Source organism: Lolium rigidum, chromosome 7 (genome assembly GCF_022539505.1).
Source record: "Lolium rigidum isolate FL_2022 chromosome 7, APGP_CSIRO_Lrig_0.1, whole genome shotgun sequence".
Taxonomy (NCBI): domain Eukaryota; kingdom Viridiplantae; phylum Streptophyta; class Magnoliopsida; order Poales; family Poaceae; genus Lolium; species Lolium rigidum.
In genome coordinates this window covers 90720402-90785498 of record NC_061514.1, presented here as the reverse complement: position 1 = coordinate 90785498, position 65097 = coordinate 90720402, and the positions used below count along the sequence as shown (strand labels likewise).

The following is a 65097-nucleotide window of genomic DNA, read 5'->3' as shown; positions in this document are numbered from 1 at the left end:
GCACATGGATTGACCGTAACGAGTGCCGCAGAACAAGCGGCCGACTTAGGTATCACTCTTCGTGCACTCGTTAGGCCTTGATGAGGCGCCAATGAAGGACGTAGTATTTACATATGTGAAGAATGGCCCTCTCATCGAGCCTGCGCAGGAAGAGGATCTACCTCGACAAATGAAAGGTTTGCTAAATTGGTACAAGGGTTACATAAAACATAAAAACGCCAAAGACTATATCTATGCGGAAGTTAGATATGAGCATCACTTCAAACGTTACTCGGTACAAATTCATCTGGGTGAATTGTTCCAGCTGTTCAATCTGCGCGACCTCGACAAATCTATCATCAGTTGCTACGTTCTGTAAGTGATTTATTAATTTCTACCCCATCTCGTTCATTGCCTGCACTATATATATATATATATTGTCCTAACTATCTTGTTGTGTACGCTATTATGCAGAATGAAGAAGCGGGAAATGCGAATAAGGAACATCCATGATGTTGGGTTCATTGACCCACACATCGTTAATTCATATGTGTTAGAACACCACCCCGCCGACGTGGAGGATGACCTGTGGCGGTTTATTAGAAAACAGCAACAGAAAAGTGATATTCTATTTCCTTACCATTTTGGGTGAGTGTTTCTGTCTTGAGCACATTCTCTTTTGTTTACTCCATGCATGATATGTGGCTAATCGATGAGTTATGCATGACTGTGCATGTATCGTGTCCGCAGGTTCCACTGGATTCTGATGGTAATTAAAGTTCAGACCTCCTCAGTTCTCGTCCACGACTCTCTGAATATGGATCCGGCGCTTTGGGGCGACATGAGAAAAATGATGCAAAAGTAATTATTTTCATTCATTTGCGCTCTATATCGATCGGCCTATTTCGTTCATCATTTCCTAATATCAAGTAACTAATTAATAACTCTCTTGTTTATTTAATTTTCTTTGCCTCGTAGGGTTTGGAGACGGTTCGTAGATACCAAGGTCGGTGAATTCAAAAAGAGCTACATTTTAAAATGGCAGTGCGGACGACTGGGGATATTCAGCCACCGGGGACCAATCTATGTGGATACTATGTTTGTGAGAGGATCCGGAGATACTGCAATGAGCGGGACCGAAGTGTGAGAACAACATCATGAGGAATAACCTCCGGAAGACGCTTAATCCGGAAGCTCGCTTCCGACCAATTCAAGAGGAACTAGCTGGATGGTTGAGCAGGGAAGTCATCGATCCTAGAGGAGAACACTATTACGATGACGTAGAACTTTATATGCACCAGAATTTGTAACTAACTTGTTCAAAATTGTATATGGTCATCCGATATTGAATATATATTGTATATGGTCATCCGATATTGAATATATATTGTATATTCCTCTTGAATTCTTTTTGGTTCTAATTTCAAATTTGTTTGAAATTGTACATTCATATGCATGTATGTATACAAGTACCGTAGAATATGTGAAACTCCTTCAAAATTAAAACCCAAAAGAAATAAAATAATACAAATTAAAAAGAAACCAGATTTAGGGGAGGGGGCTAAACCCTAAACTCTCGCGGAGGCCTTTAGTCGCGGTTGGCCAGAAGAACCGCGACTAAAGGTCCTCCGCCCGGCGCTCGCCTCGCGGCCCACGTGGACGGGCCTTAGTCGCGGTTCGTAAGGAACCGCGACTAAGGGGTGGGGGGGGGCCTTTAGTCGCGCTACTTTGGTCGCGGTTGCGCCACCGCGACTAATGCAGTTGCCAACCGCGACCAAAGCCCCTTTTTCCACCAGTGTGAGTCCCGGTCCAGGATACGGCTGAAACCAAAGGTATGTGACCAAAGACCTATTTTCTACTAGTGTCAAATCTATTGTGCCGGTTTGTGTCAGGACGTCATGTAGCGGCGAGGCGAACCTCGCATTTTCATCTAGTATAGTGTGTATCCCGCTAGCTGAGTTTGCTAGGCTAGTTTTCCATATTATGCGGCGCTATCCTACTGCGTAGATCCTACCGGGTCAGATTTGTTTCTTCCGAGTTCTGGCAAATCTAGCACCTCCTAGACAATGTTAATCATATCGGGTCTTTCCCGCGCAGCATCGATCACCCAACAGATCAAACACGTATGCACGTGCTTTCCCTGCCGATAACCTAGGTAGGTACTCTGTATTGAGAAAAATGAAAGCAACACGTAGTGAAGTCGTATTAGAAAAACAAGTGCTTGCCTAGCTACACTACGTAGTGTACACACACGCAGCTAATTTTGACGACTTCCGTGGCTTGTAGTTTCCTCTTTGCCTAGATTCCGGCCGGTCCCGAGGTCTTAGAGCATCCCCACTCGTTGGCGCTCCCCACGCCCAAATCCGGCGAAATTTTCGTCCGGATTGGAGGAAGATTTGGCGTGGGGAGTAGTAGTTTCCCAGCCGCGTGCCCAGGCGAAGTCGACGATGCGAATTTAAAAACGGAAACTTGACAAACTACGGCTAAAAACGGGTGAATATAGACTAAATTTAATGATATTTATTACATTACGGGAGGAGTTCATAGATAGAGGCCGACTCCGACTATATTTCGAATTCGGCTAGGGGAATGCAAACGCTAATTTTAAAACACGGCGCTCTACATGCCGAAATGGCGGTAGAACACCGTGTAGTCGCCGCCGTCGTCGCCGGAGCCGTCGTCGTTGGCCTTCGGCCGCGCGGCCTGGCTGCTCGCGCCCGGCCGGCGTCTCCCCACCCCGGGACGGCTTGTGCCAGCCGTCGTCCGGAGGACTCGAGGTCGACGACGGGGACAGCGACGCCGGATGGAGGTGTCGCAGGACGGCGGTACCGCGCGAGATCGTCGTTGGCGGTTGGAACGGCGCGGGCGGCGAGCTTGGCGTGCGGCGGCCGTGTCCGCGCAGCCGCCGCCGTCGCTCCTCCTCCTCGCGCTCCCGCCGCGCCGCCCAGGCCCAGAGGCGGCGTCGTCCGCGCGCTTCTCCTCCTCCATGTCGTGCAGCGACCTGGCGATCGCCTCCGCCATCGCGGCGTCCCTCCGCGCGCTCGCCTCCTCCTCGGCGAGCTGGCTTGCGGCGGCCTCTTTCTTCGTCTTCTTCCGGCCGCCCGCGGCGCGGAAGGCTGTTCTCGGATGACGAGGGCGCGCCGCTGCGCCCTTCGGTCGCCGGCGGAGACGCCGGCTCCTTCTTGACGCGCACCGGCGCCGAAGGCGACGTCGCCTCCTCCCTCTTCACCGGCACCAAGGATGACCTTGACGCCGATCCGGAAGACGACGAGCTGGCAGCCATGCGCCGTGGCTGCCGCACGCTTCCCCGACGGCGGCTCGCCGGTGCCCTCGATGCCGACAGAGGGGGCATCGTGAGCACCGGGAAGTTGCCGCCCTCGATGTGCGCGAGGACGTTCGCCAACGTCCTTTCCGGCGCGCTCCACCACCGCTCGGCGGCCCGCGCGGCGTTGTTGCGCGCAGGCGGAGGCGGCGGGCCGTCGTAGGCCGCGCGCTCCCGGCTCCCACCGCCGGAGGAAGTAGGAGTTCCACCGCGTGTAGTTGTCGGGGTGGTGGCGCGGGTCGGCGCGCTCCTCGTCGGTCATCGTCATCCTCGCCTCCTCGATGGCGACGTCGAGGGCATGGCCCCCGCGGCGGCGGCGGGATTGGAACGCCGCCAGCACTTAGCCGCCAGCCGCCTCCGGGAGGCCTCGTGTCCGGCGGGCAAGGGTACCCCGCCCGGTGGAGGAGGTGCCCCTCCCACGCGTGGAGCGACCGGCGGGGAAGCCGTTGTTGGCTGCGCCGTCGTCGTCGTAGAACGCCATCTTGGGAGTAGAGGGAGAGTGGAGGGAGAGTGGAGCACGGGGTACGCTCGCGGTGATCGGACCGGCGTATATAGGCGTGGCTGGCGCGGGGATTAAATGCCGCGTGGAATGCGACGCGCCCGCGGCGAGCTGACCGGCGGCAGCCTTTAGTGCGCGCGGAAGACGATGCGTGCGCGGAAGACGACGACATTAACTCGCCGCGTGGCCGGCGAATGCAGACCGGCGGCAGGCTTTTACAGCCGCGCGGAAGACGATAGCGATGAGGACGACGATCGGTTTCTCTCGCCGACAAGTTGGGGCCACCGTGATGCGCGGGAAGTTGCCTCGCCGTTTCGCGCGCTGCTTTCGTCCGGAGTCCCGAGCGCTCCCCGGGGGCCGGGATGGCGTGGGATCGCCGGATGGATTTAGGCCCAAATCCGGACGAAAACGAGGAACCGGGTGCGCGACTGGGCCGAATTACGCCGTCCGGATGGAAAAAACGCTCGCCGGGGGCCTGTTCGGGGGGACGAGTGGAGATGCTCTTATTGTTTAGTTATCGCATCACGTTGTAGTTCACTAATCATGCCTTGCATAATTAAACATCAACTCGGTACATCTTTATTACTACCTCAATTACTCCTACACACGGCTGCGAGAACAAGACTAACCGCGTTCCACATGTGGAAGTTTGAGAGGGTAGTATTATAAGCGGGCAGAGTCGCAGAGACGCGTATGGATCGACGAGCGTCTCGGCATATATATCCCACTTCATCCTACGCAGATGGGAAGAACACAAATGATCGAGAAGTTCTTCTGATCCTCTCTGACTCTACTCTTAGCTCGCTTATCCACTTCCAATTATTTTCACTTCCTAGCTCGCACTAGCAAGTTAGCTAATGGCGAGGTCATCGTCTCCAGTCAAGGCCTCGCTCCCGAAGCAGCGCCGCCTGCTCCGTCCTCGCCGTTCTCCAAAGCGCACCACCGCCCTGAGCCTCCCTGGCGCGGAGGAATTCTTTGCTGTCGCCGAGCACCTGGTGCAGCAGGACGCCGCCGCCGCTCCAGCGCCTGGGTATACCACGGCCTCTGACGAGACCCTCGCGGTCCACGCCGGGGAGAAGCTCCGGAAGAACGGCATGGCGGACACGGACTCGATCGCGACGCCGATCGTGAGCGGCACCACGCACTGGTTCAAGAACTCGGACGACCTCATCGCTTTCAAGGAAGGCAGGCGCCACAGCTTCGAGTACGGACGGTACGGCAACCCCACCGTCAGTGTCCTCGAAGAGAAGATCAGCGCGCTGGAGAGAGCGGAGGCGACGCTGGTCACGTCCTCCGGCATGAACGCCATCGTCGCCACGCTGCTCGCCCTCGTGCCGCCCGGCGGCCACGTCGTGACCACGACCGAGTGCTACAGCGAGGCGCGCGCCTTCATCCGGGAAAGGCTCTCCAAGATGGGAATCAGGGTAAGGACACAATCCAGCTCGCATCTCTAGCAAGAAGAGCATGCATGCTTGCCCGATCAGTTCTAATTATACTCTACGTTGTTCGCTTTGCAGTCCACCTTTGTTGATCTGAACAACATCGTGACGCTGAAAGCCGTTCTTGACCAGGGCGATGTAAGTTTCGTAACATAAATCATGAATTCATGATGATCATGTATAAGTGATACCGATGGTTTCTGACATGCTTAGCTACTTACGCAGGTGACACTCTTTTACACCGACTCTCCGACGAACCCCCACCTCAAGTGCATCGACATTAAACTCGTCGCCGAGCTGTGCCACCAGAAGGGTACTCTCGTGTGTATTGACAGCACACTTGCCTCGCCGATCAACCAGAAGCCCCTCACCCTTGGCGCCGACATTGTCGTGCACTCCGCCACAAAGTACATCGCCGGCCACCACGACGTGAGTATTTGCCTAGATCACATATCTTCGCTAGACAACCAGCACGTACTAGTACCATTTTGTTACTTTAGTGTCTAAACTATAAAATAACTAATGCATCTGTTCTTGCAATTTAATTTCAGGTCATCGCAGGATGCATTAGTGGCTCCGAGGCGCTCATCAAGACAATACGCGCATGGCACCAAGACCTCGGCGGCGCCATCAGTCCGGTATGTAGTAGTAAATCAAACAAAAGTTAAAATAGATGTAGTTTGTTCCACAATATTCACACGCTTGAAATGTTGGATTTGTCCTTCAAAACTAACAACTTCTACTCATACTTACTGCAGGATGCGGCCTACATGATCATACGCGGCCTCAAGACGATGGCGCTGCGCGTGGAGACGCAGAACCGCACATCCTTGCGCATGGCGCGCCTGCTTGAGAACCACCCGAAGGTCGAGCATGTGTACTACCCTGGGCTCAAGAGCAGCCCGTGGCACCACATAGCCAAGAGCCAGATGACCGGTTTCGGCGGCGTTGTCAGCTTTGAGGTGGCGTCGGACCTTCACGGCGTCATGAGGTTCATAGACGCGCTCGAGATACCCTTCATTGCGACATCGCTCGGCGGGTGCGAGAGCCTCGTGCAGCAGCCGGCAGTCATGTCCTTTTGGTACGTACGTTACGCGCGTTCTAGGATTGTTTCTGCTTGCAACGTACAGAATGCAGCGTGCTGCGGGCATGATGAAATTTTTTTACTTACATGCATTGGTTTCTGTTTTCATCAGGGGTACGAGTGACGAGGAGAAGGCCAAGAATGGGATCAAGGATAACTTAGTGAGGTTTAGTTTCGGGATTGAGAAGTTTGAGGATCTCCGAGATGACATTCTCCAAGCCCTGGAGAAGATTTAGGACTATATCCTCATCAACAATTTGTATAGTGATTTGAGAAAACTAGTTAGGCAGAAACCTTTTGTAGATGCTATAGCCTAACAATATAGGTAGTTGATTAATTTGTGCTGAAGATCAAAGAAGGATTCTTTTATTATTTTTTTGAAGGCAGACTAAAGTTTGATGATAGACAGAAATATATGCCATATGTACTCGATCCATTCTCAAATATGTGTACTTCTAACTCTTATCTAAGTTGATTTAATTTTTCACCAACTTTACTGAAAACATTAACAACATATATTAAGTGTGAATACATGAAAGAAACAATTTAAGATTCATCTAAGACTTGTAAAAATTTACTAGAACATGAACATGCCTTCCATTTGTTTAGTGAAATTCTAAAATAATTATTACGGTCTATCTCTACTATTATTTTTCTATGGTTTACATTATATATTTAAGTGATGATAAAAAACAACTTAGGGTGTTTTCATGAGTAAATATATTTTTCTACGGTTTACATTATATATTTTTCTATCGTTTACATTATATGTCCAAGCGGTGGTGTTATCGGCAGATATGCTTTGGGAGTTAAAGCTACTTGACCATACCTGCCAGTGAACACCATTGGCATCGATTGGTGGGAGATATGATGTAGGACACATGTGGACATAATCTCCCGCCATGGCTATTACAACATTTGGGCCACCGAAACCCAGTAGCTGAGTTTAAGAACCGTGACCTCCCTTCCTCCAAGAATGATGGAGGACGACCGAGGATCCCGGATCCGACCATGGCGGCACCATCCATCGCTTCCGACACCCAGGATCAATGTTGTGACCTCCACATTGCGGATTATCACCACAAGAGAAGAGAGTACTAGCAAGATGCACATGGGAGAGGGAGCTTTGTGCACCCGAGGAGCGGGCGTCGATGTCACCATGGGAAAAAGATCGTCGATTGATCGTGGGAACGTCGGCGGCGATTAGGTTTATCCCCCGCCACACGAGGGCGAGACGACATGGGTACAAGAGAGCATATAATAGATAGATTAGTTCATATACACATCTAGGAGCCAAAACACCACCTCTAAAAGAAAAACCGATACTATGTAAGTCCATAGTTTGACCCTAAGTATTCTCATACATCAAAATCTTTATAAAAATTGTAATGTATTTAGTTGGAAATTTATTTTATATTCAGTTATGATTTTCCTCAAGGTGTGTATGTGGGTTCTAAAAAAATTATATCAAAAAATGTAATGTCTTGGTAAAACACAATTCTCATCTTATGCCAAAGACCCCCCCCCCCCCCCGCCCACACACACACACACACTAGTTGTGACTACAATGATAGTAATGCCGTTTTCTTTTGCACTGATAACGTGATAAAGTTGTATTATTATTAGGGTGTGACTATTTATTAGTCGACTCATAACTAGTTTCGTTCTCAATCAGATGATGTCATCAAATCTCATTTGCAATTTATGTTGCAAATCCAGCACGAATCACGAAGCAAATCCAGCAGTGTAAAACTTGACTGAGCACGTCCTTATTATTATACCGTGAACCCCAATAGAATTGTCCCGCACTCCCGCCATAGCTATTGTAGCATTTGGGACACCCAAATCCAGCAGCTGGGTTTGAGAACCGCGATCTCCCCTCCTCCAAGGATGATGGAGCAGTACCGAGGATACCGGGTACGACGCTGATGGCACCGTCCATCGCTTCCGATGCCCAGGATCAATGATGTGACCTCCATGTTGCCGATTATTATCACTAGTTAAAATGCCCGTGCGTTGCACCGGGAGAAATAAGTCCTAAAATGCTACAAACCATCTTTGACACTTCTCCAACATAATCAATCCTAAAAATATTAGATTGCGAGTCCTGGCTACACCCACTTGAAATACCGCATAATTCTAATGATGGTGGATTCCACATTAAAATTTTATTAAGATATGGATTCAAAAAATAGAGTTATTACACACAAAAAATTAACCATAAATAATTTCATTAACGAAAATCGGGTTTATTATGCGCATTGATGAGTGGCCAAAAATAAAGTCGTACATCCATGTGTACATGTACGTAATAATCAGATCCTGGTGATGGGCCTCGACGCATATGCCGGTCAAGCTGCCATGGTGTTGGTGTTGCTGCCGGCAAAGTTGCACTTGTGTTGCCGATGGTGAGCTAACGCGTGGCCATGCCCCAAATTCAGACTTTAATATAAACAAGCAGCTAAATAAAATAGGGTACTGATAATTTACTTGTAATTTTCTATATTGGGAATTCCATCCACAAACAAATATAAATTATTTAATAAAAAATAATAAATCCCTAATAAAAATAAATAATATATAGAGAGTAATCTGAAGATGTACCTTTGCTTCATTCTGGGAGTGCCCTCGATTAGGAATCTCACTCCAACAGCAGGTTCACATGCATGATGTATCGTCTCCTTTGGTAGTGTGCACATCTGCTTGTTTGTTAACCAAACAAAGAATGGAGAATCCATCCATAAACTTTGTTAAGCATACGCAAATAAGCACATACCCATACTGTATCAGCATCCTGTATAATCCATAAAGCTAGAATAATTGAGATTCTTTGCCATGTGTCATCACACGGAGACCGAGATCAGTCGGCGTACAAGGAATACATTGGCTTGCTTCCGCGCAGTGCGTGATAACCTTTGTCTGTCTCTACTCCACATGCTTGTCCACGCCAGTCCCCGACGGTGCAGTCGCTGGCCCAAGACTACTACAGCACAAAGCTCAGATTGCCTGCGACGTTGTGGCTAGGATGGAGACCACAACCAGTGCATCGCAGCGCTGGCGACATCGGCGCATAGATGGTTCGGATCAGGACGCCATTGCGGCGACGGCGTGGAAGTCTGCCTTCGCTCTGTTTGCTCGCCGGAGCCGTGCTTGCAGGCCGCCGAGCTGCTACTTGCCTCGCGCGGACAGGGATCTCTGGTCGTGGTTGTTGCTGTTGCTTGCCTCGGGTGGACAGGGATCTTAGATCGTGGTTGTGCTCTCCTATATATGGAACCAGGGGTGGGAGTTTGAGGTCGTGATGGACATGGAGTTCTTTTCGTCTTTCGTATACGATGCAAACACGTGAAGCAATCAAGGTGGAGGTGAAACGTGCGACGTAAGAAACGCCCTACCGACGGACGAAAGCGTACAAATGTCGGACCAAAGCGTATTTTGATGGACGAAACCGCGGAAACGTTAGCTCCTTTATTATTAGGTATAGATTATTATTAGGTATAGATAGATATAGATAAGAGAAGATAATACTAGCAAGACACGGATGGGAGGGAGCTGCATGCACTCGAGGAGCGGACATCGACGTCACCATGAAAAAAAGGATCGTCGATCGATCATGGGAACGGAGGCGCCGCCGCCATCACGGGAGAGGACGAGACATACGTCCCATGGAAACCTCGGAGGGCGAGCTTCCCCACTTGCTTCAGCTGAGTTGGCTAGCGTAGTTTTCCATATATATTATGCTGTGGTATCCTGTTACGTAGATCTTACTAGGTCAGATGTTTTTTTCTGGCAAATCTAGCATCACCCAGACAAAACCCACAAAGTTAGCATCAATCACCCAACAGATCATATATATGCACATGATTTCCCTGCTGGTAACCAAGCTAGGTACTCCGTATTGACAAGCTGAAGGCAACACGTACCCAAGTCGCATGACAGAAATAATTGCTTGCGTAGCTACGCTACGTAGTGTACACACACGCAGCTTTTGACGACTTCCTTGTTTTCTCTTCGCCTAGATTCGTTCAGGTCCCCAGGTCATATTTTTAAGTGATAACATGACGTTGCAGTTAACTGATCATGCCTAGCTTAATCAAACCTCAACTACATTTTTTTTTCAATAAAGGGAATATATTAATATCAAAAGATATCAATTACATTCAGTCTCTGCAACAACGCACCACCCTAATGACACTACGGATGTATACAACAAAAAAATAGAAAAGAAAACTAAGAAACAAAAATCCTGATACAGTATCTCGAGTCTAACAACAGCAATACATCCACCACCAAGACAACACCTGAAATACAGACTCTCCAAAAACGACGCCTTCAAAAAGGGAACAATGCTCTAAGACCGTCGTCGTCCAATCAAAGATCTTAAGTTTTCACCCTGAAGATAGTCCCCGCTCTCAAAACCATGCCTCCAACAAGGTCATTGCCAGGCACAACCAGTTAAGGCCAGATCTTAGATTTTCACCCTGAAAGGTAGGACTCTGAACTTCACATGTGTTGTCGGCCCCACTTTCATACCGCTGTTGTGAAGCCCGGAACACCAAGCAAGTCCCTCAACAACGCGTAGACTTGAACCTCCCTTAGCTAGTCCTCCCATCCGGCCTTCATAAAATTCTCTTCTTTCGACTTTCATCATGGATCCATAGTCACTTGATGTCAACACAGAAAAAGAGCTTCCCGCCGTTCCCTCCAAAACTAAACGGTCGGAACAAAAGCATGGGTGCACGCGACCGAATACCACCCGATCCAGCGAACTCCAGACATAAGATGCACTGTTCCATCCGCTGGCGGCGCCTTCCGGAACTCATCACTCCGGCTCGATGAAGAAGATCAACATCTAGAAGGTCTTCGTCTTGGCACGTGAGGAACCCTAGGACCTCAACTACATATATACAGCTTTATTACTGTTGTGAAATGTATATGTGGATTGCCTAGCCCTTTCCATCAGTTCGGATTTTGGTTCAAGTGGCTAGTGCATGAAGCTTAACAATTACTACCTCAATTACTCCTACACACGGTTATGCTACTCCGTATCAAAAGACAAACTATAACTACACGGCTGCGAAGGCGAGACTGACCGTTCCACATGTGGAAGTTGGAGAGGGCAGTATTATAGGTGGGCAGAGACGCGTATGCATCGACGCGCGTCTCCGAACAGCTGCGGCATATATATCAGAGTTCATGTACGATCGAAAAGCTCATCTCCGGAAGATTAGGGGCATTTTGAAGTGCCACAACTCCTGTACCGTGATGTAGTGAGGATGACGCCGCCGCCGCTCCAGCTCCGGGATACACTAGTGCCTCCGACGAGACCCTCGCGGTCCACGCCGGGGAGAAGCTCCGGAAGAACGGCATGGCGGACACGGACTCGATCGCGACACCGATCGTGAGCGGCACCACGCACTGGTTCAAGAACTCGGACGACCTCATCGCTTTCAAGGAAGGCAGGCGCCACAGCTTCGAGTACGGACGGTACGGCAACCCAACCGTCAGTGTCCTCGAAGAGAAGATCAGCGCGCTGGAGAGAGCGGAGGCGACGCTGGTCACGTCCTCCGGCATGAACGCCATCGTCGCCACGCTGCTCGCCCTTGTGCCGCCCGGCGGCCAGTCGTGACCACGACCGAGTGCTACAGCGAGGCGCGCGCCTTCATCCGGGAAAGGCTCTCCAAGATGGGAATCAGGGTAAGGACACAATCCATAAATTAACGGGATTTGCTAGTTCTTAGCTAACCAAGTCAATAGCATAAAAACACCACATTGATGATGAAATTTACCATCTATCACCACTTTACGTTTGTGGGATAAAAACCCACCAAATTTTGGTCAGTTTTTTGCGGAATACGCTAAACGTGAATTGACAAGAAATTTGACCACTAGTCAGGGCTGAGGTGGCATAATTTGGTGATGTGGACTGGGTCCCACATGTCAGCTCAATTAAAAAAATATTAAAATCCTAGAAAAACAAATGTGAGAAGAAATTAAAAGAAACTGGGAAGGCCCCTGGCCCCTGCCGCGCCCAACTCCTGCGAGGCTCCGACGGCGCGCGTAGCAGGCTCGGCGGCGCGCGGCTGCGGAGCAGAGCCGGTGGCGTGCGGGCGGAGCAGGGCCGGCGGCGCGCGAGCGGAGTAGTTCCAGCGGCGCGCGAGCGGAGCAGGGGGCCGGCGTCGCGCGTGCGGAGCACGGCGGCGGTGGCGCTCGAGCGGAGCACGGCCGGCGGCGCGAGCGGAGCAGGGACCGGCGGTGGTGGTTGTCGGATGGGGAAGGGGATGACCTCCCCACATTTGTTTTTTTAGGATTTTTTAATTGAGTTGACATGTGGGACCTAGTCCACGTCACCAAATTATGACACCTCAGCCCACGTTTAGCGCATTCCGCAAAAAACTGAGCAAAATCTGGTGGTTTTTTGTCCCGCAAGCATAAAGTGGTGGTAGATGGTAAATTTCACCATCAAAGTGGTGGTTTTATGCTATTGACTCTAGCTAACCTGAGAACAAACTTCATGCTCAGTTAAGTTCTACATCATTTAATTTGCATCGTAATTTGTGTTAGACATGAGTTGCAATTGAGATTTAATGACATGATGAGAACGAAGTTAATTCTCAGTCGACTGAAGAAATAGTCACACCCTCAATTAACTAATGCATCTGGTCTTGAAATTCAATTTCAGGTCATGGCGGGATGCATCAGTGGCTCCGAGACGCTCATCAAGACAATACGCGCATGGCACCAAGACCTCGGCGGCGCCATCAGTCCGGTATGTATACTTCGTAGTACTCTCTCCGTCCTAGTTTGTAAGTCACAATTTTTGAATATCTTAGCTCAAGGTACTAGCTGATTGGGTTTCATTTTCCCTCTCTTATTGGTGTATGCAGTCCCTTTTTCTCTCTTATTGGTGCATGCATTCTCTTTCTCTCCCTCATTGGTGCATGCAACTTCTTTGGCTCCCTCATTAAATAAAATTATGCCTTAGAGGTGGGGTTATGGAACAAATAATTTTGCGGAATATGACTTACGGAGGGAGTACGTACATCAATTAGACGTTATAAATTGTATTGATGTGTGGTACAGTTGTAGTTTGTGTTAGATGTATATATTTGTCTATTGTAGTTACCTCATATGTTAGGGAGCTTTCTGCATATGTGCACCTGTACATGTACTATATATTGTGGCCTTTGGCCCCCTGGTAATACAACAAGCATATTTCCCTAACATGATATCAGAGCAAAAAAAAAATCGATCCGCTAGTCCCGGCCGACGTTGCTTGTTCCCGTCGTCCGTCCCCTGCTCCGCTCGATCTTTGCCTGCTCCGCTCGATCTCTGTCTTCCCCGCCCCGGCCGATTCTTCTCCCGCCCCGGCCGGCCGATCCGCCCGCATCGCCCGCCCCGGTCGATTCTCCTTCAGCGCCCGGGCTCCCGATCTCTCCCCTGCTCTGCTCATCATCCTGACGCCCCGGCCGATCTCCACTCCGCCCCGATTCGCCCGCGTGAGGCCGCCCGCCTGCTCCCGATCCGCTCGATCTCCAGGCCGTCCGCCCGACGCCCGCCAGCCTGTGATCTCGAGGCTCCGCGCCGCCGGCTTCGCCTCCTCTCCGCGTCGCCAGATTGGGCCGCTCCAGATTGGGCCCGTTCCCAGCAGTTGATTTCAATCTGAGATTAAAAAAAAATAAAAAAAAAACCGAAAAAAGAAGAAAAAAATACTCGTCGTCGGCTGTTGTTATCCGATGTCTTCTTTCGCTGATCCCGCCTTATCTTTGGGCCTCCCTTCGGTACTTGGTCTTTGTCCTCTGCCTCCGTGTATGACAGCTAGTGACAAGGTATTAACTTGTCAATTCCTACGAGTAGTAGACTAGGGTTTCGTTGGATGTAGAGGGCAAGTAGATCTCGAAGGTTTCAGTCAAAAAGTACTCGACGATGTAAAAGCTAGGGCTTGTGAAATAATGATCGATCATTTCTTTGTCCCTCGACCCCCCCTTATATAGGAGGTGGAGCCGAGGGATTCGTGATACATAAGTTTACAGAGTCCGGGAGGGTTTCTAACCCGTCCCGCAAGATTACAAATAATGCCTCCTATTACAACTCTAGCTTTCCTTAATAATATCTTGGGCTTCCGAATCTTCTTATCCTTCGGGTCGTGGGCCTTCAGTAAACCCCGGGTACCTTCTTCGGCAGGCCCATTGGGGATGCCTATGTCAGTAGCCCCCGAGATTTTGCTTGAATCGCAGAGTCAGGGAAAATCTCCAACTTTATATTTCTTCAATAACTCTGAACTTTATCATATATCCTTGAATATGAAATTATATATTGCACAGGGATAATGGTAGTTGGGGCTAGTTCATCTGACGGATCAGGTACTAGTTAACTGCTCTAGTGGCAATCCGCAAAAATCTACTTCAAGATCACATCCCTGGACATGATCTCGGGATACTGGTGTAAACTTCGACAGGTGCCGCTTAAGGTCTTACCATTCTGTCGAGTCCCAGTCATATTTTATCGGGTACCTAAGGCGTCCGTTAGGATTTTTCTTCGTATCTGTTGATACGGAAAAAAGTAGCAAACCGACGTCAGAGACGGCGCCACGTCGCTCAGAACGGATCTGGGGTCTTACCTTCGCAAAGTTTTGCGGCATTCAGAGATTATTCGCTACTTTGGCGCTCTGAGAATATATTGTCGAGTGTTTTTTCGGCTGCTGGAATAGCACATTTTATTGAGTCAACGGATGACTTATTTTGCCTTCCCGATGGGAGTATATGTAGAGTTATTTGTATAACTCGAAATATACTCACTTCTTCTTTCTTTCTTTCTTTCTCCTTTCTTTTCTCTTTTTTTTATAATTTCATCGGGCACGCGAACAGCGTTCCCGATGGGAGTAGCCCCCGAGGCTACAGCCAAGGACTAGTGCTTGGTTGTAGGCTCAACACTCTAGTTCATCATGTCGCTATATTGTCATTCTTTCTTCGAACTTTTATATCTATCGGGTGCGCGAACAGCGCTCCCGATGGGAGTAGCCCCCGAGGCTATGGACAAATGCTTCCATTTGGGCATAGGCTCTCGCCTTTTCTATTTTGCCATACTCAATTTTTTTTCTTTTTTCCAAAGTAGCCCCCGAGCATTTGGGCAAAAACTTGTATTTGATCAAAAGCTCTCGAAATAATCAACAATCCTCTGCTGTCGCCATTCTTATAAACCTTCGTAACCGAGATTTTTTCTTGCCAAGGTGACATCATTGCTGACAATAGCCACGATCACTTTATCGGAAAAACGCGAGAACTTCTCTCTCACTGTCTTGCGGGCCCAAATTACGCATTGTATTGACATGTCGTGTAAGTGGGGGACACACGTCCTCCGCTTTTCCTGGCGCACGTACTGTAGCTCCTGTGCTTTCTCGTCTGTATGAAATTACTTTTTACCCCTTGTCCACGTGTACACCATCTGTCCCGTAATCTCTCAATCCAACGGCGCGTCGATTCACCGCACCTCTATATAAAGGCATCGTCTTCCTCCTCTAGTCCTTTCGCTCGCGCCGCACCTCTGCTTCTCCTCTGCAAAATTCTCCCTTGCGCCCCATAGTTCTTGGAGCTCCACCACGTTCGCACCGTGCTCTCGCGCCATTGTTGATGCCACCGCGCAGTGCTCACCAGACACAACACGCCCGAGTCTAAGATGGCGACCGAAGATCTGGGCAATATGGAGTGGGAGAGATCCAAAATCTCCCCTCAGGACATCAATCTACTGAAGAAACTGGGGATCAGCAAGAAAGAAGGCGCGCTTCGCTTTCCCAGCGAAGAAAGCTACCCAACCCCTCCAATGGAGTATCGGGTCAGTTTCGTCGACCACCTCATCCGTGGTCTTTCCGCCCCCATTCACAATTTCTTACGGGGTTGCTTTTTATGTATGGACCGCAACCGCATCATCTTACTCCCAACTCCATCCTCCATATCTCAATCTTCATCACGCTTTGTGAAGCTTTCCTTGGAGTCCAGCCTAACCGGGCTCTATGGAAACGCATTTTCTTCGTCGCCGTAATGGCTCTCCCAATGTTTCCTACAACATTGGCGGTGTTGTCATCTGCGTCCGCCCCGACGTCGAGTACTTTGACGTCAAATTCCCTGACTCAGTACAAGGGTGTCGCAAAAAGTGGTTGTATATTCATGAGGAGAATCATGGCTCCGTTGAAGACAACATCCCTCCTTTGATGGCACCGAGAAAATCTGTCGCCGTCGTTCCCGGGATGCAGAGGCTACCGACGAAGAAAAAGCGGCGACGAAGCCTTGATGACACGCATCCACCAACTCCAAAATACCCGAGGACAAGAACTATCGGGTATCCAAATCACGGCTTATTTCCTTAGGATTAGAGTGCAGCCTCTGCAAGCTCGCAAAAATCCCCTCTGGAAGTATGATGGCGATAAAGATGTGGATCGCTTGTCGGTGGATTTGTCGGTCAAGGATTTAGAAAAACTTGTCCGAAAAATCTCCTCCCTCAACAAGAAAGATCCTGTCCCCTCATCTTGTCGCGTAAAGCCGTATAGCGCCACCAACGCGCTCCCTGAGGTAATTTTTGTATGAACTATTTTTCTCGAGTACTTATTTTTGTTGACATCTTTTGCATAACTTTCTTGTCGACTGATGGCGTGTAACTCACACGTTCGTTGGGAACCCCAAGAGGAAGGTATGATGCGCACAACAGCAAGTTTTCCCTCAGAAAGAAACCAAGGTTTATCGAACCAGGAGGAGCCAAGAAGCACGTTGAAGGTTGATGGCGGCGGGATGTAGTGCGGCGCAACACCGGAGATTCCGGCGCCAACGTGGAACCTGCACAACACAACCAAAGTACTTTGCCCCAACGAAACAGATGAGGTTGTCAATCTCACCGGCTTGCTGTAACAAAGGATTAACCGTATTGTGTGGAAGATGATTGTTTGCGAGAAAACAAGTAAAGAACAAGTATTGCAAGCAGATTTGTATTTCAAGTATAAAAGAATGGACCGGGGTCCACATTCACTAGAGGTGTCTCTCCTATAAGATAAAAGCATGTTGGGTGAACAAATTACAGCCGGGCAATTGACAAATAGAGAGGGCATAACAATGCACATACATGTCATGATAAATATAGTGAGATTTAATTGGGCATTACGACAAAGTACATAGACCGCTATCCAGCATGCATCTATGCCTAAAAAGTCCACCTTCAGGTTATCATCCGAACCCCTTCCAAGTATTAAGTTGCAAAACAACAGTACAATTGCATTAAGTATGGTGCGTAATGTAATCAACAACTACATCCTTAGACATAGCATCAATGTTTTATCCCTAGTGGCAACAAGCACATCCACAACCTTAGAACTTTCTCGTCACTCGTCCCAGATTCAATGGAGGCATGAACCCACTATCGAGCATAAATACTCCCTCTTGGAGTTAAGAGCAAAAACTTGGCCGAGCCTCTACTAATAACGGAGAGCATGCAAGATCATAAACAACACATAGGTAATAACTTGATAATTAACATAACATAGTATTCTCTATCCATCGGATCCCGACAAACACAACATATAGTATTACGGATAGATGATCTTGATCATGTTAGGCAGCTCACAAGATCCAACAATGAAGCACAATGAGGAGAAGACAACCATCTAGCTACTGCTATGGACCCATAGTCCAGGGGTGAACTACTCACTCATCACTCCGGAGGCGACCATGGCGGTGAAGAGTCCTCCGGGAGATGAATCCCCTATCCGGCAGTGGTGCCGGAGGAGATCTCCGTGAATACCCCGAGATGGGATTGGCGGCGGCGGCGTCTCCGGAAGGTTTTCCGTATCGTGGCTCTCGGCATCGGGGGTTTCGCGACGGAGGCTTTAAGTAGGCGGAAGGGCAACGCGGGGGGCCACACGAGGGCCCCACACCATAGGTCGGCGCGGCCGTGGCCGGGCCGCGCCGCCCTAGTGTGGCGGCGCCTCGTGGCCCCACTTCGACTCCCCTTCGGTCTTCCGGAAGCTTCGTGGCAAAATAGGACCCCGGGCGTTGATTTCGTCCAATTCCGAGAATATTTCGTTACTAGGATTTCTGAAACCAAAAACAGCAGAAAACAAAGAATCGGCTCTTCGGCATCTTGTTAATAGGTTAGTTCCGGAAAATGCACGAATATGACATAAAGTGTGCATAAAACATGTAGATATCATCAATAATGTGGCATGGAACATAAGAAATTATCGATACGTCGGAGACGTATCAGCATCCCCAAGCTTAGTTCTTGCTCGTCCCGAGCAGGTAAAACGATAACAAAGATAATTTCTGAAGTGACATGCCATCATAACCTTGATCATACTATTTGTAAACATATGTAATGAATGCAGCGATCAAAACAATGGTGATGACATGAATAAACAAGTGAATCATAAAGCAAAGACTTTTCATGAATAGTACTTCAAGACAAGCATCAATAAGTCTTGCATAAGAGTTAACTCATAAAGTAATAAATCAAAGTAAAGGTATTGAAACAACACAAAAGAAGATTAAGTTTCAGCGGTTGCTTTCAACTTGTAACATGTATATCTCATGGATAATTGTCAACATAGAGTAATATAACAAGTGCAATATGCAAGTATGTAGGAATCAATGCACAAGCTCACACAAGTGTTTGCTTCTTGAGGTGGAGAGAAATAGGTGAACCGACTCAACATAAAAGTAAAAAGAATGGTCCTTCAAAGAGGAAAGCATCGATTGCTATATTTGTGCTAGAGCTTTTATTTTGAAAACATGAAACAATTTTGTCAACGGTAGTAATAAAGCATATGAGTTATGTAAATTATATCTTACAAGTTGCAAGCCTCATGCATAGTATACTAATAGTGCCCGCACCTTGTCCTAATTAGCTTGGACTACCGGATCATCGCAAGTACACATGTTTTAACCAAGTGTCACAATGGGGTACCTCCATGCCGCCTGTACAAAGGTCTAAGGAGAAAGCTCGCATTTTGGATTTCTCGCTTTTGATTATTCTCAACTTAGACATCCATACCGGGATAACATGGATAACAGATAATGGACTCCTCTTAAATGCATAAGCATGTGGCAACAATTATTATTCTCATATGAGATTGAGGATATATGTCCAAAACTGAAACTTCCACCATGAATCACGGCTTTAGTTAGCGGCCCAATGTTCTTCTCTAACAATATGTATGCTCCAACCATTAAGGTGGTAGATCTCTCTTACTTCAGACAAGACGGACATGCATAGCAACTCACATGATATTCAACAAAGAATAGTTGATGGCGTCCCCGAAACATGGTTATCGCACAACAAGCAACTTAATAAGAGATAAAGTGCATAAGTACATATTCAATACCACAATAGTTTTTAAGCTATTTGTCCCATGAGCTATATATTGCAAAGGCGAATGATGGAATTTTAAAGGTAGCACTCAAGCAATTTACTTTGGAATGGCGGAGAAATACCATGTAGTAGGTAGGTATGGTGGACACAAATGGCATATTGATTGGCTCAAGGATTTTGGATGCATGAGAAGTATTCCCTCTTGATACAAGGTTTAGGCTAGCAAGGTTATTTGAAACAAACACAAGGATGAACGGTGCAGCAAAACTCACATAAAATACATATTGTAAACATTATAAGACTCTACACCGTCTTCCTTGTTGTTCAAAACTCAATACTAGAAATTATCTAGACTTTAGAGAAACCAAATATGCAAACCAAATTAGCAAGCTCTATGTGTTTCTTCATAATGGGTGCAAAGTATATGATGCAAGAGCTTAAACATGAGCACAACAATTTCCAAGTATAAAATTATCCAAGACATTTTAGAATTACTACATGTAGCATTTTCCAATTCCAACCATATAACAATTTAACGAAGAAGAAACTTCGCCATGAATACTATGAGTAAAGCCTAAGGACATACTTGTCCATATGCTACAGCGGAGCGTGTCTCTCTCCCATACAGTGAATGCTAGGATCCATTTTATTCAAACAAAACAAAAACAAAACAAACCGACGCTCCAAGCAAAGCACATAAGATGTGACGGAATAAAAATATAGTTTCAGGGGAGGAACCTGATAATGTTGTCGATGAAGAAGGGGATGCCTTGGGCATCCCCAAGCTTAGACGCTTGAGTCTTCTTAGAATATGCAGGGGTGAACCACCGGGGCACCCCCAAGCTTAGAGCTTTCACTCTCCTTGATCATATTGTATCACACTCCTCTCTTGATCCTTGAAAACTTCCTCCACACCAAACTCGAAACAACTCATTAGAGGGTTAGTGGACAATAAAAATTAACATGTTCAGAGGTGACACAATCATTTTTAACACTTCTGGACATTGCATAAAGCTACTGGACATTAATGGATCAAAGAAATTCATCCAACATAGCAAAAGAGGCAATGCGAAATAAAAGGCAGAATCTGTCAAAACAGAACAGTGCGTAAAGATGGATTTTATTGAGGCACCAGACTTGCTCAAATGAAAATGCCCAAATTGAATCAAAGTTGCGTACATATCTGAGGATCATGCACGTAAATTGGCTTAATTTTCTGAGCTACCTACAGGGAGGCAGGTCGAAATTCGTGACAGCAAAGAAATCTGAAACTGCGCAGTAATCCAAATCTAGTACTCACTTTACTATCAAAGACTTTACTTGGCACAACAAAACTCAAAACTAAGATAAGGAGAGGTTGCTACAGTAGTAAACAACTTCCAAGACTCAAATATAAAACAAAAATACTGTAGTAAAAACATGGGTTGTCTCCCATAAGCGCTTTTCTTTAACGCCTTTCAGCTAGGCGCAGAAAGTGTATATCAAGTAACATCAAGAGACGAAGCATCAACATCATAATTTGTTCTAATAATAGAATCAAAAGGTAACTTCATTCTCTTTCTAGGGAAATGTTCCATACCTTTCTTGAGAGGAAATTGATATTTAATATTACCTTCCTTCATATCAATGGTAGCACCAACGGTTCGAAGAAAAGGTCTTCCCAATATAATGGGGCAAGATGCATTGCATTCAATATCCAAGACAACAAAATCAACGGGGACAAGGTTATTGTTAACCATAATATGAACATTATCAACTCTCCCCAAAGGTTTCTTTTTAGCATTATCAGCGAGATTAACATCCAGATAACAGTTTTTCAATGGTGGCAAGTCAAGCATATCATAGACTTTCTTAGGCATAACAGAAATACTTGCACCAAGATCACATAAAGCATTACAATCAAAATCATTGACCCTCATTTTAATGATGGGCTCCCAACCATCCTCTAGCTTTCTAGGAATAGAAGTTTCAAGTTTTAGTTTCTCTTCTCTAGCTTTTATGAGAGCATTTGTAATATGTTTTGTGAAAGCCAAGTTTACAGCGCTAGCGTTGGGATTCTTAGCAAATTTTTGTAAGAACTTTATAACTTCAGAGATGTGGCAATCATAAAAATCTAAATCATTACAATCTAAAGCAATGGGATTATCATCCCCAAGGTTGGAAAAAATTTCAGCAGTTTTATCACAAGCAGTTTCAGCAGTTTTAGCAGTTTCAGGTAATTTTGCGCGCTTTGCACTAGGAGTAGAAACATTGCCAACACCAATTATTTTACAATTAATAGTAGGAGGTGCAGCAACATGTGAATCATTAGCATTGCTAGTGGTGGTAATAGTCCAAACTTTAGCTACATTTTTCTCTTTAGCTAGTTTTTCATTTTCTTCTCTATCCCACCTAGCACGCGAGTTCAGCCATTAATCTTATATTCTCATTAATTCTAACTTGGATGGCATTTGCTGTAGTAACAATTTTATTTTCAATATCCCTATTAGGCATAACTTTCGATTTCAAAAGATCAACATCAGAGGCAAGACTATCAACCTTAGAAGCAAGAATATCAATTTTATTGAACTTTTCCTCAACAGATTTGTTAAAGGCAGTTTGTGTACTAATAAATTCTTTAAGCATAGCTTCAAGTCCAGGGGTGTATTCCTATTATTGTTGTAAGAATTCCCATAAGAATTAGCATAACCGTTACCATTATTATAAGGATATGGCCTATAGTTATTACTAGAATTGTTCCGATAAGCATTGTTGTTGAAATTATTATTTTTAATGAAGTTTACATCAACATGTTCTTCTTGGGCAACCAATGAAGCTAACGGAACATTATTAGGATCAACATTAGTCCTATCATTCACAAGCATAGACATAATAGCATCAATCTTATCATTCAAGGAAGAGGATTCTTCAACAGAATTTACCTTCTTACCTTGTGGAGCTCTTTCCGTGTGCCATTCGGAGTAATTAATCATCATATTATCAAGGAGCTTTGTTGCTTCACCAAGAGTGATGGACATAAAGGTACCTCCAGCAGCTGAATCCAATAAATTCCGCGAAGAAAAATTTAGTCCCGCATAGAAGGTTTGGATGATCATCCAAGTAGTCGATCCATGGGTTGGGCAATTTTTAACCAAAGATTTCATTCTTTCCCAAGCTTGAGCAACATGTTCATTATCCAATTGTTTAAAATTCATTATGCTACTTCTCAAAGATATAATTTTAGCAGTGGGGATAATATCTACCAATAAAAGCATCCTTGCATTTAGTCCATGAATCAATACTATTCTTAGGCGAGAGATAGCAACCAATCTTTAGCTCTTCCTCTTAATGAGAAAGGAAACAATTTCAATTTAATAATATCACCATCTACATCCTTATACTTTTGCATTTCACACAATTCAACAAAATTATTGAGATGGGCAGCAAGCATCATCGGAACTAACACCAGAAAAATGCTCTCGCATAACAAGATTCAGTAAAGCAGGTTTAATTTCAAAGAATTCTGTTGTAGTAGCAGGTGGAGCAATAGGTGTGCATAGGAAATCATTATTATTTGTGGTTGTGAAGTCACACAACTTAGTATTTTCAGGGGTGGCCATTTTAGCAGTAGTAAATAAAACAAACTAGATAAAGTAAATGCAAGTAACTAATTTTTTTGTGTTTTTGATATAGCAAACAAGATAGTAAATAAAGTAAAGCTAGCAACTAATTTTTTTTTTGTGTTTTGATATTATGCAGCAAACAAAGTAGTAAATAAAATAAAGCAAGACAAAAACAAAGTAAAGAGATTGGATTGTGGAGACTCCCCTTGCAGCTGTTGACTGCCAAAACCCACCGGCGGGCAGCGGCCTTGTCAACACTGTAGAGCCGGGGGGAGCCTAGAGCTGCGGCTGGCTGAGACCCCTCCGAGCGACGGCCCGCAATGCTCTTCTGGTCACACGCGGCGTTGCGAAGTGCAAGGGCGTGCCACCTCGACCTATACCCGGTCGGTGAAGGTGATGAGATTGCCTCGCTTAGTTTCTCGCGGAGGCATACATGTAAACGTTAAACACGAGCCTCGATCGGCTCTCGAGGTTATCTCCGTGAATCGGCTCAAAGAGCCGATCCACCCATGATCCGTACGGGGTGTACGAATACTTGGTGGTCCCGCTTGATCAAGATGAAGCTAATGAGATCTACGACGATTTAGGGTTTTCACCACATAATCGGATCATCCTACTCCGAGGTTGGGCCGGATGGCCACGCACGGTGCTCGTAAGCCGATCCTAAACAAGGCCAAAAAACCAACATGAAGTTGATCCTAGGAACATCCCGTTTAGGACTTGCGAACGCCACCCTACGTGCCACAGGATCCTCCCCCTTTGTAAGGCCAAACTATTGCGAGATATTAAACTAATCCTTGTAGAACAAGGAGCAATCGTAACGGACCAGATCTACTAAATAATGATCAAGCGGGGTGCCGCCCCCACACCTGAGATAGGCGTGAGGACGGCTAGATATGCAAGGGTTGCACTACGTAAGCATGCTTAAACGAAGAACAATGCTAACCCTAACACATCTAATGATAACTACGTTGCTCGCCATCAAAAGCGCTTCAAGTACGAGCAACGCATGAACAACGTGGGGCTTAGTGCTGCCTAGATCGCAAGATGCGATCTAGGCGCATGTCGCTTACCCGATAGAAACCCTCGAGACGAAGGAGTTGGCGATGCGCCGAGATTGGTTTGTTTTTGGGGTTGAACGTGAGTTGTTGTTTATTCCATAAACCCTAGGTACATATTTATAGTCCAGGGGACTTTCTAATGTGGGCATGCACTAAACCGTGCACGACTAAGATTCTATCTCTAAACTAAAATAGATCTAATATGTTACGTATACACGGGCAATTAAACCCAACGAGGCCGATTCATAGAATTCTCCACGTATATTTCCTTAAGCCCATCTTGATCGCGGCCCACCGCCGACTCGGTCAAATCTTGGTGATAACACATGCCCCCCTGGTTTTGGAATTGGTAATTCCAAAATCACTCTGCTTTCCTTCGTCGGGTCATGTCGTGGCGTAACCGTCGCAAGTATTCCTCATGATGATGCCTTGCCTTCTCAACTTCTCCGCGTGACTCGGCAGCTTTTTTTTTTTTTTTTTAGGCACCACTTCCTCGAAACCGCTGTGGCATTGAATTTCCACTATATCCTCCTTCGATTTAACCGCTCCGAACGAGTTCTTCTTTGTATCTCCTCCGCACTAGCACTCCGAAAAAACCCTCCCAGCCACCATGTCTTCCTCCTCCTCTCGCTCCATCGGATCTTGCTAGCCAATCCTCCACGTCCCGTGAGCCGACGCCGGAGTACGACGCGGCGGCGGTCCACGCGGCCAACACCCGCCGCGCCATTGCGGCGGGGAGGAAGCGGACCACGACTTCTCCGTCCGGTCCGAGGACGACCAGTCCTTGACGGACGGGGAGAGCGACCTCCGCTTCCTCGCCGTTGGGGAAACGGAAGAGGGGAGTGACGACGACGAGCTTCTCCTGCGACTTCACCTCTCCCGGGGAGGAGGAGGAGCAGGAAGAGGAGGAGGAGGACGACGACGAGGGCTCCTCCGACGAGCCGCCGGCCAAGCGGTTCGGCCCTTGGCCGGGCAATCTTAGCGACTTCGACAGCGACGAGGACGACGCTGACGAAGAAGATGAAGACAACGAGGGCCCGGTCGGCGGCCATTGGAGCGACGACGAGCCCGCCGGGAGCAGCGCCGACAATGGCGACGACAGCCGACGACGAGGGCAGTGATGGCCCATAGATAGGACCTCTAGAATAGGGCCAGTAGTAGTAGATGGGGCAATGGAACCCCTAGTATTCCCCTTTTGAGAGCAATTAGCTCCTCATGTAAGAAATCTCCTCTTAATCAATGAAGAACTTTTCCCCCAATCTTGATTTTGCCGATTCCTTTTAATTGAGCCGATTCTCTCTTCTACCGACCTTGCCGATTCGTCCCCTTTGCCAATGCGTAATGAGCCGATCGCACCGCATCGGTCCTTTGAAATTCACCCTTCTCTTCTTCAACCGATGATTTTCTAAATCTGGTGGAAGGTGCCGGACTTTCGAAACAACCTTCGAATTTTTCCAACCAAACCAAATAATCCTTTTCGGTACCCATCATTGTGAAGAGGGTTGCAATGAAGGATCAGCCGATGGTATCCTCATCGGTTCTTAAACAGAGTATCCACTAGGTCTGTTGCCCCCGAGCCTTACTCGAGGCGAGAATGTCGAGAGAGAATGCGCCACGGCCGATCCTCTTTCTTCCTCCGAGCAGCCGATAATCCTCCGTTTCCTCTTTGACGGAAAAGGTTCAGGAACCCGGATCGGCTCGAAGCAGCTGGAGAAGTTTCCATTGCTTTACTCCCTCGAGGCAACGAAAGCACCACCATTGGTCTAGATTTGGTGGAGACTCGATAAACACTGCATAATTCCACTAAAGTCGATGGCTGCGCATCGGCTGCCTCTCAATTCTAAAGTCGATGCCCTCGCATCGGCTGTAAAAAAAAATTTTTTATTTTGGCCGATTTTTCTTAATCGGCCCCCAATGTTTCATTGCACGTATGTTCTCACATGTTCCATCCGATTATATGCCCCCCGAGCCGATACCTGCTGGATGACTGCAGATATCGGCTTGTATGGATAGCTAGGGCTCGCACTTGTGCGTTGGCTCCGCGAAAATCCGAGCTAACTCTCGTATGCCGACGTAGTCACCGCCCAATAGATCGGTGCTGAACGCAAGCGTGAACATATGGTGAAAGTATTTTTGGCCGATTGCTGAAATCGGCCTCCATATTCATTGGAGAGCCGATCGAAGGTCCTGTAATGTCCCTTCATGAACTTTTGGGGCCGATCACAAGGATCAGCCTCTCCTGGTTTGCTCATTGGTTTGATCTTGCTACTTGGTCGGGCTGGATGAAACCAACCCAACCTCCGACTTGATGCGCCTGCTGTCGTCCACCTTGTGTGCTCCGTAGAGTCGTGGAGCGCTACGCTCCGTCGGCAAGACGAGTACCATGTTTGTGCCGGCCGATGTCTCATCATCGGCTTTCCTCTGTTTAGGGCGCCACTCCATTTTCCGTGGACGACCCTCTTCATCCAGGGTTCGCTGAACCTTTGCAGCCCGATCGGGCCGTGCCTTTCTTAGCGTATGCAGGTACAACCTTTCGGCTTCCTCCAGGCCGCGCAATCGCTGAACCCTGCGCTTCGGGAACGGCTGAGTCCGTCGGGGCACCACCTTGGCCGGTGGTACCTGTCTTCTTTCACTTCTCCCTCGTCTTCCGAATCTTCAAGATCTGCCCAACGAGGTGACTCAGCACGTTTGCTTTGTGGTGGGAGAGGCCCTAAGCGCTCGAACACGGACACGTTGGCTGCCTCCTTCTTTTTCTTATTGCATTGCGGGCAATTGCCGATTGTGGGCAATCGGCTCATTCCTGAATCCCAGCGATGTACCGAAGAAGGGGCAGTCCCAATGCCCGGCGTTGTCGTCTTGCTCCCTTGATGCTTCCGTGGCATAGCGCTCATGCTCCTCCTCATCGTGATCCTCGCCGACGATATCTTCTGGCTTCTCTAGCCAAACGATCTTCTCTATCACCGTAATAGGGTCGCCGGCGTTGACCATACCGATTCACATATTTGTTGAGGAGGTGATCGGAGAGGGGTCGCTGATATCTTATATTCTTCACCTCTCCTCTCGTGACGTAGCGCTTGCCATCATGACGGAGCCGATCGCATGGGGCGGCCTCATCCGTATCCTTGCCGTGAGAGCAGCTGCCCTCATCTCTATCTTTGCCGGAGTGGTTTCCGGGCCCTACCATGTTGATGCTCGAACGAGGGGCCCGGGCGGCAACCTTCGTGGTAGGTGATTCCTACCATGTTAACGGCGGGGAAGGGTTGGGTGTCGACCTTCATGGCGTACTGGTTGAAAATTAGCCGCCCCTTCTCTATCGCCGCTTGGATGTGCCGACGCCACACCCGGCGGTCGTTGGTGGCATGGGAAAGCGAGTTGTGGAATTTGCGATACGGCTTTCCGTTTAGCTCTTTCGCCGTGGGGAACTTGAGACCTTCAGGAACCGTCAACTCGTTTCTCCTTGAGCAGGAGGTCGAAGATTTGTTCGGTCTTGGTTACGTCAAAATCAAATCCCCTGGGCGGCCCCGGTGGCTTTACCCATTTGCGAGGCCACGGGGTTCCTCCTCGAGTCCACTCAGCCACTGCTATCTCTTGGCCTCCCGCGAGCACTTCATCCTCCTCCGTATCGACCATGACTACTGCACGCTTGAACTTGTCTTGGTACGGGTCGGGGTGGCGCTGTTCATATGCCGATAGTTTCTGAACCATGTGCGCCGGTGAGGGATAATCGCTTGGGAGGCCATGTCCTTGATCTGTGTTGCAAGGCCTGCTATCGCCAACTCGATCGCTTCCTTTTCGGTTATACGAACCGAATAACATCGGTTCCTAAGATTCCCGAAGCGCTGGATGTATTCCGTCACCGTTTCCCGCGCTTCGACGTAGTTGTGCTAGATCGGCAATGCCGGACTCGGAAGCTTCGTATGGTATTGCATATGGAACTGTTCTTCCAATTGCTTCCAAGACCGGATGGAGTTCGCTGGTAGAGAGGTGTACCATCCAAAAGCCGATCCCGTGAGGGACCGTGAAAAGAGCCTCACGCGTAGCTGATCCGACACCGAAGCCGGTCCTAGTTGAGCCAAATATCGGCCGACGTGTTCGATGGAGCCGGAGCCATCCGATCCACCGAATTTGGAGAAGTCGGGGAGCCGATATTTTGGTGGCAGCGGGATCATCTCGTAATCGTCGGGTACGGCTTGGAATAGCCGACCGCCCTTCTTTTCGGCATCATGCCGAACTGGTCTCTCGGTATGGTACCGATCTGATCCGCCGTGTCGGCCGTAGGAGTTGCACTGCGAAGATTCGCCGGGGTGGCGTACTTGGCCTGCCACGTTTGCTTTTCCAGCTCCGAGCCAGCTGCGGGAGCCGGGCTCGGGAGTTTCGTCGGTGTGGCGTATTTAGTTAGCCACGTCCGCTCTGCCGCCGACGTTCCTCCTGTCTTCGCCGGAGTCCCCGATGTTGTGGCCTGGTTTGTGAGTGCCCGGTCACCACAATCCGGCACATACATGCATGCGTACCCATGAGGGATCTCCTTAGGCGCTTCCATTAAGAACCGGTAGTCACCGGGGTCGCCACCAATTCCGTAGACGAGGAATGCCGGTGTAGTCGGCACTTCAGCGAGTGCTGCCAACGCAAATGGCAGCGGTGGACGGGACCGGAATGGCAATTCTCCTTGATGCGTCCCGAGAGCTGGTCCCGACGGCGAGTACCGGTGGCTCATGATCTCCTGGATCACGCGCGGAGCGACACGCTCCAGACACGTTAACCAAGTTCTCGAGTGGCGGTGTAGCGAGTGAGCCACCGGGTAGTTGATCTCCCGCCGCGCACCCCTGGTGCGTTCCTCCGACGGGGAAGAAAGGTCTATCCCATCGAGTGCACCTTACGGTGAGAACCCCTTCCATCCGATGCCACCGGAACGGGTTCTGCGAAAAGAGCCGATGAGGTCGGCTTCGAGGGTAGCCTTGATCTCATTGTATTGCTTCTTGAGGTCGTCGGGCGGATCCTCGTAGGTGATCGGCGTGCCGTCCGCCATCTCGGATGTAGATGGCGATGTGGTTGATGTAGACGATTGTCCCACCGGGCGTGCCAGAATATGTTGACTGCCAAAACCCACCGGCGGGCAGCGGCCTTGTCAACACCGTAGAGCCGGGGGGAGCCTAGAGCTGCGGCTGGCTGAGACCCCTCCGAGCGACGGCCCGCAATGCTCTTCTGGTCACACGCGGCGTTGCGGGGTGCAAGGCGTGCCACCTGACCTATACCTGGTCGGGGAAGGTGATGAGATTGCCTCGCTTAGTTTCTGCAGGGCATACATGTAAACGTTAAACACGAGCCTCGATCGGCTCTCGAGTTATCCCGTGAATCGGCTCAAAGAGCCGATCCACCCATGATCCGTACGGGGTGTACGAATACTTGGTGGTCCTGCTTGATCAAGATGAAGCTAATGAGATCTACGACGATTTAGGGTTTTCACCACATAATCGGATCATCCTACTCCGAGGTTGGGCCGGATGGCCACGCACGGTGCTCGTAAGCCGATCCTAAACAAGGCCAAAAAACCAACATGAAGTTGATCCTAGGAACATCCCGTTTAGGACTTGCGAACGCCACCCTACGTGCCACAGGATCCTCCCCCCTTTGTAAGGCCAAACTATTGCGGATATTAAACTAATCCTTGTAGAACAAGGAGCAATCGTAACGGACCGGATCTACTAAATAATGATCAAGCGGGGTGCCGCCCCCACACCTGAGATAGGCGTGAGGACGGCTAGATATGCAAGGGTTGCACTACGTAAGCATGCTTAAACGAAGAACAATGCTAACCCTAACACATCTAATGATAACTACGTTGCTCGCCATCAAAAGCGCTTCAGTACGAGCAACGCATGAACAACGTGGGGCTTGTGCTGCCTAGATCGCAAGATGCGATCTAGGCAGCATGTCGCTTACCCGATAGAAACCCTCGAGACGAAGGAGTTGGCGATGCGCCGAGATTGGTTTGTTTTTGGGGTTGAACGTGAGTTGTTGTTTATTCCATAAACCCTAGGTACATATTTATAGTCCAGGGGACTTTCTAATGTGGGCATGCACTAAACCGTGCACGACTAAGATTCTATCTCTAAACTAAAATAGATCTAATATGTTACAGATACACGGGCAATTAAACCCAACAGGCCGATTCATAGAATTCTCCACGTATATTTCCTTAAGCCCATCTTGACTGCGGCCCACCGCTGACTCGGTCAAATCTTGGTGATAACAGCAGCGTGTCTTGATCTCCCCGGCAACGGCGCCAGAAAAAGAGCTTGATGGCGTGTAACTCACACGTTCGTTGGGAACCCCAAGAGGAAGGTATGATGCGCACAGCAGCAAGTTTTACCTCAGAAAGAAACCAAGGTTTATCGAACCAGGAGGAGCCAAGAAGCACGTTGAAGGTTGATGGCGGCGGGATGTAGTGCGGCACAACACCGGAGATTCCGGCGCCAACGTGGAACCCGCACAACACAACCAAAGTACTTTGCCCCAACGAAACGAGTGAGGTTGTCAATCTCACCGGCTTGCTCGTAACAAAGGATTAACCGTATTGTGTGGAAGGTGATTGTTTGCGAGAAAACAGTAAAGAACAAGTATTGCAGCAGATTTGTATTTCGAGTATAAAAGAATGGACCGGGGTCCACAGTTCATTAGAGGTGTCTCTCCCATAAGATAAAAGCATGTTGGGTGAACAAATTACGGTCGGGCAATTGACAAATAGAGAGGGCATAACAATGCACATACATGTCATGATAAATATAGTGAGATTTAATTGGGCATTACGACAAAGTACATAGACCGCTATCCAGCATGCATCTATGCCTAAAAGTCCACCTTCGAGGTTATCATCCGAACCCCTTCCAGATATTAAGTTGAAAAACAACGAGACAATTGCATTAAGTATGGTGCGTAATGTAATCAACAACTACATCCTTAGACATAGCATCAATGTTTTATCCCTAGTGGCAACAGCACATCCACAACCTTAGAACTTTCCGTCACCGTCCCGCGATTCAATGGAGGCATGAACCCACTATCGAGCATAAATACTCCCTCTTGGAGTTAAGAGCAAAAACTTGGCCAGAGCCTCTACTAATAACGGAGAGCATGCAAGATCATAAACAACACATAGGTAATAACTTGATAATTAACATAACATAGTATTCTCTATCCATCGGATCCCGACAAACACAACATATAGTATTACGGATAGATGATCTTGATCATGTTAGGCAGCTCACAAGATCCAACAATGAAGCACAATGAGGAGAAGACAACCATCTAGCTACTGCTATGGACCCATAGTCTAGGGGTGAACTACTCACTCATCACTCCGGAGGCGACCATGGCGGTGAAGAGTCCTCCGGGAGATGAATCCCCTCTCCGGCGGGTGCCGGAGGAGATCTCCAGAATCCCCCGAGATGGGATTGGCGGCGGCGGCGTCTCTGGAAGGTTTTCCGTATCGTGGCTCTCGGTACCGGGGGTTTCGCGACGGAGGCTTTAAGTAGGCGGAAGGGCAACGCGGGGGGCCACACGAGGGCCCCACACCATAGGTCGGCGCGGCCAGGGCCTGGGCCGCGCCGCCCTAGTGTGGAGGCGCCTCGTGGCCCCACTTCGGCTCCCCTTCGGTCTTCTGGAAGCTTCGTGGCAAAATAGGACCCTGGGCGTTGATTTCGTCCAATTCCGAGAATATTTCGTTACTAGGATTTCTGAAACCAAAAACAGCAGAAAATAGCAACTGGCTCTTCGGCATCTTGTTAATAGGTTAGTTCCAGAAAATGCACGAATATGACATAAAGTGTGCATAAAACATGTAGATATCATCAATAATGTGGCATGGAACATAAGAAATTATCGATACGTCGGAGACGTATCATCGACATTCTTCTTTTTGTAGAACCATCCAGATCTTGTTTCTCTTCCTCCCCTTCCTGAAGGTGGAGAAGTCGAAGAACGGGCCGTTGTCACCGACGACAACCAGGGTACTTCTCGCCCTGAGAGTGAAGCCGCGGGTTCTCGAAAATCTGCGGTATCCTCTGAAAAGGAAGTTGACTCCGAGGCTACCGGATCAGCACAGTCTCCTCCCCCAGTTGTTTCTCCCAAGAACAAGAGAAAAAGGGAGGAAACTGTCAACTCCGGCCCTTCCAAGGCCGGCACACCTCCTGTCGAAGAGGTTGCTCCTACTGAAAAAAGGACAACTTTCGACCCTTATATCGATGCTCTTATCAGCTCGTAAGTTCTTGTCGTTATTTATTGTTTGCCATTGATTGTTTCGACTATATTTTCTTAATGTCTTGTCGCGTTTTTGTAGTGATGATGACGATGAAACTCAACCTATTGACGCGACTGCTCGAACGAGTACGTCTCGTACTTTAGTTATTTCTGAAGCTCATGGGGATGAAACTTCGCCTCCTCAATGAGATGAAGAGCATCCTACTCCGATTGCCAGCCCCCGAGCCTCTTCGCCAAAGAGAGCTAGGGTAGAAGCATCCAAGGAACCTTTCCTGCTGGCTGGTAGTTCCACGATTCCGTCATTGGATGATGTAAGTTGTTCTCTATTCTTTTTCCGAACATTTCTATATTTGTCGATTCCCCTTTGTTTCTTACATAAGTTCTGTCGAACTTTTCCTTCCTACATTGACTTTTCTTTTTTTCTTTTGTTTTCTCTTCAGCCTGTGATGAAGGAATTTATTCGCCTCGGTACCCAAGTCGTTGGGTACCGTGATCATGCGAATAAACTTGAAGGTACTATTTTTCCTTGCCCTCTCTGCTGTTTTTACTCCTTTATTGTTTTGTCGTGACATTTACCGTTGTTTATTTTTTCCAGAAACTCTTGCCGAAGCCCTCCAACGCGCTGACGCTCTTGCTATTAAGTTAGAGCAAAGCGAGGCATCTCGGAAGAAAGCTGCAGCTGATACCGCCGCTGTCGAAGACCTTCGAAAAAGGCTTCATGAGGCGGAAACTGCCTTAGGCGACAACATATCCGAGCAAACTATTCGAGAAGCTGAAATCCTCAGTCGCTTGCAATCGCAAAGTCGACGTTTTGTCAGTAAGTCCTTAATCCTTTGCTACTTCTTCGGGTTGTCTAATTTTATCCTTGCGCAATTTTTGACGATCTTCCTTTTGCTTCTTTGTAGGGAAAACTCATCAGGATTTTGACTTGGAGTGTCCTGAAGGCGATCAGCTGCTTGGTGAGCTTTCCCTTCTTGAATTTCATGCAGAGGAAGCACGCGAAGGCCTTGCTGAAGCCAGAGCAGGTCTGTCGCGTCTTTTCCCTTATTTCTTCCCGAAGACACAGGAGCCCAAGATTTTCACAAAACTTGCCAAGCACTTCAACTCCCAAGAAGATCTTGGGCTCAAACTTCACCAAGAAGGTTTGAAAGTTGGCGTCGAGGGCACTATCGCCTTGGTTGCTGACAGCCAACAAGATGTCGACTGGACGAAAGTTGGCGACACAATGACAATGGAAACGAAGAGGTGGCAATCTTTGATCAAGGCTGCTAGGCCTAATGCGAAGAAAATCCTTGCCTACCTCGGATGCAAGCCAACTCCTGCTCCCAGCTCATCCAAGCCGGAGGTCAAGTAGGCCACCCTGTCTTTCCTTCGTTTTTCTTTTTCTTTCTTCCTTTTGATGCTGTCGCCAAAGTAGCTTTTGGCGACACTTATCCCACTAGCTCGTTAGGGTGTCCTCCATTGTAATGCCTTGTAAATATTCTGAAAATCAATGGAATTCTATTTTGCTTGATGATTGATGTCGAACCTTTTATTTTCAGTTGATATTTGATAACTATACTCCAACTCCTGCTCCTTCCGATATTTTGCCTACTTCTTCTTGCTCGAAGAAAGCGCTTGTTAATACTGAACTTGGTGAAGATTCCTCGAGTAAGAATTTACCGCAATACTTGGAAGAACTTCGTCAACAACTTCAGTATGCGAAGAAGCAAACACTTGTGATGATGGAGCAATCTCGCAAGGCATCCGAAAAAGAAAAAATTGCACTTCAACAAGCTCAAGAAGCCATAGCTGCCAAGGAAGCCGCCGTTTCTGAAGCTGAAAAGGCAACCACTCGAGAGAATTTTATGCTCGAATTGATGAATGAAGCCAGTGTGGATATGTCAGGTATGCCTTTTCAAATCAAAACTTTTTCTATCTTCCTGTTGTATCCTTTTTTGTGAGATTCTTGTTCCGTCGCCAAATAGGTTCCTTTCTCGATGCTGCTGCTGAAGACGAAAGGGTAAACGCAAGGACAAATCTTCTCGTTAACCTTTCTCTTGATCATGGTTCTCTATTCTGGGCCACCCCAGAGCGGACCCGACAGATTGTCAGATTTCAAGACCGCGCCTGTCAGGTTCGCGAGTTCCTTGATTTCTGCACTAGAATATTTGTCCCTGGTTTACAAGACGATGTTTCCTCGGAACGAGGCGCCCGACACTCTTCTTGGTTTAATGGAAAAATTTCGGGATGCTCCTCAAATCCATGGGTTTGTTCGGGCCCAACTATCTGCCGGCGCCAGGTTTGCTATGATGATGATCAAAATCTGTTATCCCAAGTTTGACATGAGTCAAATTGTGACTAAGTGCCTGGCGAAGATGGCGAAAAGAAAGAGGGATGTTGGCAAAATTGATGATCATGTGACTCCTGTAGCAGAAGATATGATGGATGAACTTCTTCGGATGAACGCTGAGTTCTTCGTGAAGGGCAGCTATGCTGAACACAGTACTCGTACTGTAAATCGGATGACCATAGATAATATACTAGGCCGCAATTGACTTTCTTTTTCTTTGAACTCGTTGAGTTTTCTCAGGAATTGCCTCTTGTATGTTGTAGACATATTCTATATTGTAAAGTCAATAAATGTTTCTATTTTTCCTCCTCAAGCCCCCGAGTGTCTCGGTGGTGAATTTCTTTATTGTATGTGCGAGGTTTTAAACCAAGGCAACTAAATTATATTGAATATGCTATATTTGCGGGTACGCGCCCCCGGGCCTTGTTGTTGATCGCTATTTTGTATCTTCGTTTATTTTGCGAGGTGTTTTTGCACCCAGGCGAAATATTTTCGGCAATATATATTGTGAATCTTGAGCACAAGCCCCCGAGCCTGTTGAAGAAAAAGATATATATCTCAACTATCTTTATTATATTGCAGCACCGCGAGCCCGCCTCATCAAAAACCTTTTCCGGCCCCACTCGGTGCCCCGAAAAAGGAAAAGAGTGTGAAAACTCGCGGGCGTTTCAGTACATTGTATTTTTACAAGGAGGACTATATTTCGACACTAAGCGTAAAAACGCCTTAGTTGTGCCACATTCCAGGGGTTTTTCTCGGGAACCCCTGACTTCTTATCCTTGATCCTGTATGCTCCTCCTTCAATGACTTCCGTGACGATGTAAGGGCCAAGCCATGGTGACTCGAGTTTTTCAGTACTCTGTTGATTGAGTCGTAGGACTAGATCTCCCACCTGAAAGGACCTTGGTCTCAAACGTCGGCTATGATAGTTTTTCAAGTCTTGCTGATACTTGGTGACCCGTGATAGTACTTCGTCTCTGGCCTCATCCAATGCATTGACATCGTCTTCCAATGCCTTTCTAGAAACTTCTTCATCATACTCCATAACTCTTGGGGAATCATGCTCTATCTCTATTGGCACATCGCCTCAGCTCCATGGACCAGAAAAAACGGAGTTTCCTGTGTCGCCGTATTTGGTGTTGTTCGAATACTCCACAATACACTCGGTAGTTCCTCTGGCCAGGTGTCGAGCTTTTTCCAATGGTCCTAACAAGCACTTCTTGATACCGTTGCAGATGATACCATTGGCTTTCTCGACTTGGCCGTTGGTTTGTGGATGTGCGACTGACGCGAAGTGCAACTTGATGCCTACCTCTGCACAGTATGCCTTGAATTCCTTGGATGTAAAGTTACTGCCGTTGTCTATGACAATGCTGTGAGGTACTCCAAACCGGAAAACAATGCTTTTCACGAACTTTATTGCAGATGCTGCGTCTGGTGAATTTATCGGCTTGGCTTCTATCCACTTGGTAAATTTGTCGACAGCGACGAGCATATACTCGTATCCTCCTGGCGAAGCTTTATGTAACTTCCCCACCATATCGAGGCCCCATTGAGCAAAGGGCCAAGACAATGGTATTGGCATCAGCTCTGCTGCCGGAGAATGAAGTTTCGCGGCAAATCTCTGGCACGCGTCACAAGTTCGTACTATCTCCTTTGCATCCTCGATTGCTGTCAACCAGTAAAATCCAGCTCGAAAAACCTTGGCGGCAATAGCTCGACTGCTCGCGTGATGACCACATATTCCCTCGTGTACGTCCTTCAAGATTATCCTTCCTTCTTCGGGTGTTACGCATCGCTGTAACAATCCCGAAATACTGCGTTTGTACAGCTCCCCTTTGACCACTGTGAAGGCTTTGGATCGTCTAATAATTCGCCTTGCTTCAACTGGATCGTCGGGTATTGTTTTCCTTAGGATGTATGATATGTACGCTTGCATCCATGGTATTTGTACCATCAATACTAGATCTTGTTCCTCTTCTTCTTCTAGTGTTTCTTTTGCGGCCCCCGAGGATTTCTCCTCTTTCTTCTTCTTCTTTGGTTTCTTCGGCTTTGTAGATCTCTCTGTTATTTCCTCCCAGAACACACCTGGTGGAATTGCGAGGCACTGCGACCCGATATTTGTAAGAACATCGGCTTCATCGTTGCTCAGTCTGCTGATATGATTTACCTCGCATCCATCAAATAATTTCTCGAGCTCGTTGTACACTTCTTTGTATGCCACCATGCTATCATTGACTGCATCACATTGGTTCATGACTTGCTGGGCCACCAATTGTGAGTCGCCAAAGATTTTTAGTCGAGTTGCACCACAAGCTTTCGCCATCTTCATCCCGTGTATAAGAGCTTCATATTCTGCCTCATTGTTAGACGCGTTTGGGAACGTCATCCGTAAGACATACTTTAATTTGTCGCCTTCAGGTGATATGAGTATCACGCCTGCTCCAGCTCCATCTAACCTTTTGGACCCATCAAAGTTCATAGTCCAGGTTCTTGATAGACCCGGGGGTCATGTATTTTGCAACTCCATCCATTCTGCGATGAAATCTGGCAGAATTTGCGACTTTATTGCTTTTCTTTTTTCATACGTGATGTCCCGAGGAGAAAGTTCTATTCCCCAAAGGGAGACACGACCTGTAGCTTCTGGATTGTTTAGTATATTGGATAAAGGCGCCTCGTTGACCACTATTATCGGATGCGCCGAAAAATAGTGCCGCAGTTTTCTTGCGGTTTTAAACACTCCATATGCTAGTTTCTGGTACTGCGGGTACCGCTGTTTTGAAGGCGATAGAACTTCACTGACGAAATATACCGGCCTCTGCACTCCATGAAGTTTTCCTTCTTCTTCTCTTTCGACAACGAGTGCTGTGCTGACCACTTGGGGTGTAGCCGCAATATATAACAGGAGGGGTTCCTTCTCTTTAAGCGCCACCAAGATTGGTGGTGTCGATATTGTGCGTTTAAGATCCTCGAAGGCTCTATCTGCATCTTCATTCCACTGGAACTTCTCTCCTTGTTTGATTAAGGCGTAAAACGGTAACGCCTTTTCTCCCAACCTGGCGACGAATCTGCTTAAAGCTGCGACTCGCCCAGTTAGCTGTTGTATTTCTTTCAACTTTGTTGGCTTCCTCATTGTTACGATGGCTTGGATTTTTTCGGGATTTGCTTCAATCCCTCTTGCTGAAACTAAGAACCCGAGAAGTTCTCCTGCGGGGACGCCGAAAGAACACTTCGTCGGGTTCAGCTTGAGACAAAACTTGTCGAGATTGTTGAAAGTTTCCTTCAAGTCCTCGATTAGTGTGTCCCCCTTTTTTGATGTTATGACGACGTCGTCGATGTACACTTGTACATTTTTCCCAATCTGTGTTGCTAGGCACTTCTGCATCATCCTCTGGTACGTTGCTCCCGCGTTTTTCAGGCCAAAAGGCATTGTTCGATAGCAAAACACGCCATAAGGTGTGATAAATGCTGTTTTGACCTCATCCTCTTCTTTCAGTCTGATCTGGTTATAACCAGAGTAAGCATCCAGGAAGGAAAGACGTTCACATCCTGCCGTGGAGTCGATAATTTGATCGATCCTCGGGAGGGGAAAGTGATCCTTTGGACAATGTTTGTTGAGACACGTAAAGTCGACACACATGCGAAGGACTTTAGTGTTTTTCTTTGGGACCAATACCAAGGAAAAAAATAGCTGGCTATAGCTTCGCTATAGCACCGCTATAGCTTCTCAGACATCCTTCCGCGACGCTAAGCCTGTTTCTTCCGCTACAGGCGCTACGTCCGCTAAAGCGCCGCTAATTACCGCTAAATTGTGTAGCCGCTAGAGGAGCTAGTGCGCCGCTAACAGAATTGTCCGATGACACTAGAATTTGAAGCCCAATACATGTTTTCGTCGGGCTGCTGCGCCGAGGACACGACGCCTTGGCTTGGGAGTCACGGGCTGAATCGAGACGACCGACCACGTCCGAAACTCAGGCTGGATTGTTTATACTCCTTTTTCATTTACTCTTTGTTTGATGGTGAATTGTTTCAGCTGTCAGCCAAAAATAATTTGTAGATAGAAGCTTGATTGTCTGTTCAAGCACTAGAACTGCTACGTCTTTCCTCCCTGTTACATACTTCCCTGCCTATTCAATTCCATTTCATTCCATCCCATGTAATTTTTTTAGAAATAAGGATTGTATATAGAATTGGCATATCTAGTTTAGTTCCTTAGCACATTATAAGCAATGCAATAATCCTGAAGACAAAGACAAATATTATTTTTCATGATATGTATGCTGCAATTTTTTGTTTCTATGACATATATTGCTTTTATAGAGAATACCGCTAAATGGTTTAGCTTCCGCTATAGCTGCGCTATAGCTTCAATAGCTTCTGGACGAGGTGTCCGCTAAATCAAATAGCCCGCTATTTTTTTCCTTGACCAATACTGGGTTTGCGACCCACGTGGCCTCTGTATGCAGCTCCTTGATGAAACCAGCTTCTCTTAGTCGATCAATTTCTGACAGCATAGCTTTGCGGTTTGGCTCCGAAAAACGTCGCAAAGGTTGTTTTATTGGTCTCGCTAGTGGATCCAAGTTTAGGTGGTGCTCGCCAAGTTCCCTGGGTACTCCTGGCATGTCAGCTGGACACCATGCGAAGATTTTCCAGTGCTCACGGAGGAACTTGACGAGCGCGCTTTCCTATGCGAGGTCCATGTCTGTCGCGATGGACGACGTCTTCTTCGGATCTGTCGGGTGAATTTGCACCTCCTTGGAATCCTTTGCAGTGTTAAAGGTTGGCTCCTTGTTAGGCCTCCCTACATATGGTAGTACATCATAATCAGTCGTAAGCCTTGATTCCATGTATTCTGCTTGCATCCCGAAAGTTTCTGACAGTCGATGAAAATCCTTGTCACATTTATCGGCTAGCGCAAAGCTTCCTTTGACTGTAATTGGTCCCTTAGGTCCGGGTAACCTCCACAACAAGTATGTATAATGTGGTACCGCCATAAACCTGGCATATGCTGGGCGCCCCAACAAAGCGTGGTACTATGATGGGAAATCTACAACTTCAAACTCCAACCTCTCTATCCTGTAGTTTTCTCGGGTCCCGAACTGAACGTCGAGATTGATCTTCCCCAACGGATAACTTGGCTTCTCCGGCGTAATTCCATGGAAACACGTATCGGTTGGCTTCAGATTTGCTAGAGATATGTTCATCTTCCGTAATGTATCTGCATACATAAAGTTTAAGCTGCTGCCTCCATCTATGAATACTCGCGATACGTCGAATCCCGCGATTACTGCTGGTAGGATAAGTGCTGACTGCCCTGGTCGAGGAACTTTCTGCGGATGGTCCGCTATTGTGAAGCCAATGTCTTGTCCTGATCAATTGAGGTACTCAATCGTTGGTGGAGGCATCTTCTCTGCCATGAACACATGTCGCGAGATTACTTTCTGAGCTCTATTGGATGGCCTGCCTTTCTGAATCATCGAGACCGCTCCATTGGAGTTGGGATCGACGTAAGGTGGTGGCGCTGGTGCTGCCGCTATTCTGAGCTGATGTCGATTTTCATCCGTAATTGCGGGAGGAGGTGGCAAGTGAATCTCACTCCTGGGCCCTTGCGGGTTTCTATTTGTCGCCTGGGCATTGGCATGCCCTGCCCACCTTAGCATTGCCTGAAAATTTCAGCAATCCTTTTGCAGGTGTCCTAACTGTCTCTTTCCAATCGTTGTCGAGATAAAAGTGCATCTGGCATGGCCCGTTCATCATCTCCTCAGGGGACAAGAAAGGTCTCTGAAACCTAGGTCCATTGTTTGGCCTGTTATTTCGGGAGTCATCTCTATTGTCGCCTCGCTGCTCGTTGCTCCTTTAATAATCATCTCTATTGTTTCCTCTAGCGCTTGCTCGAAATCCAGCCGAGATTTGGCCAGGTGCATCGTAACTCGAAAATTGTCGAGAAAATCGTCGTCTATTTTGAAAATTTCGACTGCGGTCCTCCTCTGGTGACCTGTGTCGTTTATTATGTACAGCATCCTCGCCATCTGCCCATCTGTTTGCTATTTCCATTAATGCTGATATTGTCCTTGGGTTGGTTCTTCCCAAGTCCTCCACAAAATCTCCTCGTCGAACTCCTGCCACAAACGCATATATCTCTCTCTCGTCAGATATATTTTCTGCCGAGTTTTTGATGATGTTCCACCTTTGAATGTACTTCCTCATTGATTCATCATGCTTTTGTCGACATGATCTCAAATCCTCTAGTGTCGCAGGTTTTTTGCAGGTTGATCGGAAGTTCTTGACAAACACATCCTCAAAACTGTCCCAGCTGTCGATGGAACCTGGGGGAAGCTTCTTTATCCATGATCTTGCGGCTCCGCTCAGGTGTATTTGAATGCTCTGCATGCCTGTTGCTCTGGTTCCACCTATCAATTTTACTGTCTCGAGGTAGTCGACTAGCCAATCCTCGGGATCTTGCACGCCATCAAATTTCTTGAAACTATCGGGTAGCTTGAATCCTGATGGGACTCGAGTTTTTCGAACTCGTCGCGTAAAACACGGGAGTCCACACATATCTTCTTCAGCAAGTTCTGGTGACTGTCGATGTTCTCTTCTATCTTGTCGCGCTCTATCTACCCTGGCTTGAGTCGCCGTATCTCTGACTCCACTTGCTCTTGGTGGATCTTGCACTGCGGCAGTAGGTCTCGGGCTATTTTGTCTTGCAATTCCTTCGGGAGGTGTGGCTGCGAACGCTGCTCCCATGGCTCCGCACCCTGCCATGGCCATGTTATACAACGCTTCTCTTGGATCCCCTGGAGGTGTCCTGGACGCTAGGATGAAAGCTTGCGTTGCCATGTATCCTGCTTCCGGTGTTTTTGGAATGATATTCCCCCTCGTGTCGATTGACATAAAAGACATATCCAGGTTTTGAATTAAAGTTTCTCTTTCAGCTTCAGGTATATTTTGCGTGCCGAGATCTTGCTCTCCTTCGAGCTTCCCTGTGACTGTCTCCCGAAGTTCCTGATTGTCGACTTAAATCCGCTCTTCGCCTGCTTGATGCGGAAGCTGCCTCCCTTCTTCTATTCAGAGCAGCTGTCTGTTTTTCCAATTCTCTTCCAGCTCGAGCGAGCCTATACTGGTAGGCCTGTAATTCTTCAGTTGTAGCAGTTGTCGCCATTGGTTCTGAACCATCCATAGCTCTTGCGGCTCTATCCCATGCTGCTTGTGGGAGTTGAACCCTAACACGTGGTGTAGGCCCGACATATTTGCTGTCCAAACCTCGCCTTAGGTCAGAGGGATCGACATATGGATTTCCCAATTCGTCGAAAGCCTCTGATGTTTCCTCCTGATCGCGACTTGCTTCTCCAATGGCGTAAATCTGATGATATTTTGGATTCTGAACCTTGCTGGGTTTGGTGACACCATCGTAGAGATTGGTGAAGACCTTTCCAACAGTGATGGATTTGTCGATGAAGTTGATGCTGTCGGTGTCACTCGAGTCATCGCTATATAGGAGTCCGCGGATGACTCGAAGGACATGTCGCTGAAGATCTTGGCGAGTTTTTCGCTTGCCTTGGTGCTGATGAAGCGTGGCGACGAAATCTCCTCGTCGCTTGACTCGATGGATGATGCTGAGCTTGAAAATCGGGATCGACCGCCGATAATCCCGACGAGATCGGAACTTCGAGACGATACGCTCCTTCTTTCTCGACGCGGAAGTGGAACTTTCCAAACGTCATCTCCATGGGCTCCTCCAGATAAGCATATGCATCCAAACGGGAGGGCGGGTGAGGAACAAAATCGACTAGACCAGTTTCGATCTGTTTACCTCTGTCCAAAGCGTTGCTTGCAGTTGATGAAGTCGACGATCTTGAACGTGCCATCGAGATCAGCTCCTTGTCGCCTCTAAATCCCACAGACGGCGCCAATTGACAAGGTATTAACTTGTCAATGCCTACGAGTAGTAGACTAGGGTTTCGTTGGATGTAGAGGGCAAGTAGATCTCGAAGGTTTCAGCCGAAAAGTACTCGATGATGTAAAAGCTAGGGTTTGTGAAATAATGATTCGATCATTTCTTTGTCCCTCGACACCCCCTTATATAGGAGGCGGAGCCGAGGGATTCGTGATACACAAGTTTACAGAGTCCAGGAGGGTTTCTAACCCGTCCCGCAAGATTACAAATAATGCCTCCTATTACAACTCTAGCTTTCCTTAATAATATCTTGGGCTTCTGAATCTTCTTATCCTTCGGGTCGTGGGCCTTCAGTAAACCCCGGGTACCTTCTTCGGCAGGCCCATTGGGGATGCCTATGTCAGCTAGTCATTCTTCGTCGCCGTTTGCGGCCTCTTCACGCGGGTCTGCCCGCGCTTCACCGACTCCGTCTACGTCGGCTCGCCGCTCTACACCGACTTTCGCGGCTTCTTCCCGCGGCTCTGGCCGCGCTTCGCCGATTTTGTCTCCCTCGGCCTGCCGCTCTACATCGACTTTTGCAGCCTCTTCATGCGGCTCTGTCCGCGCTTCGCCGACTTCGACTACGTCGGCCCGCCGCTCTACATCGACTTTTGCGACCTCTTCCCACAGTTATGGCCGCGCTTCGTCGACTCCGTCTACGTCGGCCTGCCGCTCTACGTCGACTTTCGCGGCCTCTTCACGTGGTTATGACCGTGCTTTGCCGACTGTGTCTTAATCGGCGTGTTGCTCTCTGTCGCCCCCTTTGGTGGCCTCTGTACGTGTGGGTGATAGCTCCTCGTCGGCACCTGATTGTATGTCGACCTCTCCAGTCGCGCCCCTCTCTGCGCATGAGATAGCGCAGCTTCACTGCCTGCTTGATGCTTGGGATTCCAGTTTACGTCAGCAGCCTCGCGGTCCGAGTCTCCACCCTCGTCCTCATTGCACCTACCGTGGCAAGGTTGGCCACACTTCCTCCACCTGCTGGACGCGGGATCCCAGTTTACGTCCGCAGTTCCAGGATCGTCAGCAGGCTGGCTCTTCGAGATCTTCTGCGGTTGCACTCTCCGATCGGGACATTCTCGTGGGTCTTCGTGGTCCGCTCGCTACTACGGACTCTTCCTCGCCGGCGCGCTGCCGGTTCCGTGATCGGCTCTTCCGGCACTCGCGTGACCACCACTTTCTACACGGTCGGGTACGTCCCCGTGGTATCCGGATTCCGGGGCTTCCTTTCATATGACCTCCGAGTCCTCTATTCTCGTCCGCTCTTCGGTCTCTTATTTCTCCCCGTCCGTGTTGTCACGGCTGATGGTACCTCTATTCCTGTTTCTAGTAGAGGCACCCTTTTTCTACTCCCTCTTTCTCTGTCCCTGATGTTTCTCATGTTCCTCGCCTTCAGATGAACCTTTTCTCTGCTAGCCAGCTCACCGATTCTGGTTGTCGCGTCATTCTTGACGCTGAGTCTTGTGCGGTTCAGGATAGTCGCACACAGGCCCTGGTTGGCGCTGGCCCTCGTAGCCGTAAGTCTCCGGGGCTTTGGGAGTTAGACTGGCTTCGTGTTCCTTCCGCTGCCACTTCATCTGCCAGTTCTCCTCCGGTTGTTGCCTCTGTCACCGGCTCTTTTCAGCAGTGGCATCATCGTCTTGGTCACCTTTGTGACTCTCGCCTGTCGTCTTTGGTTCATCGTGGCCTTCTGGGGTCTGTCTCCGGAGATGGGTCGTTACACTCGTCGTGGTTGTAGGTTAGGCAAACAGATTCAGCTTCCCTATCCTACTAGTGTGTCTCGTTTCTCGGTGACCGTTCAATTTAGTCCATTCAGATGTTTGGGGTCCGGCTCCTTCGCTTCGAAAGGGGGCCATCGATACTATATCTTATTCATTGATGATTTTTCACGGTACACCCGGGTGTTTTTCATGCGCTCTCGCGATGAGGTGCTCTCTATTTATCGGCGTTTTGCGGCCATGGTCCGCACTCGGTATTCCTCACCCATTCGCGTGTTCCGTGATGATTCTGCTGGTGAGTATATCTCCCAGCACCTTCGTGGTGTCCTTGCTGAGGAGGGCACCCTCGCTCAGTTTTCTTGTCCCGACGCGCATGCTCAAAATGGCGTCGCCGAGCGTAAGCATCGTCATCTTCTTGAGACCACCCGTGCTATGATGATTGCTTCTTCTCTTCCGCCACATTTCTGGGCTGAGGCTATCGCTACGTCGGCCAACCTCATTAACATTCAGCCTTCCGCTGCTCTACAGGGTGGCATTCCTCTCGAGCGTCTCTCTGGTGTTTCTCCAGACTACTCGACTCTCCGTTCATTTGGTTGCGTCTGCTATGTCCTTATGCCTCCTCGCGAACGCACCAAACTGACCGCTCAGTCTGTTGAGTGTGTTTTTCTCGGATACAGTGATGAGCATAAGGGCTATCGCTGTTGGGACCCCGTTGGTCGTCGGATGCGCATCTCTCGTGACGTCACGTTTGATGAGACGCGTCCCTTCTATCCTCGCCCCACCTCGGGTACTTACCCGGTGGATGATATCTCTTTTCTTCTTTTTCCGGATGCACCCCCTGCTGTCCCTCCTCCCCTCCCTCCTACTTCTGATGCGCCCCCTTCGGCGCCATCCTCTCGTTCGTCTAGTCCTCCTAGTACTCCTCGTTCTCTGGCTTCGGCTCCTTCCGATGCTGTCCCTTCTTCTTCTTCTTCTGATGACTTGTCTTCTGCAGATGAGCTTCTCCCTTCACGGCCCGTTCGTCAGCGTCGTGCTCCAGCTCGTTACTCTCCTAGTCAGTATGGTCTCTCTGTCGTTTCCGAGCCGACTTCTTATCGGGATGCCGAGCGTCATCCTGAATGGCAGCTTGCCATGGCTGAGGAGATCGCTGCGCTTGAGCGCACTGACACTTGGGATCTTGTTTCTCCCCCTTCTGGTGTTCGTCCTATCACGTGTAAGTGGGTCTATAAAATTAAGAGTCGCTCTGATGGATCTCTTGATAGCTATAAAGCGCGTCTTGTGGCTCGTGGCTTTCAGCAGGAGCACGGCCGCGACTATGATGAGACTTTTGCCCCTGTGGCTCATATGACTATTGTGCATACACTTCTTGTTGTTGCTTCTTTTCGTCGCTGGTCTGTCTCCCAGCTTGATGTTCAGAATGCTTTTCTTAATGGCGAGTTGAGTGAGGAGGTTTACATGCAGCCTCCTCCTGGGTATTCTGTTCCCGATGGGATGGTTTGTCGTCTTCGACGTTCTCTCTATGGTCTCAAACAGGCCCCTCGTGCCTGGTTTGAGCGCTTCGCCTCTGTGGTGACTCGCTGCTGGTTTCTCTCCTAGTCTTCATGATCCAGCACTTTTCGTTCACACTTCTCCTCGTGGACGTACTCTTCTTCTTCTCTATGTTGATGATATGATCATTACTGGTGATGATCCCGAGTATATTGCCTTCGTCAAGGCTCGTCTTCGTGATCAGTTTCTTATGACTGATCTTGGTCCTCTTCGCTATTTTCTTGGCATTGAGGTTTCCTCCACTTCTGATGGCTTTTCTATCTCTCAGGAAAAGTACATTCAGGATCTTCTTGCTCGTGCTGCTCTTGGGGATGAGCGCACAGTCGATACCCCTATGGAGCTTAATGTTAAGCTTCGTCCTACTGATGGTGATCCTCTTCCTGATCCCACCTGTTATCGCCATCTTGTTGGGAGTCTTGTTTATCTTGCTGTCACTCGTCCTGATATTTCTTATCCTGTTCATATTCTGAGTCAGTTTGTCTCAGCTCGTACCACTGTTCACTATAGTCATCTCCTCCGTGTTCTTCGTTATCTTCGTGGCACGATCACTCGTCGCCTTTTCTTTCCCCGTTCCAGCTCTCTCCAGCTCCAGTGCTATTCGGATGCTACGTGGGCGAGTGATCCTACGGATCGTCGTTCGCTTTCGCTTTACCGTGTGTTTCTTGGTGGTTCGCTTGTTGCTTGGAAGATGAAGAAACAGGTCGCAGTTTCCCGTTCGAGTGTTGAGGCTGAGTTGCGGGCTATGGCTTTGTTGATTGCTGAGGTGACTTGGTTACGGTGGTTGCTTGCAGATTTTGGGATCTCTGTTACGACACCCACTCCACTTTTGTCTGATAGTACAGGTGCTATCAGTATTGCACGTGATCCGGTCAAGCATGAGCTGACCAAGCATATCGGTGTTGATGCTTTTTACACACGTGCACAGGTACATGATGATGTTGTTGCGGTTCATTATATGCCTTCAGATTTGCAGTTGGCGGATTTCTTTACGAAAGCACAGACTCGAGCGCAGCATGATTTCTTACTCTCCAAACTCAGTGTTGTGGATCCACCATGAGTTTGAGGGGGGGTGTTAGATGTATATATTTGTCTATTATATTTACCCCATATGTTAGGGGGTTTTCTGCATATGTGCACCTGTACATGTACTATATATTGTGGTATTTGGCCCCCTGGTAATACAACAAGCATATTTCCCTAACAGCTTGCTCCACAATACTCACGCCTGAACAGTTAGAATCTATCCTTCAAACTTTCAAAGCTAACAACTTCTGCTGCAACTTACTGCAGGATGCGGCCTATATGATCATACGGGGCCTGAAGACGATGGCGCTGCGCGTAGAGACGCAGAACCGCACATCCTTGCGCATGGCGCGCCTGCTTGAGAACCATCCGAAGATCGAGCATGTGTACTACCCTGGGCTCAAGAGAAGCCCGTGGCACCAAATAGCCAAGAGCCAGATGACCGGTTTCGGCGGCATCGTCAGCTTCGAGGTAGCGTCAGACCTTCACGGCGTCATGAGGTTCGTAGACGCACTCGAGATGCCCTTCATCGCGACATCGCTCGGCGGGTGCGAGAGCCTCGTGCAACAGCCGACGGTCATGTCCTTCTGGTACGTTTACGTTTTAGGATTGTTTCTGCTTGCAACCTACAGGATGCAGCGTGCTGCGTGCATGATGGAATTTCTGACTTACATGCATGGGTTTATGGTTTCATCAGGGGCAAGAGTGACGAGGAGAAGGGCAAGAATGGGATCAAAGATAATTTAGTGAGGTTCAGTTTCGGGATTGAGAAGTTTGAGGATCTCAGAGATGACATTCTACAAGCCCTGGAGAAGCTTTAGGACTATTTCCTGATCAACAAATAACGACTTTGACAAAACTAGTTAGGCGGAAACTTTATTGTACTACCTCTGTCCATAAATAAACGTTTGAGATTTCTCTAAATTTAGATGTATCTAGACGCTATTTAGTGTCCAAATACATTCAGATTTAGATTAAACTCGGAAATTTATTTATAGACGGAGGGAGTACTTGTAATATACCAATAATACGTTGTTGATTAATTTGTGACAAAGTTCAAAGGAGGGTTTTACTTTTATTTTTTTGAAGGCAGACTCAAGTTTGTTGATGGACATATATATATGTGTCATATGTACTCCTTCTATTTTCAAACAAGTGAACTTCTAACTCTTGTCTAAGTCGATTTTTGGAAAAAAAAATCACCAGCTTACTGAAAAGATTAGCAACATTTATTAAGTGTGAATACAAGAAAGAAACACTTAAAGATTCATCTAAGACGTACAAACATTTAATAGAACATGAACATGCATTCCATTTGCTTACTAAAGTTCAAAAATAATTATTAAGTTATAAATATCTTGACTATTATTTTTCTATGGTTTAAATTATATTTTTAGGTGATTATAAAAACCAACTTAGTGTTTTCTCATGATTAAATCTAACTTAAAGAAAAATGTTTAAAGGATGGATTGAAGAAATAACTTTAAATACAAGTTAATATTTATTTAAAATTTACTAAATTTAATATTTAAAATAATATTTAAGTTTTAATCCTTAATAATTTGGGACTTAATAATAATACTGTAAATGAAAATTCCATTTTGTTGTATACTTGAGTTACGAAGTATTATCTAAATTATTGCTACTTCTGTTCCAAAATATCAGCCTTTTTTAGAAAGCTTTCTTCGTATTTTTTCTGGAATTTATGCCAAATAAAAGAAAATGCATAAACAAAATTTATTTATTATAACTCAAATGTAAATTTTTTTGTACAATATTATTTTTAAGAACAATTTGATAAGTCATATGTATTTTTTCTTATTTTTCATTTCGTTGTGACTTTTGAAAGTTTGCGCTATTTTCAGGAATTTACTAAATGTTTAAATCCTATTTCTAACATAACTAGACTTAGTCCATGTCACTGTCTAGTGGCCACGGACACGTCAGCTACCACGTTGGCATGCTAACCCGGTAAAACAGGTAGGTCGGCCAAATGATGATGTTTCCGGTCAGAGAGATTATATCAGTCCGACTGTTGTCGACACCAACGGCGATTTAAGGACATGGGAGCTACACAAACACGTGTGTTCGACATGCAATATTACCGCGGAACGAACGAGCTACAACACAGACCAAATGGTCCACTAAAATGGTGGCGGCGCACTTCGACTATCATCGGGAATACGTTACAGACGACCATATGGTGCGTAAATAAGTTCTAGAGAAGCGCAAGCTCACAGTGAATCATTTTCAGGGGTTGACAACACAAATTGTAGGAGACGAGCTCTTTGTCGAGAAATCCGACGAGTGTCGGTAAAAGGGAAAAACTCGATTCCGGTGATTGGAGACTCCCCTCCTCGATTCCTTCCTCGAGGATGATCACCTCGGCAAGATGTTGCTTCACATCTACTCCACGGATCTTGGGGTGGACTACTTCGACGACAAAAAAGAGGTTTTCTAGCAACGACCTAGGTAATGGAAGAAAGCAACAGATAGAGATGAATTGAGAGGACGCAGATGCATTAGGTTTTCCGTGGGGGCTCTTCAAGTAGTTTATAGGGCTAGGGGTGGTCAGCATTAACTCACCATAACAACAACTACGGAGATTCAATAGCGGTGACGACACTTGTTTTGCGCGCGAAGCCTTTTGACCCTACTGGAACTGGACACAGATGGACTTGAATTCGTCTCTAAGTCAATCTCTAGCGTCTAGTTGGTCCTTATCAGCAGCAGCGTCTAGTTACACACCTCAGAAAATTGAACCAATTTACGTGCATATAGATAATGAAAAGCTACAGCTGCGTGATTTTATCAAGATTTTAGGAGCTACCAAAAAATAAAAAAATTGCACTAAAAAGTGTAACGCAGAAATCAGCAACTCCATATTATGTTTACAACTTTAAACATCCAAATAGGTAAAAACTTGATACTTTATTTAAAAATCAGAGAGTAAAGTAAAATAAAACTAACATGCTACAGCAAGCATGCAAAATAAAAATCAAAAATAAAAACATCTCGGGTTGCCTTCCGTAAAGCGCTTTCTTTATACCCAAATAGCTAGGCTTACTTACTTGATTGTATGAGCAATGATCTTGTAGGATTAGGAGTGATGCTTCTTGATTATCTACTTCTCATTATTAGAACTAATATATGACAACAAGATACCAGTGTTCCTTGGTGTGATCATACCAATAAATATATTTAACACTTTAAGCACATTAACACACAAGATGAAATATGTAACAAGTAGCAACAAAGTCTAACTTTCTTCCTATGCATTGGGATTTTATATATGAATGAATCACAACAAATAGGAGTACATCAAATCCTATATACAGTAGGTAAATGCATTTTATAATTATCATTGGCATATAGAGGGTGCTTAAATCCACCTATTTCATAATAATTGCACTTGCTTGAAGGAAAGTTAATAGTGTAACTATTTGAAGTATGAATCTCAAAGAACTGTGGCATTAAAGAGGATCATTAAATTTATTAGAGGATTCATGAACATGCTTTCCTCTTTCAATATATTATTAGTACCACTTTTAATCATGACATCATGGCTACAAGAAGATTTTCCATAGGCACAAGATAGTTGCAAACCATGCAAGTATTTCTCAACATAATCATATTTATCCTCTATTGTGTAAATAGGAGATTTTAATAGTAACATGGGATTCTCATGTATGAGAGCATTATCAAAAACAGCAAGTTTATCATCTTTATCCTCACATAACATAGTATTTTCTAAGCATGGAGTATTCTTAAGCAAAAATAAGCCATCATCTAGAGCATCATCATATTCCTCTTTCTCATTAATAATCTTAGTAGTAGAGCTAGAAAGCATATGTAGAGGTGCATTGTTGGATTCTTCTATGAGATGCATGGGCATCCCCAAGCTTAGGTTTTGATCATAATCCGCATGCACAACTTTAATATTTTCCAAGGTAGCAAGGTTTCTTTTATTATAGTCGATAACATAGGTATTATCACTAAATTCTGTTTTGCACATTTGTAGGATAATAGATATGTGTCCTTTCATCACACGTGCCTCATGACTAGTATCAAATTTCTCATTAATGAGGGAGTCTAATTCATGGGCTGCAAAAGAAAAAATATATTTCTCAACTTGCTCTATATCTTGGCAAGAAATTTTACGATCTTGATAAGCAGCAATTATAGGATCATTATTATGCTTACATTGGTAGTGAGAGTGTTTTTGGCCATTTTTAGTTCAGCAAGTTATATTATGTAGTTCGCCAAAATTAGTAGCAATTTCGTTGAGGTGCTCAAGCAATTCATATACTATATTTCCTTCTCTAGTTGATATGTATTCATAATAAGCTCTCAAAGTTTGGACACACATAATTTAAATAATACTAATTTTTTATGGATTTTTGCATTTAATGAAAAAGAACTAACAAGCAAAGAATAAAAAAAAGCAAATAAAGACTAAAAACAAGACAAATAAAGTACAATACAATTTAAAATCTAAAAGAGATAAGAGAGCTCACTGTGGTGTTACCTCCCCAAGCTTTGATGAGACGCAGTTGTAAGAAGATTTTTGTAGAAAATACCTCTTACGGCGCCAGAAAATATCTTGCACGTGCTGTGGAAGTTCCCAACCACTGTAATGCACTCTTTTCAGTTCCCCGGCAACGGCGCCAGAAAATGTCTTGATGACATTGGGACTTCAAGTGGAGAGTGTTGTGTCAGCAGGGTATTTTCTCCACAAGAGTGACTCGAGGGTTTATATCGAACTCTCGAGGAACTGGACAAGGAGTATTCTCTTCTCTCTTCTTCTAGCAATCCTGCAATTAAAATAAATGCATTGTTCCCCAACTCCACCTTGTGGTTGTCAAGCACAAGGTTTCGTGCAAGTAAATAAACGCAAGTAAATATAAAGCAAATTAAACTAGACTAGAGAAAATAACTAAGTAAAAACTGTAAATGGGTTGATTGTTATTGGTGTTTTGGATGCAAATAAGAAAAGTAATTTTTTTGTATTTTCAGATTAAAATAGTGCAGCAAATAGAAAACAAGATAAAAGCAATATAAAGGTGTTTCTTATGGTAAAAAATGGACCGAGGTTAATGGGTTCACTTGACTATTCTCTCTTTAAGTTCTAGTGGACAAATAGTAATTCATCAATGAGATATGAAGGTGCAAATAATAGTATGCGTAAGATCAAAATTAATATGGGAATCACATCCTAACATAGAGATGATGCAACACATCTCTTATACTCCAGAAGAAAGGGAAAACTCCATGCAATCTTGTATTAATAATTAACAGAGCATAGCCATAAGTACTTTGACATGAAGTTTTAATATTAAATATGCTACCTTGACCAAATAAGATCATCGCTACCGTCACGTCACGAACATAGCACATGCATTCACTTTATCCCTAGAGAGGTAGCAAAAGAAAAGGGCAAGGCCATAATAGATCTTGAAAATATTGTCACTATCCAATCACTAAAACCATGCTACTCCATCTAATACACACATCACCCCACGCACGCTCTTGAATAGATGTTTGATCACAACAAGTACTTAAGAACGGGGTACATAATATGCATCTATCAATACATCTTACACATAATATGATCAGATCCCATAGCACAATATCATAGAATAAGGATCCACCATATAGGTATTACAAATATGGCCATAATCATGTGAGGCAGCTCATATGGAACTAAGAACTATGAAGAGCATGAGAGAAATAGATCAGGTTACTACCACAAACATGTAGTCCAGAGGTGGGCTACTCTCCCTTGATCATGGTGATGACGATGAAGAAGGAGAATGTGGAGATCCCTCCGGCGGTGATCCCGGTGGAGTTTCCCCCTCCAATCTTGTCTGCAGCAGCCTTCGTTTTCGTGTTTCTGTGTTTTTGCGGCGCTCTCCTCCCGAGAACTCTTTGGGGACAAATATAGTGATTTTAGGTCAAAATACGTCGGTGGGCGAAAGAATCGGGCATGGTGGTGAGGGGGGACTGGCTTGCCTTCCCCTGCAAAGAATGGGATGAGTAGGGCTAGCTGGTGCTATCTGCTGAAGGGCTGCACAACCCTATCTCTTTCTCTGTCCGGCCATGGAGGCGAGGGGAGAAGAAGGGGCGATGCGGTGTTTTCGACCAGGCGGCGCCAGCTCTATCTCCGGTGGCTCTTCTACAAGCGCAACCACGCAGTCGGCACCATGGCCGCTGCGATCTACAGCAGGCAAGGAAGCTGTTACTCATCCTCCATGACGGAGACCTCTCCCTGTTCCTGTTGGAGCTCGACGCCTCCTCGCTGCCAAGTGATTCGTTCCCGGTGGCTTGGAGGTAGCCAGCGGAGGCGGGTTTTCGTCGGAAGGGAGATTTTGAGCAACTTCTCTCAGTTCCTCGGCGGCGACGCCTCGAGGATGTCGGCGAGTGGTGGCGGTGAAGCTTTGCTTTTTCAACTGTTGTTCTGGGGTGTGTTTTGTGAATTTGTAGGCCCTATCCTCAAATACTAGGTTCTTTAGGGCGAGTGTTGTGAAGGGCATGTATGCAATTTGTACCCGTCACGTGTCACTTTAATGGAATACCATCTTCTGCTTCAAAAAAAACTCTGCACTTCACACGCTGTTCAAGGCCACAAACTAATTACGCCAGAAGAATACCACTACTTTGCAATGCAAACACAATTGCCGTCAAAAAAATTGCACAGATTAATTCCACGCAATCATTTAGCTCGGCAGCCTTCTCTACAAATATAGAGATCCGGCACTGGCACAGTAAACTCCTCCACCAAAAAAACCAAGCAGCCTTTGCAGGCCAATCCGCAAGGAAAAACAAGGAATGCATTATTATTTTTCGTCCGATGACGAAAGGAGTAATAACATGTCATCTCTTAGTCTAAACTTATTTTAGTAAGGAATTACACACAAGAAAATAAAATCTACTATTTAAATGATGTATTTATCGTTAATATTTGTTTGATGAACAGAAACACAATGACACAATATCAAAATATGAATAAATTGTGGCCCACTCAACTTTACATGGGCCAACACAGTAAAACCACCATATTTCAGCACTCTCGAGAGCCACGGGTACTTACTAGCCCATCTGTTTTAGGTAATCTGGTTTATTACAGACATTGTAGTTTAAGCAGTGTATCAAGTTTTTCACCAATATTTCCATCAGTCAGCCACAATACTGGCGCGGCGTGCCCGCCGCGCCGATCTTGGCTAGTGATAATAATTGGAATGATTGGTTACACTTATGTAGTAGGCTGATGGTAGCTCAGCTATCTTGAAATCCCGGCGTTTTTAAATGGAAGCTTACTGATTTCAGATTGTTCGCCGTAAAATCTATGTATTTGGGTTTGACAAATGGTCATACTAGATTTTTTTACTTAAATATCTTTAGAAAATAAAAATCCCGCTAAAGATAATATTTTGATCTGGTTCATAAATAACGAAGTGTTGTTTCTCTGACTCACATGAGACGGTGCAACATTTGTTTTCTCTCGTGTCATTTTGCTCGTATCATTTGGTGCATGGTTTACTTCACATATAATATTCTACCTCCAACTAATATTACTAATTATATGTTTGGTAAATGGTTAAATAGGGTGAATAAGAAAGACAAAGCTAGGATAGCTCGTATTGGTGTTTCATCTTCATGTTGGTCCATTTGAACGTGTAGAAATGATATTGTTTTTGACAAACAAAAGGGTACTATTTTTTCAAAGTTGTTGACCCATTGGATACAACCATGGGTCTGCCTACTTCCGGAGAATCCGTGGAAACCTATGGTTACTGGTTGCAACCAGCTGCTAACAGTCTAGTTTTCAAGCTACCGGATGGCGGCATATTAGTAGAATTCAAAATGGATGTTCATATTTCGTTGATCGATTTATGTTCCAATTTTAGCTGATCCTTAAATGTAAAACATTGGATACTTTAAACTTTACAATAAATTAAACAGTTGTGTGCATCATTCAATGCAGAGGCGGGGCTATGCTCCATTTCCAAGAAGAAAAAGCTAGGCAGTGTTAGTGCTGTAATTTGGATAGCTAGTATGTGCAATGGGCCAAATTGATTTAATCAATGACCGAACTAATCAGTGAATATATTGTTGAAGAATTGCAACAGGTGTTTTGCATAATGAAGAAGCTACGTCAATCCTGGCCAGATATAAGGATGTGCTGAGCTTAAACCTGCGTAGGACAAGTTCTTACATGTTTCAGATACCAGGCTGGAATGTGTTGTTTTGAGACTGTCAGGTCACGTATGAAAGGTGCAACATGGAGGCTCTCAAAGCATGCACACAAGAGCTGAAGGATCAATCCTAGGTATCTAGTATTCTAGTTTGATTAGCGTTCTGACCAGATTATTTTATTCGCGGGCGAGACTGCTACTTGTACGTGAATATGGCCTGAAATCTGTACGTAGGCATGTTTTGATATATGGTAACCGAATCGGGCAGAGCCAAGATATTCGGTTTAGAATTGGAGTTTGATTCCCGTACGCCAAGTCCGGCTCTTGTACGCAAAGACCCGCAGCTTATATAAAGCCTCGGCCGATTGAGGAAAAGATACCAATCGATATTCAACAAAAAAGAATCTACCTTTTTACGTACTTTTTTCTTTCGTAGTTCTTCTCTGTTGAGCTCTAGTTCATCTAGGGTTTAGCAAAATCTTTGCCGTTTTGCGCTGAAAAGCGGTCGTTTTCCTCTCCGAAATTGAGGCATCTTTGTTGGTTTGCTCGAAAATCATCCGTTCGTCGTCACGAAAGTACGACGGTTATCGTGTTGTTGCGCTGCAGTTTTGCGTGGCAACAGGCAGAAACGTTTTAATATATGTATAACATAACACTCTAACAGGTAGTTGATTTGTGCTAAAGCTAGCTCCAAAGAGGATCATTTTATTTCTTGGATGCAAACTCATGTTTGCTGATAGACGAAAATATATGCTTCGGGTCCCTATATATATAACTGAAAGAAACTGAAAATGCAAGACAGGAGTTCATTACATTTGATTGTGTTTCACACTTATTGTACATCAAAACCAAGTATGTGAGTTGTTTTCTTCACCTGTACTTATTGCTGCCAGACTTTCTATTGCTACTCCCTCCATTCCAAAGTAGATGAGATGGTTAACTTTTTTCCACGTTTCAATGAGAAACTTATCTTGAATATAATTTTAACTTCTAATATCTATAAAATTAGTATAAATATATCACAAAACTTATATATTACACCATTATATGCTTCTATACATGTCCAATCCATTACTTTGGTATATATAGTGGTTAAACTTGGGCATGAAAGATTGTGAAAAGTCAGATGGGCCTTATATTTTCAGAGGGATGATTACATTGTATGGAAGTATGATGAAGCACGTGTCAAAAAATAAGATCCAAAGTGGTGGGTTTTTATATTGTTTCACATACAATGAACTCTCTCCGATCCATAAAAAGTGTCAAAATTTTATTAAGGGGAGAGTACAAATTTGAATTAAGACTCCGACACTTGATGCTATCTTCCAGCAATCTTCTATTCCTAAACCTTTTGACAAGTTCAAATAAAGGGGTTCTTCTCATCCAAAGCATTTTAAAAAGCATCTACATCGTGAGAGTTGTAAGTGTAGTTCAGATTTGCAACCCTCTCCCGATCTCCGATGCTGGAGTACAAGGAATCAGCTGGTGGGGCAGATTTGTGTCCCTATCGCCGCTGGTGTTGAAAGAAGAAATGGGGTTTTTTGGTTCGCGTAAATGTAGGAGGTGACACTGAGCTTTGTTGCGAAAACCATCTGGGATTTTGCAGTCCCACGCCATCTCGTGCCTAGCTCAAATGCGCACGACGTTTCCGCTTTTCGCACCGTTGGGGCATGGCCATGGAAAAAATTGCTCATTCGGGCAGTTTCCAGTGGGCCTTGCCCAAAGTGCTTTAATCAGCGTGCGATCCACAACGCAGACCTTAGCCATCTAACTTGGATTTTATTTACAAATATGACCCTCTACAAATTCACATCCTCAAAAATAGCCTCTTCTGATATCTATAGCCAAAAATAGTCTGGCGGAAGGCGCCTCCCGCCATTTGGGGTGGCGAAATGTTCTTCCTGCCGACTTAGATGGTTTAACGTGACTTTCCGCTGAATCAACTAGCGAAAGCCCCACATGTCACTCCTACGTTAGTATGTTGAATAGGCTCAAATTAAGTCACCTTCCACGGTTCCGGCGGCTAGAATGTCACTTTACTCCGATTAGATTGGAGGAAAGCTGACAGAAAGACACATCTCGCCTTTTGCATCTCTCCCGGGCTATTTTTGACAAGATTTCGGAATAAGTCATTTTTGACGATGGGAATTTGCAGAGGGTCAAATTTGTAAAAAAGAAGAAAAAAATCTGTAACCTGCACCGCGTGAGCGTGACGTACTTTGGTTTTTGGCATGTGCACCGGTGCACGTACGTACGGATGTACGTGCACGCCGAATCAAGAGCTGCGTCTTTGCATGCACGCACTCATGTTTCAGCTAACTTGTGTAAAGAGTAAAATCTGAAACAAACCTTGAATTTATAGAGGGTGTTGAAACCAAACCTCAAACTACTAATCCCGGAAATCAGCACTCTAAACTTAGTATTCCCGGTCTAAGTTGACATTCTGGTTGCTGCCAAACAGGGGATAGTTCCGTCCTCTCATCTCTCTCGCTGACATCCGAGGCCCACTTGATCTCTCGTCTCTGGCAACGGCAGGATCGCCCACGTCTTGAGCAGCGTCGGTAGCGCTTCCCATCCAGGACGCACACATACTGAATTGTCTTTGCTTGATGTGACATTTTGGCTAAGGGCATGTACAACAGTTTAGACGTGTACTGTCTGCGAGCTACCGGGTGTTGACCTGGACGAGGAGGCGGCACACGCCATAGCCATCCTGCAGACATTGCCTGATTTCCTAGAGTGTGTCGACGTGGTTGCTGCCGGCTGCCGCCCTTGGTGCCACTGGTCCGTTGAACTGAAAGACGACCAACGAGTACAGAGTCTCCTGGTGGCCAGCAACCACCGCGGCCGTCATAGTGGTGGCTGTGTGTTGTGCTCGCTCAACGAAGATGGGGAAGAAAGGGCAGGCTCTCTTCAGATTCCTCAATCAACAATCTCAGCTTTGATCTGCCACATCAGCAAATCCCGAGGGAAAACAAGCATCTGAACAAGTAATCACCGGGAAGTGGGAGTTTGGGGTGCTAATTTTCAGGGATTTAAAGTTCAGGGTTTGATTTCGACCGTGTCTACAAACTCAGGGTTTAAGACAGACTTTACTCTTGTGTAAAACTAATCAGGCAAGGTTTACTAAGCCCATATCTGAGCAGCTAAAGCCACTGTACTTTGTACACGCTCTCGGCAACAAACTCAAAGCCGGCCGTCGGTGTGCCTGCGCGCGCGTATTGAATGTGCGCCTCCCGGGCGCGCATTGAATAGCTCCTCCCCACGGTTAGATGAGCTGAGGGCGGCACGCGGCGCGCTCTCACCGCCGGGCGCTGCTTCCATCGATCACCACCGCGCCGCTGGTTCGGTTCGCAGCGCGCGCGCGCGGTGGCCCAACGGCAACTGACGGCGATTAATGGTCTGACCCGGACGTTCCCCCGGGCCCTGCGGCTGCGCTGGAGAAGCACCAACCTGCACGCCAGACCTTCATCCGGCCCGGCTATCCCGCGCACACGCAGGTAGGATGGGGTCGGCAACCAACCGTACCGTAGCAGCGGCCATGGCTACTTCTGCATCCTCCTTCCTACCAATATTGGCAGCATACCACTTACCGCTGGTGGCATCCCAAGTCGTCGCGAGCGACGGTGGCAAATCAATTCATTCATTTGATTGCCATCCATCGCCTTGTTTGCTAGCCCCTCCAGCTCTCCGGTACTATATAGCCTCGAGTTGCCGAGATCAAACTGCATATTGCAGGTTGCAGCAGCACTCTCACTCGTATCCTTCCTTCCTGCTCGCTCGCTCGCCCATGTGATCGAGCTCACTGCTTGCTGCATTCCATCGATCCATCGATCGCCTGCAGCAGCGATGGAGTCCGGGACGTGGGCGGTGGTGGTGGCGGCCGTGGCCGCGTACCTAGCCTGGTTCTGGCGGATGTCGCGCGGGCTGAGCGGCCCACGGGTGTGGCCGGTGGTGGGCAGCCTGCCGGGCCTCCTGCGGCACGCCGAGGACATGCACGAGTGGATCGTCGCCAACCTGCGCCGCACGGGGGGCACCTACCAGACCTGCATTTTCGCCGTGCCCGGCCTGGCGCGCCGCGGCGGGCTGGTCACCGTCACGTGCGACCCCAAGAACCTGGAGCACGTCCTCAAGTCCCGCTTCGACAACTACCCCAAGGGCCCCTTCTGGCACGGCGTCTTCCGCGACCTCCTCGGCGACGGCATCTTCAACTCCGACGGCGACACCTGGGTGGCGCAGCGCAAGACGGCCGCGCTCGAGTTCACCACGCGCACGCTCCGGACGGCCATGTCCCGATGGGTCTCCCGCTCCATCCACCACAGGCTCCTGCCCATCCTCGCCGACGCGGCCGCGGCCAAGGTGCACGTCGACCTGCAGGACCTCCTCCTCCGCCTCACCTTCGACAACATCTGCGGCCTCGCCTTCGGCAACGACCCCGAGACGCTCGCCCGCGGCCTCCCCGACAACGCCTTCGCCTCCTCCTTCGACCGCGCCACCGAGGCCACGCTCAACCGCTTCATCCTCCCCGAGTGCGTCTGGCGCTGCAAGCGCTGGCTCGGCCTCGGCATGGAGACCACGCTCGCCAGCAGCATGGCGCACGTCGACCGCTACCTCGCCGCCGTCATCAAGACACGCAAGCTCGAGCTCGCTGACAACCACAACGACACGACATCCGCATCCGCCACACCACACGACGACCTCCTCTCCCGCTTCATGCGCAAGGGCACCTACTCCGACGACTCCCTGCAGCACGTCGCGCTCAACTTCATCCTCGCAGGCCGCGACACCTCCTCCGTCGCCCTCTCCTGGTTCTTCTGGCTCGTCTCCACCCACCCCGCCGCGGAACACAGCATCGTGCGCGAGCTCTGTGCCGTCCTGGCGGCGTCCCGCGGCGCCGAAGACCCTGCATCGTGGCTCGCGTCCCCGCTCGCCTTCGAGGAGCTCGACCGCCTCGTGTACCTCAAGGCGGCTCTCTCAGAAACCCTCCGCCTATACCCGTCCGTGCCGGAGGACTCCAAGCACGTCGTCGCCGACGACATCCTCCCCGATGGCACCTTCGTGCCGGCCGGCTCCTCCATCACCTACTCCATCTACTCGGCGGGGCGCATGAAGTCCGTGTGGGGCGAGGACTGCCTCGAGTTCCGCCCGGAGCGCTGGCTGTCGGCCGACGGCGCCAGGTTCGAGCCGCACGACTCCTACAGGTTCGTGGCGTTCAACGCCGGCCCGCGCATATGCCTCGGCAAGGACCTCGCCTACCTGCAGATGAAGAACATCGCCGGGAGCGTGCTCCTCCGCCACCGCCTCGCCGTCGCGCCGGGCCACCGCGTCGAGCAGAAGATGTCGCTCACGCTCTTCATGAAGCACGGGCTCCGGATGGAGGTGCGCCCGCGCGACCTCGCCCCGATCCTCGACGACCTCCACGTTGCCGCGTCGACGCCGGCCATCGCGGCCTGCGCGTAGAAGATCATACTATACTACTGCACTATACCTGGGGTGACATGCCGTGCATGCTGCGCGTACGCTTCGTGCTATATGGGGAAGGGAACAAGCTCGAAATGGCAAGAAAGATGTGTAGATAGATGAGCCCAACACAGCAAGTAATTAGTCGAGGGACTGGTCGCTGAGTTCATTTAAATCACCTAATAATAGCTCGATCGGGAGGGATAAAAGGATCCGTCTAGAAATATCCAAATCAGGTGTTCATTCCGAATAGGTGCAACAATGGTGCTCCTCTCCGGTACTATAGTTGAAACTGTATGCTCCAAATTCGTCTGGGCGGTTTGTGTTAATGCGCCGCCGATTGTTTGTTATAGAGCTTGTGTGTGCAAAGCTGAAACACATGTACGCGTCAACGGATTGATTGCTTGTTTTCTGGATGAACAGTCCAACATGTGTTATGTCTTGATCGGTGATATATATAGCTACTTGAGTCTCGATATCGATCTGTGATTTAATGCACATCGTTGTTTTCCATCTTGAGATCGTTTAAGGCTCGTGCGAGACCATGGAGAGCAACCTGATGTTAATGTGATGGTGGTTGCACCGTTTTATTTGTTAGGGAGTTGCCCGCGGCTGCAAGTAGTGCTTGGGAAAAGCTGTAAGTGAACACAGGTACACCCACATTTTTTTGAGTTTTTCTTTTTGGTACCTCTCAAAATATATAACATATAAGGATTTGAAAGTTTGCAGGTCACCGAAACATTGCACTCCCTCCGTCCATAAAAAATGTATTAGATTTATTTAAATTTAGATGTATTCATATACTAATTAGTGTCTACAATTTAAACAAATCTAAGATATATTTTTATGGACAGAGGTAGTAACATAGTATGGGAACAATAATTCATAATTTTTCGTGGTATTTAATTATTTTCAAATATTTAAAATCCAAAATAAATTCTCTAAATATATATGTTTAGTGTCATAAAATCCTGGACTACTTTTTCCACATTCTATATCAAATGTTTCAATGAACCGCAAAGTTTGAGACTCAAACTTTGTATATGTGAGACATAAAACAAGAAGTACTCCCTCGATCTTAAAATGTAAGGCGTGTATGATTAGCCAAAAGTCAAACCATACTAAGTTTGACTAGAAAAGTATAAATATCAACAATACTGAACATACATAATAAGAAAATACACTTTACCGTGAGTCTATTGATATTGATTTAGAATTCTAGACGTTCATTTTTTATAAACTTAGTCAAACTTTAAAAATATTGACTTTTAACTAATCTTACACGCCTTACATTTTTGGGTAGAGGGAGTAGTTGCTTAAGAAAAAAAATGTTAACACGGATCTTGGTGCACCTATGAACTGACTAGATAGGGGTGTGCAGCTGAGTGTCTGTTCGGAAAATCATCTCTCCGGAGTCCGGTATGAAAAGGTGATGCACAAAGATGTTGCTGATTTTTCGTCGGTCCTATGCTCCAAGCCTCCAACCTTGTGTTTTTTGCTGAGTTGCTGCACTTAGCTTTACATGATCAAACTTCCATCCATGAATACTCCACACGGTGTTGGTAAGAAGAGCATGATTTGAGAATGATCGGAGAATATAGAATTGAAGTAAAGAAAAAGAACATTCAAGTACTTAAACTCGTTGACTTCTTTATGACCTAGGTAGGACATGACTAGCATATCATGATACCCAATTCACATGCTATATGACTATTCAAATGTTTTTCAATTTGGTGGTCCCATGAGGCCATTAGTATACAATATATTATTTTAAATATATCATGTACTTTCGTATTGGCCTACAAGATTTCATCACAAAACTATTAGATTGCAAAAAAAGGCACATTGTTTTTTCTCATGAAACTCTATAGACAAATCCTAACCTATACATCCCTTTTAATAGCTTGGACAATTTTTAAGACCTCTAGATTCTTTATGTTTCACGAATTAGACTCGTAGACCCAACAAACCTGAAAATACACCTACCAGCATCATATGGTGCTACATTTTTCTTTTTGTTTGAGAAACTATTGCACTAGATAAAATATCAGGCATTGGAAAAAATCCAAGCGATCCCAGCTTGGGATCAATTTCCATTACCAAAGAGCCAACGGAAACAAAGGTAGGGCAACATCCAAGTGGAACGAAAGTAACAGAGGTTCTCAACTACTTTGCCCTTTAATGCTAGTGATTACCAATGTTGAACGTCTTAAGACGTTCAGAGAACTCCCAAAAGATGTTAGCACACCAAGAAATGCCCCCATGTTTCAAGAGGTCATCACCATGCCGAAACATCTCTTTTGTTTCCCCTATAAACATGCTTTGTTTATCAATTTCCAAATCACCCAACATATGGATTCAATGCTAGTAATTTAAATGTTATTGATGAGGGATGACATGCACAAATTAAGGAATCCACCGGACGAAACATGAAATGTTCCCAAGACCGTTAGGATCCTCAATAGCTTTGGCCACCACACTCCACACATATTTTGTTGTTGAACATTTCAAGAAAGGATGCATGATAGTCTCCTCTTTGTCACAAAACTAACACATTGTTTTCCGTAACCAGTTTTTTCTGGTCATATTAACTTTCGTGGCATGCAATAGCATCATGCTAAATAAGCTAGAGCCACATCTTAATTTTCAACGGAATTTTTCCTTCCACATGTGAAGAGAAGATCTATCGATCTCTTCACTAAAAAGATTATCGTACAATGACTGAACAAAAATTGCACATGTTTTGGTCTATTTTCACACTGGTTTGTCATTCTGGCCACCAGAAACAACAAGTTTTGAAATTCTCTCATACATTATTTTAGCCCCTAGTGATAACATCTCCTAAACTTCAGAAGCCATCTTAGATTCGTTGATGTGGCCACCGTCATATTATGTTCATTGCATATCTCAAAAAGTTATGGGGATTTCTATTTTATAGGTTAATTTCCACACCAAGAATCACCCCCGCAAAAGTTAATTACCTTCTTTCATCTTCCTCCCACAAAGATAAATTTCCTTGATATGCAGACGATCAAAACAAAATGCATAATTCTTTTCTTGTTTAACATTATAAATCCTGCATCTCACAAGTATTTTCTTATCACAAAATCGACCTTCTTCACGTTCTAATTTCCATCAAAATTCACACATCAGATTTAGATTAAATTTAGTTAGGTTTTTAATCCCTAGTCCACCTTACTTCTTCGTTTCAATATGAACTTCCATTTCATCAATTGATATCTTCTCTTAGCAAAACCCACAAGAAATATTTATGGGTTCTCCGTTTTCTGAATGTTGGTCTTATGTAAAATGCCCATTGATCTTCTCATAAACAATCACATTTGATAGATGTGTATCTATTTTTGCAACTCTTCCTCCGAATTGACATAGCACTTTCAATCCATCCCCCATTTGTCTTTTCACTTTTTCCTCCAATAGATCCATCTCTCCAACTGTAGTGTACTTCTAGAATTAACTAGGGTATCTATATACTTTATTGCCTTTCCACTTTTGACAGTTGAACAAAGCAGTATACTCATGTTATTTCTCATCATATTCCATAATCCTTCTCAAAATTTACCTTTAAAACATATACTAAAAAAATATATAACAATTGTTATAGGTTTCTGGCACTCTCCATGTAATCTTTGATAAACAAAGTAGTGTCATCAGCCTAGTGTAACACACCAATCCCCATATCTACCATATGATAAACCAACGATCGAATAAGCCGTTGTGATGTGTAATTTGGATCATTTTTTCCAAAAAATAGCATCCACATTAAACAAAGAAAGGAACAATTTGCGGACATGAAATAGGCCGTGGTCCGTTTGCGGGTGGCAGCGGCCCCAATGGCGTCCCTAAATGTCTGTGTCATCACACATTTTAGTGTTTTTGTATCTCATTTTACACATTTAGAATGTAAAAAAAGTGAAACACGGAACGCTAAAATTACATATATAGTTAATTACACAATCATAGCATCCAAATTTATAAAATAAATACAAAGTATCATTTTTACAAAAATGACAATAATTGTAATGAAAAAAAAACACTATATAGGACTAGTTGTTTCCAAGATGATTCCACATATGTTGGACCAAATCTTTCTGGAGGTGGATGCGAGTTTCCTTGTCACGCATCTCATGTTGCACGGCTTGGAAATCTACCAAGTCAGCTAGTGGTCCAGGCTAGGGCGCAACATTCTCACCTTGGGATTCCCGGCCTTGGTCAAACAAGCTTCCATCACACTCATCTTCAACGGTCATGTTATGCATGAACACGCAAGCAGTCATG

General features: G+C 46.6%; 2 protein-coding genes and 1 pseudogene across 2 annotated transcripts; all 3 read left to right on the top strand.

Annotated features, from left to right (window-relative positions):
- The first annotated feature begins 4657 nt into the window (after positions 1-4657).
- LOC124678318 (probable cystathionine gamma-synthase 2) lies at positions 4658-6559 on the top strand. Its single transcript, XM_047214223.1, has 6 exons — positions 4658-5224; positions 5318-5377; positions 5465-5668; positions 5791-5877; positions 5998-6320; positions 6436-6559. Exons 1-6 carry the CDS (start codon positions 4658-4660, stop codon positions 6557-6559), a joined length of 1365 nt encoding a protein of 454 aa, XP_047070179.1.
- Positions 6560-9348: 2789 nt separating this feature from the next.
- On the top strand, positions 9349-47967 carry LOC124671654 (annotated as a pseudogene).
- An 11223-nt stretch (positions 47968-59190) lies between these two features.
- Positions 59191-60801, top strand: LOC124679263 (cytochrome P450 86A4-like). Its single transcript, XM_047215059.1, has one exon. The coding sequence runs from the start codon at positions 59191-59193 to the stop codon at positions 60799-60801; it is 1611 nt and encodes a 536-aa protein (XP_047071015.1).
- Positions 60802-65097: the final 4296 nt, after the last annotated feature.

Coding starts and splice junctions, on each gene's coding strand:
- LOC124678318 (XM_047214223.1), top strand. CDS start 4,658: ATGGCGAGGTCATCGTCTCCAGTCAAGGCCTCGCTCCCGAAGCAGCGC. Junction 5,225..5,317: donor TCTCCAAGATGGGAATCAGG/GTAAGGACACAA, acceptor TTCGCTTTGCAG/TCCACCTTTGTTGATCTGAA. Junction 6,321..6,435: donor CCGGCAGTCATGTCCTTTTG/GTACGTACGTTA, acceptor TGTTTTCATCAG/GGGTACGAGTGACGAGGAGA.
- LOC124679263 (XM_047215059.1), top strand. CDS start 59,191: ATGGAGTCCGGGACGTGGGCGGTGGTGGTGGCGGCCGTGGCCGCGTAC.